The sequence below is a fragment of the Panulirus ornatus genome, chromosome 58 (genome assembly GCF_036320965.1).
Source record: "Panulirus ornatus isolate Po-2019 chromosome 58, ASM3632096v1, whole genome shotgun sequence".
In the NCBI taxonomy this organism is placed as follows: Eukaryota; Metazoa; Arthropoda; class Malacostraca; order Decapoda; family Palinuridae; genus Panulirus; species Panulirus ornatus.
This window is the reverse complement of record NC_092281.1, coordinates 9589850-9661938: the sequence shown is the minus strand read 5'-3', so window position 1 is coordinate 9661938 and position 72089 is coordinate 9589850.

Here is a 72089-nt window from a genome sequence, read left to right as displayed (position 1 = left end):
GCCAAATCATGACACAAAGGATCAATCAACACGAACGAAAGTAGCGATACAGCAATGGAAATATTCAGTAAAAGAGTGAATATGAAGCCCCTCCCTCTAAAAAAAAATGATGATTCAATTACATACGTAAACGTTCAAAGCACAAAACCTGATGGCGAAAAACAGGGCGAAAAAATTTACAGGAGAAAAAAAGAGAAGAGAATTGGTGGAATAAGAAATCCCGGACCCTAACACCTGAACCGTCTTTCTTTCTGAATGTGAGAGCATGTGTCTCGCTCTCCCCTGTCCACTTCTCACCCTCTCCTGCCCTCTCATTGTCTCTTCCCCTCTCCCTTACACTCCCCTTCTCACCACCTCATATAAAGGGGGAGACCAGATGGGAACATAGTGTGCTCCATAGTAATAAGTGTCACCTACGTAACAAGTACCTTAGAATTTTCACACATATTGCTTGATATATTTCAACCCAGGTGGTGTTACCTTACCCCGGCAGCGAAACTTTAATTGCCTATATGGCAACTGTTTCTTCCATCAAGGGGCTCCTGCGATTCACTAGAAGCGAGGTCAAGTTACGGTGCGTCTGAGCGTTCGTTAAATTGAGGATAAATCGCCTCATTTACGTCTTACTCGGAGAACCGGGTGATTACCCGGGGGATTTACTTCGTAGTTGTGGGCTACGGGTACACCGAATTTATACCCCAAAGTCAAGAATATGGGGGGTCATTCTTTTGTTTACCATGGCCGTCCTGCGTGAAACACTTCACAAGAGAAATTCCGTCTAGCGAGGGAAATAGCTGCCACAATAGATACAGCAACACGTACCTGTGGCTACAATGTCCTCAAAGCTTATCTGTCATCCCACAATAGATACAGCACGTACCTGTAGCTACAATGTCCTCAAAGCTTATCTGTCATCCCACAATAGATACAGCACGTACCTGTAGCTACAATGTCCTCAAAGCTTATCTGTCATCCCACAATAGATACAGCACGTACCTGTAGCTGCAATGTCCTCAAGCTTATCTGTCATCCCTAAAAAACGTTAATGTTATTTCCCATCGCTATCGCCGGGACGGTAGCGTCACGTCTGATTCATGTATTCGTAGGGAAAAATAGTTTTCTACCGCGCTACATGTAGATAGAAGAAGAGGTACTTCGAAGAGGAGGACTGGACAGTCGTTCATGCTTTCAGACACAGATACTGTAAAGCCATCTGCCAGCACTCGACTCCTCTCTCCACTCGAGATCCAGTACATGGAATTCGGTTGTTACCTTGTGAACCTGAGGCAGAATGCATGTCACATACACTTCTTCATGTCATTCGAAATCTGTTGTACTTAATGGTAACAGCTCTTTTTATTTGTGTAAAGAAAATGAGACACAGGTGTATTGATATTCAGTTCATCTTACAATAAACCACTCAACTTAATACTGACTAGGCATAGAAAAACAAACTTCCACACGTTATTAACTGGGGTATACTGGACTTCAGGTTATATGGGAGGTAAAGGAGTTAGAAGCATAGAACATGAACAAAAGGGACAGAAGGGTAGGAGGGGATATCATAACACAGGAAGGAAAGAAAACGGCACAGAATGATTTCAGGAGAAAAACAAAGAGTTAAAAACCTGCTACAAAAATGAAATTATAAAAGTAGATAAAAAAAACACATGAGAGTCAGGTTGAAGATGAATTTTAGAACAGAGTGCTACAAATGAAAGAAATAGAACCGCGTTCAAAGTCACTCAATATGTCGTCAGGTTACATACATTCCCGTCACTCGCCTTCTGTCATAAAGTCATAGACGGAAACTCATATCCAGTCACCTCCAGGAACCTTATACCACATGTCCTACCTGCATAGGTCTTCAGCAATACTCTCCTCCACTCGGACGCTTCCTTCCCTCCAAACCCTACTGGAACTTTCCCCTAAAAGCACTTTCACTCAATCAAATATGTCCTTTTCAGAGTTCCATTCACCACGAACCCTATCTCTTCATACGTCCATACCACCTCAATGCTCCCATCACCATCTCAAGTCTGGCAAATATCAATATCTTCACTCCCCCCTGGTGGCAAATATCAATATCTTCACTCCCCCAGGTGTCAAATATCAATATCTTCACTCCCCCAGGTCTCTGGGGCCACGAAAAGAAACACGGTGGACTGACTGACTGTATGAGTGAGGTCAGGACTCGCATGAAGGAATCCCGGGGTTATGTCGACGACAGCTTCGACGCCTCCTCTCCTCCTGTGCTATGTCAACTGTGCTGCTCCATTCACTGCTAATTAATAAGGGAGGGATGAATATGTCCTTCAGTCCCCGTGTGCAGATATGACGTCTCTAACAACGTCGTCACCATTAAGGGGGAAGTTATGGTCCATTAACGTTATGCAAATGGATGTGTTCTCTTTTTTTTTATCTCACAGAGTCTTAGGCAGATGGACACTTTTAGGGATGAGACGCTTTTAAAGTGTTGGATTATATACGCCAGATGGAGACGCTGTTCAGGGCTGTATCAAGTTTTAGTGGCCGGAGATGAGAGGAATAAACGATACAAAGTGAGGCGATACAAAGTGAAATAAGAGTTCCATCTGTGTGTAGAGAGTAGACTACAGAGTAGCTGAGAGATGGAAGGGTCGCTGGGAAAGATCATTACAATAATAGATTAAGATTAACCAATATTCAGCAGGATATTGATCCAAAATAATAGACATAACAGACAAAGAGACTCATTAAAAGAAGGATGTGAATATACCTGATCCTGAAATGAAAAATGGCTCAATATTAGTAAGAAGAACATTGATTTTGACAACACAAACTCGAAGTGACGTGTAGCGCAATACTGGACAATTGGAGACACGGTGTTTATCACAAGAGATGAAGAGAAAAAACTCAATAACTGTAGCAGGCAGTTACACCAAGTTATCTTACGTGCTTTGTAGGATGCAAGATACTGACGTAGAGTTGGTAGGAAGACGAATGAAGGCAGTGATAGAATACTGACTTAGATAGAGAAGGGATCAACGAGATTATACAACGTTGGATAGTATAGTGACTTTAAGATTTCGAAAGTAAAGGATGATTTCTGTGTGATTCCCCTCAGAAAATGGACAGGTAATTGACCCACTACCTGGATATACTGTATTCATGGGGCAGCCACGTCACTCAATACATCAGGTTGACTGAGGAGAGGAGTAACTTAATGAAGATAATCTTATCTGCAAAGGAATCGATCATGGAAGGAAGATAAAGCGTATGTGAAAATAAGGCAAAGAGTCTAGAGGGAAGACTGAATAGAGTCACCCACCTACAACACACTCTATCCCCACCAGCCCACCCCACCGTCACCCACCTACAACACACTCTATCCCCACCAGTCCACCCCACCGTCACCCACCTACAACACACATTATCCCCACCAGTCCACCTCACCGTCACCCACCTACAACACACTCTATCCCCACCAGTCCACCCCACCGTCACCCACCTACAACACACTCTATCCCCACCAGCCCACCCCACCATCACCCACCTACAACACACTCTATCCCCACTAGTCCACCCCACCGTCACCCACCTACAGTACTCCGACATCAGGATTCGAACCGAGTCACAGCACACACCTACCGCCACCATGCCTCCGTCACCCACCTCCTGTGACACATATCATCATAAATTCTCGTAAACGTGGAAACTTAGGGGGAAAAGTTTCTTGTGGGGAAAAATATATATATATTTTCCGTCATTTACGTTGTTATAACTCGGGTGTGATGAGGACGGGGACAGTATTACATTACCTGCTCACTGAAGCCTAGAAGATATTACTAGGATGGAGGGTCAGGGCAGGAAAAGTGTGTATATATATATACATATATATATATATATAAATATATATATATATATATATATATATATATATATATATATATATATATATATATATATATATATATATATATATATACATATATATATATATATATATATATATATATATATATATATATATATATATATATATATATATATATATATTTCTTTTTTTTTTCATGCTATTCGCCATTTCCCGCGTTAGCGAGGTAGCATTTAGAACAGGATTCGGCCTTAGAGGGAATATCCTCACCTGACCCCCTTCTCTGTTCATTCTTTTGGAAAATTAAAAAAAAAAAAAAAAAAAACGAGAGGGGAGGATTTCCAGCCACCCGCTCTCTCCCCTTTTAGTCGCCTTCTACGACACGCACGGAATACGTGGGAAGTATTCTTTCTCCCCTATCCCTAGGGATTATATATATATATATATATATATATATATATATATATATATATATATATATATATATATATATATATATATATATATATATATATATATATATATATATATATATATATATATATATATATAAATTCATCAGCGGTACTTACGACCTCCATGCCGTGATGTAGGAGATGAAGACCTCCATAAATTCTGGGAAAAGAGAGAACATAGCGTGCAAATAACTCATGAAATCGTAGAGGGAAATTTTGATTTTCCGAACACAGAGTTTGAAGGAAAATCACCACTAGTGATGACCAAATTATACCAGGTGAGGATCAGGGACGCGCAGACCCACCTCCCATGTTGGAAGCAGGATGTAAAATACAGCTGATCTAATTAGCTGAGGGTAATTAATGGTAATTATTCGTTGAGAGGCAAGGTAAAAAAAACCCTCTTCATTAACTCCCTCTGATTCGTATCGACGTGTCTTTTTTTTTCCTTTCCTTTTTCTTTATTCCTTTGGAAATAACCGATGACCAATTACATTCGAGGGCATATTTATCTAAAGTTACTTTAGATTCAGATTACGAAAATGAAAGTATTACCAGTCATACCCAGGGATATCCAAACAGTTTTCGGAAAATCATGACTGAACTCAAAAGTCTTTTCACGAAATTATAAATCTCAAAATGAACAGTGCTCTGATCGGTGTATAACAATATACACAGTTTCAAAAAACACAGATAAACCGAACATATTCATGCAACACACAGACACACACACACACACACACACACACACACACACACACACACACACATACACAAACACACGCAGTACAAGGTTAAAAATCATATACATTACATCTCTCATCCTGGGGTCATCTGAGGACACAGTCAAAATTCTACGACTATAAATCCGATGCGAAATGCTCTCCATTCCGTAGCTGGAGAAGTAAGTGGGGGGGTGGACGGTATTCGTTCGTTCCTGAACGGGCCCCTCTGCATCAGATGGTACATGAAAAACCTTTCACATAACAACGATAAACAACTGAGTCTATCATAGTTACAGTGGGGGATGCCCAAAACTTCTGACACTGGCAGTGTTCATCGCTCACATGAATGGTTTTACGTCATCAGTGACAAATTGTCGTTTAGGACACAATTGCGTATTATACATACATACATACATACATATATATATATATATATATATATATATATATATATATATATATATATATATATATATATATATATATATATATATATATTTTTTTTTTTTTTTTTTCAAACTATTCGCCATTTCCCGCATTAGCGAGGTAGCGTTAAGAACAGAGGACTGGGCCTTTGAGGGAATACCCTCACCTGGCCCAATTCTCTGTTCCTTCTTTTGGAAAATTAAAAAAAAAAAAAACGGCGAAATGGAACACGATAAGTACCTAAGTGCACTTTCGTGTAATAATCACATCATTAGGGGAGATACAAGAAAGAAATATAATAGTCAGTTGATATAAAACAAAGAGACGTAGCTAGGACGCTCTATATATGTATATATTGGAAAAGATCAAAATTGAGCGCGCGAAGAACAAGTATTTCCTTGTAATCCACGGGGAAATGAAACACGATAGTTCCCAAGTGCACTTTCGTGTCGTGCAATGATCACGTTCCTTCCTTATATATCTATTGACTGAGATATTTCTTTCTTGCATATACTCTTCGTGCTACTGGCATATCAAAAGTGGGACGAAAACCTAACTGGACTAAAGTAAAGGTTTGGATGAAGCCTCATGAATAAAGTCAAACTAATCTGAGTCTTTATCATAATAGATCAAATACTAAACCAAACCAAACAAAGGAAGAACTGAAAGAAGCATTTCCTTTGGTAATTCTGAAGTTCAAAATCCTGTAGTCGTGAAAGGCCCCTCCAAAATCAGAACTTTAATAAAGACACAAATCACAACTAGTTTGAGATTAGACCAGTTTCAACTAAACTTCAGCACCCAAGAAAAAGACGAGGAAAAAAATAAGAAAAAAAGGAAAAACTGAATCCGACCGAGAGGCAGTTTCTAAAAAAAAAGTCAGAGCCGAGGAAAAAATGAAAAAAAAAAAAAAGTTTAGAGCAATATGACCTGAAAGAGACCAAAGTTTATGCCCAGGTAATTCCTGGGATTTTCGCACATTTGCTTGCAAGGTCAGAGTTCATGGTTTAAGTTTCCGATCAAGTAAAGCACTACCACCCGTTTCTCTCTCTCTCTCTCTCTCTCTCTCTCTCTCTCTCTCTCTCTCTCTCTCTCTCTCTCTGATGCTGCCTGTGCGATCCCTGAAACTGTGTTTTTATTTCCTGTAAATAAAGTCGATTCCTGGTGTTGGTTTTTGTTTTCTCAAAAGCACTGCTTTTGTACTCAGAACTTTCCTCTCGTCTAGGACATGCTGCTCTGTTCGTATCATCTTTCATATATCTTATCTACAGTTGTTTCGTCATTCTACTTCACATGCTTCGGCAAGAGGTCGTATTAACCGTATTTCTAATACCCAGCAGAACACAGCCTGATATGGATATAAGACCCACTATTTTTTTTAGGCAAATCACTGGAAATTTCTTCTTTTTTTTTTTCTTCCGAGGCGATGGAAGTTGGGCGAAAGTTAGGGAAAGATTATTCTTTAAGAAGATTTTTTTTTTCCGGACAACTTCGAACCCTGCGGCGCGTGTGGCTTATATATTCATAGATGTTCAGAACTCCTGTTGCTGAGGACAGAACATGATCCTCTGCCGCTCCTACGATCTGTTCTTCCCTGCTTCCGTGCCCTCTTTACTCTCTCTCTCTCTCTCTCTCTCTCTCTCTCTCTCTCTCTCTCTCTCTCTCTCTCTCTCTCTCTCTCTCTATCTATATATCTATCTACCTATCTATCAATCTCATCTCTCTATCTATCTATCTATCTATCTATCTGCTCGCCCATCTCCCTTCCTCTGATCGTAGCTGGTCTCGTCTTTGCCCTCAGCCACTCCTCTTCATTCTACGTCCTCCTCCTTCTTTCCTACCATTCCCATTCCTCGGTGCATCTGCTCTCTCCCATCCTCTCTCTCTTCCTCTTAAGAGCCTCGTCTCTCCCTTCCTCAGTGTCTCCCTTTCGGGCCTCCACGTCTCCTTCTGGGGTCTTCGGCTCTCCCTCAAGGTGACACAGTCTCCCTTTCAGGTACTTCCTCTCCCTCTCAATCCTCAGTCTCTCCCTCTCGGGCCTTCGTCTCTCCTTCCCTTGGACCGTGTCCCTTCCCTCCCTGGTTCCGTCTCCTTCTCTCCGAGGTCCTCGCTACTGCTCCTCCCGTCTCACAGTCAGCCCCTAAGGTCCTATGAGTCCTCTCACCTTCTGCAACCTCTGCCCATCCTTCCTATAGTACACGACCCTGAACCCCCAGACCTGAATCCTATAAACCTCCACCAACTAAGGTCCTATGTGCTCCTATATTTGTTCCTATAGTCTTTACTTTTACGCAGAGGTGCTGGAACTCCAGTGAGATAAAAAAGAAAGAAAAGAAGATCCCCTCTGTTAATTGAGTCGGTTCAGTCATGTGGATATAAGGGTTCGAACACCCTCCCCACGAGATCCTTTGTGTCCACCACGTCCAGCACAAATCCCCACGTGACAACAAATGCTTCTGCTGTTGGAGTTCCAGACCAACCATTTCCTGGAGAGTCTGGAAAGAGCTCTCCATCCTGGAACTGTGGGAATTCTGACACTATGAAGTGGACATTTTCTCATATATTGTAAGCTTTTCTGGTGATGCGAATTATTATTGATATCATTTTTGTTACCACTAAAAGGAAGGAATAGATGAGTGAATAGATGAGTGGCTAGATACGTAGACAGATGATAGATTGTCAAATACATAGGCAGTAGTTCAACAGATAGGTGTTAGAGAGACAGATAGATAAGAGGACAGATACTTAGATAGACAGTGAGGCCAATGCAGTGGTTGTCGTCTTCCCCAGGCATGGAGTCAGCCGGGAGCTGTTTGCCAATATGTAGGCGGTGCTGAGTAAGCGATTTGTATTCATCATGCGAAGATACCGAGCGTCACGTCTGCATATGAGAGAGAGAGAGAGAGAGAGAGAGAGAGAGAGAGAGAGAGAGAGAGAGAGAGAGAGAGAGAGAACGAATACGTTCAACAACTTTTCGTGACTCAAGTTTGCATGGGATAAAGATGATTCTTTTTTTTTTCTTTTGAGCATGTCTCTCCTTTTTTTTCATTCTGTATCTCCTTATTTTTCTATCTTAAATCTTTCTGTATCATAGTTTTTTCCCTGCCTATCTCTAGTACTTTAAGCCTGGTCGACAGATAACTTTGAATCCGGTCGATAGATCAGGAAAGCATCACCTCTCTCTTTTTATCTCCCCACCTTCTCACGCTAGGAAAGTGTAGGTCGTAGTTTGCGTCATGTGAAGCTGCCCGTCAGTTGCTTCTGTTTGCGTCTTCGGTGCGCGTCGTTCTTGCGCACCTTGGGAGGAGTCTATAGTAAATCGTACGAATTCGTCAGTATGCGACAAGGTGGCCGTCGTAATGGCGCCTCTTTTGCGCGAGGCGCTTGGAGGACTAACGACCGCCAACTAGAGCTTACTCAAGTGAGATAAGATGGTCATTATGGACCCCACTAATAAAGGGTAGATTCACTAAATACCATCTTGATGTTCACGTCTGTTAACTGTGTCGTATGCCACCTGATGGCCGAGGATGGTGGTGGTACTTGGTGATTTGCCACTCATAATGGTCACGTATGGTGATACTACGTTGGTGACTGGCAGGCCAACTACCCAGGTTATCCTCAGTGTCTCTGGGACCCACAACCCCCTTAGTTTATCAGGGCGTACACTCCGCCAAGTCTCCTGCAGGATTCACCTTCAGGCCTCCTACAGCAACAACTTCTTGCATGCAGTACTCTCAGGAGTTGTGTTTGCACTACAGTAAACGCTCGTGGGCACAAAGGCGGCAGATTCTCCGAAGTGAAACAAATTATTCAAATTCTTGCCCTCGAGTCGTCGTCCTCTTGGTTGGCTGGAGGACAGTGCTTGTCTCGACCCGGTAACAGAGAGACAAGGGTTCGACGATGATCCCTTTGCTGTGCAAGCTCACTTGTTGCAACAATATTAACTATACTGCACTGCTGGTAACCTGGGGGTAGTAACGTCAGGCAATGCTGTGCCAATCAGCCGTGTGCTAACCCGTCCAATCAGCGTTGCTGCGCTAGCATCACCAATCCGTGATGTTCTACCAGAGTCTCCAGTCATCGTACACTAACGAACCCAATCTGCGAATCATTAGCTCCTCCATTCAGCATACACCCAGCATATCATAATCGACTGACCAAAATCAACGTTGGGCGCTAACCCACAAAGGCCATCACCCCGGTCCAACCTCCGATGTCAACGAAGAGCTTCTGCAGAAGGGCCCATCGATCTCTGCATTTTGGTGCTCATAGTCGTAGTGTCTCTAGCATACCGTACATACAAGACGGAGTCTGTCTTATACATCAGAGAGACGTGGCAAAGAAGGATCGAAGAATGCTTCTGTGTCGTACCCACAACATTCTTTACGATGACATACGTAGAGATGGACATTTCCAGATCCAGGGAGCTGGAAAAGGAATTATGAATGTTTTTCTGGATTGTCGACTGGAGAGATGGGTTCTGAGAGCTGGAAGGATTTGGGAGGGATGTGTGTTGGAGGGTTCTTGGGAGGTGCTGACTGTAGGGACGGGTTTTAGGTGGTGAAAGATCTGATGGGAGTTTGTCTGAGGGTTCTTGAGAGCGCTGTGACCAGGAGTAGGTCAGCAAGATAAAAACCAGGAGACGGTGAGGTTAACAGAGGAGTGCATTCAACACAGGTGCTATTGTGTGAACCAACCAGGTACTTCTCCATATCACAGGAGTAAAACAACATATCCATTTGCTTGATGGCGTCACTCTTTGAAATGCTTTGATATTAAGTGGTATATTATGGTAGAATTATTATCACACACGTTTTCAGTTTGCGTACCTGTAGTTCTCATTTTGATGCCCTTTATATTTCATCTCTTATTGGTTAGTGCATATTGTTTTCCCTATCTCTTCTTCTTCTTCTTCTTCTTCTTCTTCTTCTTGTCATTTTCATCATATATATATATATATGTATATATATATATATATATATATATATATATATATATATATATATATATATATATATATATATATATATATATATATATATATATATATAACCTATTAAAGAGAATTGCTCAGACTGTACCATTTCATCAAGCAGAGGACTGACCATCATCATCAATATAACACGGACATCCAACCTTCATGTCGAAATAACATCTTGTAATTCACGCCATCAACAGGTTCGTTTCTGATGCAGGTCTGTCCATCGTCATTTGTTTCTGAATAACGAAGCGTCGTTTCGCCCACTATACATCAGGATCCCCCTCTCACGTTAATGGGGGTTTCAGGCGCCAGGTTCGATTCGGTTCAAAGACGTATTCTATAAATGGTGGATGATATGGCGATACGGGCTGAGGGGTAGGAGGTGGGCGTGTGTGCGACGTCGTGGCCTGCAAGATGGATGGAGAGAGAGAGAGAGAGAGAGAGAGAGAGAGAGAGAGAGAGAGAGAGAGAGAGAGACGGACGGAATGACGGAAAGAGACAGAACGACATATATTCCCGGGTTCCGTGAGCGAGCTCCTGCCATATAGTTATGCTCGGGATGTACAGGCAATCTGTCGCTACATGACCCACCAACTGTCTGTTCTAAATTTCTCCATACTCTACGAGACGCCATGATCGCTCATAACCTTTTCTTTTCTGACGTAGCTTTGGCTGGTGGTTACAACTTGTCACAGACGGCCTTAACGACCCTGGTAGTCATTAGCCAAAAGCTACCAATACCCAAACAACGTACACCATAGGAATATCTAAACACGTCCAGAGCCCAGTGTATTCCGTAGGCTTCACATAAATCATGCATGATTACGTAATCGGCAAAATATATATATATATATATATATATATATATATATATATATATATATATATATATATATATATATATATATATTTATAAGGTACATAAACGTACACAACGAATTTATAACACGGGGCCCAATTTACCAATTACCAGCCAACTATCTCTGACGCGCTCAGCACAACGAACGCCGATTAAACTACAGCGGTTTATGTCGGATCATTATGATAATGAACAGCGTAATACCAGTAATGACAGAAGCATACTTAATCACCCCGGCTGCCATTAATCACAGTTACAATGAAAGAATAAAGTCATACCAGGTAGCGATTCATCTGTTGGTTTCTAGCGAAGGGAATCCTTCACTATATTAAAAAAACGACCTCTGGCCTTCGATCTCTTGATGAGATTCATCCAACAGCGGGATAGAAGCATGATTTTAGTGGTCCAGTGTGTAAAATGAGTGTAAAGAAAAATGTATAGTCAGAAAGGTACATTCGCATTCAGTCCATGAATAATCTCGAACGCATACATTGCTATGCAGCCTAAGAAATCAATATGATCATTTCTTGTCCACATAATAATGTATGCGAGATAACTGAATTACTCTCTCTCTCTCTCTCTCTCTCTCTCTCTCTCTCTCTCTCTCTCTCTCTCTCTCTCTCTCTCCAGGTCTGTCTTTGCCCTCTCATCCCTCCAGCACAGTGCGTATCCACCCACCCACACATGATACTCTCGCTCCCACTAAACGAGCACTGTCTCATTTGAATATAGATGCACTCGAGTATATAATGCCATGTACATAGACCACCTCCCTGACGTTCGGATCAATGACCAGGACACGGGAGGGTATGGATGGAGGGCCACAACACACACTACACCACAGAGGAAATACCCTCCTCCTCACACTTGCCTCCCTCAGCATCATGTGTTCTCCCTCTCTCGCCTTGACACCTCTATATACCAGTGGCGGAATCCCAATAGGCAAGATGCGTTTACGGGTTCCCTCTTAGTTTGTCGCACGCAGCTCGAGAACTCACGAAGCAACGCACATTGTACATCAACGACGCGTGAACAGTAGTGAATGGATCTGAATGAGCAACGCACATTGTACATCAACGACGCGTGAACAGTGAATGGATATGAATGATACACACAGATAAACTGATAAACACAGGTTGATTTATCGCGCGGGAAAAAAAAAAACAAAAAAAAACACCACTGCCAAATAAATGAAACTGTCCCGTCCAGCATAAACGGACGCCGACGCACACATCTCCAGTGATTAACAATGGATCATTATAGTCTGATCATTGTCTCTCTCTCTCTCTCTCTCTCTCTCTCTCTCTCTCTCTCTCTCTCTCTCTCTCTCTCTCTCTCTCTCCAATATTCCTCCGTCTGTATTTACCGTCTCATCAATAGAATCATTTCTTCTCCATCTGATGTGCACAAAAGATAAATGAATAACTCTCTCTCTCTCTCTCTCTCTCTCTCTCTCTCTCTCTCTCTCTCTCTCTCTCTCTCTCTCTCTCTCTCTCACAATATATATATATATATATATATATATATATATATATATATATATATATATATATTATATACATACCCTGCACAATTTTGTAAGGTAATATGACACGGCATACATTATTTTCATAAACGAATTCTCTTAACATTTTCTACCTGAAATGCGGCAACGTTACGAATGTTGATTGTGTTAAAGTGATGAGAAAAATACTCTTTTTTTTCAGGCGTATAATTTGTTAAGATTAATGGATGGAGGAATGAATAAAGAATGTATAATAACGGAGAGTAGTCTACATACATCATCGCGAGGGCAAAGGTCAACACAGTGGGTCAGTGAGTCAGTGACTCACAAGCCATATGAGACTCTGCCAAGTGTCAGCCCACCAGCGATCTCACAAGCTACTCATAAGCTAATGTCTTCTCTCGCTACGTGGCCAAAGCCATTATTAAGCCAGCAGCTCTCGAGCCACGCAGGGACAGGCCAACACCACTCGTTGGTTAGCCAAGCCTTCCAAAATGCAGTAACCTCTTAATAGCCACCAATAAGCCAATATCTTTCAGCGGGATGGTCAAGTTACCAATAAACCAGTACTTCCCTAAACCATCGGTAAAACAGTGTCTCTAAAACCACCAATGAGCCATAAAACCAACAAAGAGAAATAAAAAAACAAAACATCTAGAAGTCTAAGTTTTCATTTTCTTACGTCAACAGCTGTTCCTTAGCACCAATTCGACGCCAGACGTGTGTGTGTGTGTGTGTGTGTGTGTGTGTGTGTGTGTGTGTGTGTGTGTGCATTCTTACTGGTCGATTGGATTGGTTATTTGGGTTGAAGGTCTAACGACTATCAGGGTCATTAAGGCCATTAACGTAAGACGATAACCATCAATCGCATAATTTCTGAGGGTGTTCGAAATAATTCGAAGACCATACGCGCTCCCACTGCAGGCGTGGTCCGTTGTGACACTACAGGCGTGGTCCGTAGTAACACTGCAGGCGTGGTCCGTAGCAACACTGCAGGTGGTCCGTGGTAACACTTGCAGGCATGGTCTTTGCTAATGCTGCAAACACACGTCCCGTTTGACGCATTATGCTATGAGCTTCTCAGGGGTAAAAGAGTGCCACACACACACACACACACACACACACACACACACACACACACACACGACCTAAGAAGTGCCACATCTACCTTGTGTTTTATGGGATTTTCTTTTTTCCCTCTCTCTGCTATCAGGGATCGGTAGTAAAGTGCCAATACTTTAGTAAAAAAAAATAAAAAAGACAGGGTTCGAAATTATCAGGAAAGTATGTTCAAAAGTGACGGAAGTTAATATGAATTTTGATGAACGAGAATATTTTTTCCTGAAATCGTATTTCTCACGTTGAATAAAAGGAATACATTCATCTGTTATGGCCCTCATGAATAAATATTCATATTCATACAAACGTGCATAAATTTTTCAAAATCCTTTGTGTTATTTTTTCCCCTCCCTATATTCATAAGGGGACAAAAAAAAAGTTTAGAAAGTCTATTCATCTATATTACTTAGAAGGGTAAAGGAGGCAGGTTATATATCTTTTCTATATCACGTGCTGTCCATAACACAGGCCTGATATAGAGTTCACACTATATTTCCAGTTTGTGTCGTCACCACATATAAAAAAAGTGTGTGGAATTATTTCTTTTTCTTTTGTATATCATTCTTATATATATATTTTTTTGGGGGGAAGAAGGCTACGACATTTTACCATCACGTTCTCTCTCTCTCTCTCTCTCTCTCTCTCTCTCTCTCTCTCTCTCTCTCTCTCTCTCTCTCTCTCTCTCTATCTATCTATCTATCTATCTATCAAACACACACACACACACACACACACACACACACACATAAACAAACAAACAAACGAAGAGATGACCATTCAAACACATGGACCAAAGGGGCGGAGAGTCCAATCATCATCTGCGAACACCTGATATCCAGTCATACTTGTGAAACCAAAGGGGAGAACACACCACCATTGTATATGACGTCTAATAAGATTTTTCCAAGTTGCGTCCATTTGTTTTTCCTTTCCAGTGGCACCCACTCCAATGTGTTGGTTTCATGAATCATTTTTGGAAAACGAAAATTAATCATCTAAACTATATAGCAGTTTTTAAAGATAGAACTAGTTTATCCCCCCTTTATATCAATTTCTTAGTTGACCGCGTTTCGCAATTGAGGGCGAAGGTAATTCAAAAGTCATGCCTCTAATCTAGAGGAAGAAAACGTGTGGCGTGAAAGACAAAGAACGGCGTTACGGGCGATGTAAACACACGTTTCGGAGTGACATAGCTCGGGCCAAGTGATAGTTAGGGAACATATTGCCTGTTGTCCTACATATGTAGTCGAAGATAATGCCTCTGATAGGAATTCTAATTCACTCAAATTCCCGTAAATTTGCCTCTTTCTAGTTGCCGAATGACACGCACGAACACGAGTACGTCCCAATCCTAACCCTCTCGGATAAAATGTGAGATAACAGGTATAAGGTGAAAGATAAAAACAAAGCCGTCTTTCACCTTCTCAGAAAAGTTATAGAAACGAGAAAAGACAAAAGACCAAAGAGGATTTCACAGATGCATCATAATGGTCCATCTCCGTGTGCATCATAGTGGTCCATCCCCGTGTGCTTAGTCTCTACACAGAAGCTATGGGAAGCAACACAACCAGACGAATACCGTGGGGCACAGGTCATGAACGTTGAGACACAAGCAGACCGTTGACGTGAGCAGTGGCAGAAACGATACCTGTAGAAAAGAAAGAAGGAGACAACATCGCGGCCTGGCGGAACAGGAAGATTCAAGAGAGGTGATGGCAGGAGAGTTCACAAGGCGAGAGAGAGGCTTTTGACTCTAACGTGGTGAACAGATACAGATAGGAAAGGCAACAGTTTACGACAGTTCTCTGTTATACGGTCGGCACATTGAAAAGTGCTTGAGTTTCGAGTCTAAGAAGAAAGGAGCCTCTCTAACCACTCCGCCTGTACCTTCAGTCCAGTCATCTTCCTCAACACCCTTGAAGCTCAGCTAGCTACATAACCCATTGGCTGGCTACTCCTCTGAGGCAGGAATTCATATCCCATACGAACATACATGTCGTGTGGTCGACTTACCAGGTATTAAGAGCTGAGAATGGGGAGAACACCGAATGCGTTCAAGACTAGGCAAGGCACAGGGAGTTGTCCCTTTTCGAATACGACTGGAATCCCTCATGAATAGGCTCTCCAACAGTCGCTCCCATAGATCAAGCCATCCCTCATACCCTATACTATAAACAAGATCCATCTCTCCCTTAAACCATATAGCCACCCTACCTTACACCTTTATCCTTTACCTTATCATTTCGATGGAACAAAATTCCGGCTATGAATGAACTCCGAGACAAACCGCTCAACTCCAGGGGTATTTTACAACTCTGGGGAAGCCACAACCTGCAGTGGGTCCTGTGTGTGTGTGTGTGTGTGTGTGTGTGTGTGTGTGTGTGTGTGTGTGTGTGTGTGTGTGTGTGTGTGCGTGTGTGTGTCCACTTAACATTACGAGCTTACCAGACTCCTTCTCAGCCACCACAACCTCGACGTATTTTCTTTATGGCAATGACTCGTCCCTTTGCCATAGTGCTTTCAAACCCCAATTCCTTCATCCTATTTCTTGCTCGGCTTCAAACGACCCACAGTCACGCGAGGTTTCAATAAATGGTGCAGCGCCTTGCTGGCTAACGTCCCTAGCATAGCTTATAATAAAGTACGATCGTCTTATATAATTTCTCTTTTATCTTTTTGATCAATATGGTACACACTGACGCAGGATAGGTTCTTACGTAGCTTTCTTAATTCCAACTGAATATAGATAAGAAAAATAGACACCCTTGTACGAGGTGGTAGGAATTAGCTGCACCTCTACAAAGATTTCTCACGAAAGGAAAAGGGACATAGAATACATGTGATTCTTACTCTGGTGGCTCATGCATGGCTACTGCATAATAATCAAGTTGAACTAAAGTGGACTGCATCTTCGAAGGGCGCCGACGACTCCTTCTTCTTAAATATGCTGTTCTTCATGCTTGAGTGAGAGTAATCTGGTCCTATCTCCCCCAGATGAGAGAGAGAGAGAGAGAGAGAGAGAGAGAGAGAGAGAGAGAGAGAGAGAGAGAGAGAGAGAGAGACGCAGATCAGAGCCTGGAGAGTGAACGCGCAAGGAAACGTTTGACCCATTCTCCTTTAAGTTTGAAGAGAGAGAGAGAGAGAGAGAGAGAGAGAGAGAGAGAGAGAGAGAGAGAGAGAGAGAGAGAGAGAGAGAGAGAGGAACTAATTAAGCAATTTGCCAGAATGCCACATTTTTGTGGAGGGGTCAGGTTAACCAACTAGCAATTTATCATTCCTGTCATACACACGAGGATTTAAAGTAATCCGACTTTCTGTGGAGCCTCTCATTTAATGCAAGAGCATTCATCATTCGTAGATATTAGACTTGCTACGGTTTCCATGTGAGATGGAATGTACTGTATTCTCAGTTACACTAATGCACTGTATACTCATGTAATACATGTATTCACTGTACACGTGTACTTTATACTCACTATACTCGTGTTTTGTATACTCGTCATACTCATGTACTGTATACTCATTATACTCGTGGTCTGTACACTCATTATACTCATGTACTGTATACTCACTATACTCGGGTTCTGTATACTCATTATACTCATGTACTGTATACTCATTATACTCGTGTACTGTATATTCATTATACCTGTGCTGTATATTCATTCATAATCGTGTACTGTATACTCATTCTACTCATCTACAACATATTCATTATACTCATGTGCCGTATATTACTCCTTAGCGAGGATGTTGTACAATGTTAATTACATTATGTACGTATAAACATATAATCCTGCTATATAAATTATATGAATCACGGGCCAATTAATTGGCTGTATCAAAAGAGGAAGTTAAAATGTATATAGGTCGTGAGATAATTATGCCACATAACGTGCAATGGAAAATATGGCCCATGAACATTCGCTACATCTTATAGAAGGTTTGGAACAATTTCTTTTTAAAGAATTCTCAAGTGTCTCTATCCGTCTTGGAAGGGAGAAACAGGAAGATGAAAAGAAAAGATCCAGCAAATCTACCAACGGTGTCAACAGAGTTTTTTTTCTTTTGAAGGAACTTGAAGTCGCGTTTCCAGAACCTCTCTCTCTCTCTCTCTCTCTCTCTCTCTCTCTCTCTCTCTCTCTCTCTCTCTCTCTCTCTGTTCATTCATCTACCTATCTGCGAGAAGCTCTGGCCCGTAACCGACTCCGGCAATCAAAACCACACAACCACAATCTGCCGGTGAGGAGGAGATGATGGTGGAGATGGTGGTGGTGGAGAGGAGTGGGGGGGTGTTTCAGCCGGGAGCCCACCAGGGGTCCTGGGCTCTAAAGGGAATTCCAGGGATGAATGTTTCTTGGGTTGGTGACAGATCCAGTAAAAGGCGCAGCGAGATGTGCCTGAGCCCTTTCTCAGGGCTACATATATATATATATATATATATATATATATATATATATATATATATATATATATATATATATATATATATATGCGAAGGTGCGACCCTTGAGCACGACGGTACGACCCGTGAGCACGAAGGTACGACCCTTGAGCACGACGGTACGACCCTTGAGCACGACGGTACGACACTTGAGCACGACGGTACGACACTTGAGCACGACGGTACGACCCTTGAGCACGACGGCACGACCCTTGAGCACGACGGTACGGCCCGTGATCACGACGGTACGACCCTTGAGCACGATGGCACGACCCTTGAGCACGACGGCACGACCCTTGAGCACGACGGTACGACCCTTAAGCACGACGGTGCGACCCTTGAGCACGACGGCACGACCCTTGAGCACGACGGTACGACCCTTAAGCACGACGGTGCGACCCTTGAGCACGACGGTACGACCCTTGAGCACGACGGTACGACCCTTGAGCACGACGGTACGACCCGTGAGCACGACGGTACGAGCCTCGGGGTATAATGACGAGACGTGACCTCTAACTCTACCGCTACGGGTCGGGTGCAGAGCCCAAACGCATTGTTTATTCTCGTCTGAGGAAGCGAGGAAGCCAATTTCCCTTCATATAAAGCTAGAGAAATATTCGCTGATCTCGTTTACACCCGCGTGTGTCCTGAATACCAATGGGGATAACCCTATAGGTGTCAAGGCAAACATCTGGAGTCACGAATACACGTTCTGCTGCTCCTGCTGCAGCTGCGTCCTCGTGCTGTTGCTGCTGCTGCGTGCTGCTGTGTCCTCATCCTGTTGCTGCTATCGCTACTGCTGTGTCTTCGTATTGTTCCTGCTGTTACTGGTGTGTCCTCGTGTTGTTGTTGCTGCTGCTACTGTGTCGTTGCTGGTGCTGCTGTGTTCTCGTGCTGTTGCTACTGGTGCTGCTGTGTTCTCGTGCTGCTCTTGCTACTGCTGCTGTGTCCTCGTGCTGTTGCTACTGGTGTTGCTGTGTTCTCGGCTATTGTTGTTGCTGCTGCTGCTGCTGGGTCCTCCTCCTCCTCCTGCTGTTGTTACTGACGCTGCTGTTGATGGGTCGTTCTTCCGTTGCTGCTGACGAATTTCTTGGGTTCCACTGCCATTAACTGCTATAATGCTACTACATCTGGCCCATCCATTTTCTTTAATTACTGATGTGTCTACTCCCTTATCCCTCTTGTTGTTCCTACTGTCGTATTATATCACTGTTACATTTATGTCCCTACTCTCGAGGAGTAACCCACTTCCCCTGGGGCGAGAATGTGAGAACTATAAATTGGTAATTACCGTGATATTACGCCTATCTCTCGTCCAGTGACCCCCCTCGTCCTAATAAATGGGACTTCCTCACCACATCTGAGCAGTGTGTGTGTGTGTGTGTGTGTGTGTAATATTCTGACACATATAGTCAGGTCAAGTCATGGCAGGTCTTGGCAGGGCTAGAAAATATAGGCTACGTGTTTGGGAACACTTTACGACCTATTTCCCTAACCCAGTGCCCTGAGACTGACCTAGCACGTAGTGCATACAGCAACAAGAAACATTTTTGAAAGAAAATACTAAGAGACTGGAAAAAAAAGGAGAAAGGGAGATATAGATATCTCAAATATTGTTTCATAAAGGTTTTGATTATGTGATTACGGATACAAATTACGACTGTGCCTCAGAGTAATCCACCCTATCATACTTCTCACATCAGCCATACAGGGGGTAAAGATTAGTTCTTTCTTACCTGTGCGCGAAGGAGGTAAGCAGAAGTAGAGAAATACGAGTGGAGGAGACTGACTTGGGAAACTGGAGACTGACAGACTTTAAGGTCTATCTGACGTCTCGTAAGAGAAGCGAGAAAGGAACTCTCTGTCATCCCTAGTTACTGTCATGGGCAAAAAAAAACGTTCGGACATGCTCGAAATTTGAAGTCCCGGTTCATTCCTCTGGTCGAAGCAGGACTGAGTCGTCTGTCTCTGTCTGTCGAGACTGTGACAGACTGTTCGGTACAGCTTCGAATATGTGTGTCCTTGGACTTTTGTCAGCGAGTGTACACTCAAGTATAGATACAAGGTCTATGTACACCCAGCAAAAAAATTATCTTCAGGAATGGGTCCGATCAATTTAGAAAATGAACACTACGATATCTGTTAATCGGTAGGGTTTGTAAGCTTGAATCAGAGACATATTTCATAAAAATTAGGATAGTCGCTCTGTATAGTAATTACTCTCGAAATGAAAGTTAGACACAACTATATACTCTACAATGCATACTTTGTTTACCACACGTTGAAAAATATATATAAGAAAAGCAAGGCTACCAATGTCGAGCATTTCAAAATCATTCGTACGCTGCCTCATATTATCTAACGCAGAATTGTTAGGATACTTTTTTTGTTGGGTGTACATCACGCTAAAAAGTGACAGCCACACAAAATGTGTGAAAAGTTACCCTCATACCTACCCTAATATTTTCTTTTCTAAGTGAAGATCAATTGGAAACACATCGGTTTTTACTTAAATCTTTCACAGAACAAACTAGAGCATATATATATATATATATATATATATATATATATATATATATATATATATATATATATATATATATATATATATATATATATATATATATATATATATATATATATCACAAGATATATCATGACCGATAATACAGCTAATTTCGCAATGATTAGCTTTAGAATGTTTTAAGAGCCTTATAAAGGACAAAAAAAAAAAAAAAGGGAAGGAAGTGTGAACGATTTTGATCCCTTTCCATCAGACTTTGTCGAATGAGCGTCTGCCAACATTACCTTTGCCACTGGCCTGACCTGACAGAGGGAACAGAAGAAAAACGAAACATCAAAGTCAGAGACGGAATGACAAGAATTCTAGTGTGGCGATAATATTACAATTAGCCTTCGCAACATAATCCCTACATGTGAACGTAAATTAGATAGAGACGTGCCAGTTGGCTCTGAGAGAGAGAGAGAGAGAGAGAGAGAGAGAGAGAGAGAGAGAGAGAGAGAGAGAGAGAGAGAGAGAGAGAGAGAGAGGTAGTATTCTATCAATAAAGTTTCACATAATGTTGATGGAGCAGGTCAGTGCGTTTCCCTGCCGTCCGCATCTCTTCTAGATGAGAACAACAGCCGGCCATTATAACGGCGCTTCTCTAGCCCAGGGCAAAGGTCCATTATCACTGAATAACAAATGATCTGCAGTGCAGGGCAGGGGGGAGGAATCGGCTCCAGCCCACTACATGGAAATGGGGCCCTGGGGTTCAACCTAGCCCACTGTATATATATATATATATATATATATATATATATATATATATATATATATATATTTCCCTGGGGATAGGGGAGAAAGAATACTTCCCACGTATTCCCTGCGTGTCGTAGAAGGCGACTAAAAGGGGAGGGAGCGGGGGGGCTGGAAATCCTCCCCTCTCGTTTCTTTTTAATTTTCCAAAAGAAGGAACAGAGAAGGGGGCCAGGTGAGGGTATTCCCTCAAAGGCCCAGTCCTCTGTTCTTAACGCTACCTCGCTAATGCGGGAAATGGCGAGTAGTTTGAAAGAAAAAGAAAGATATATATATATATATATATACAATATATTCACTGTCATAATTAGCCCCTAACACCATCACTCATCATTTTATCCCTGGAGGCGTCACTGGAAATCCTCACAAGTACCAACATACCGACAGAGTATGTGTAACATCTCCCTCGAAACTGTCACGTTCCCCAGCCAGGCAATGGAGGAGACACCCACGTCTCCTCCCTAATCCTATCCCTATCATCCTGAGATTATCATCTGGACTCGGCGTCATCAGTTACCCTAAGCGAGTGTCTCTGTGTGCGTGGGGGGACCATTTGATTGTGTGGGTCTTCTTGCCACAACCTCACACCGCAACACAAGCATCCAATACAGTGGGTGGGTAGCACAAATGGGAGGGCGGGTATGGATATACATCTAAACCTGCCTCCTCCGCCAACGTCGTTCAACTTCAATTGGCTGTGGCAACTTTTGAGCCGATGTTGCTACAGTCTGGGAATATTGTTCTCACCAAGTTGTGCTAACCCCGCGCGCCTCACCGACCCTCACGCTGGCAGTGTTGCGCAAGCTCACGACACGCGCCATCTGCACTCCAGCATACACTGCCAAGTTTCCGCTACGCTCCACTCTCCCTCAGAGCTACGTCCCGACTTTCCCCTGACCTTAACTCGCTACACTGAGCCTCACCACCAGTTATCCTCCCCCCGTAACTACAACTCACTACACTGAGGCTCGACTATATATCATCACGTGTGTCTGTCTGTCTGTCTGTCTGTCTGTCTGTCTGTCTGTCTGTCTGTCTGTCCCTGTCCTTTTGTCTCAGATATAATTACGAAAAAGAACCAAAAAAGAAAAAGGCATATCTTTTATATGACCTACTGGTAAACAGAGATAATGGCGGGACACATTTTCTTGTGAGTGGATGTAAACATACACCTTCCATCCTACATCCAACGCCACAGCAAGGAGCTTCTCGTCTAATGGCTGGTGGAAGAAACATGCCCCTATTAAAGTGGGTCTTTATAACGGCTTTGTGAGTGCTTCTACTGGGAAGTGTCTGGCCGAATAATCTTACCAGACATGTCAGGTGCTTTGTTGAGGCAGGTTCTGGTATAATTGTAAACCCCAATTACTCTGCTCCATTCCTGACTGGATAATTGACCTTCTGTGTACATCTAGTTCCTGGTACAAGACCCAGGAGAAGATCATAAAACGCTCATGTCCCTCTTTCTTCTGCTTTCTTCCTCTTCCATACATCGTCTCCTTTTTCCTCTTCTTCATCTTCTACTTCATTTTCTTTACGATGATGGATGTCATTTATCATATATATATATATATATATATATATATATATATATATATATATATATATATATATATATATAGATAGATAGATAGAGAGATAGATAGATAGATAGATAGATAGATAGATAGATAGATAAATAGATAAAATATATACTTTGAAATCATCACCTACACTTATTTATAGCTTAGTTCCTTCAATCGTTTTATTCCTTCACTTATTAGTGTTACATTTTACTATCAAAATTTCCCCCGGTTTTCAGTTTTCCCTTCCACTGCAAAACAGGTTGCCTGAGAGAGCCCATTTGCTACTTGCACAGTCCTGGTCTGCTGATGCTTGCAATGAAACTCACTAGGAACAAGTGTATGGTGTTTCATGCATGGCAAGTTATCAACTGGAGTGTCGGTTTCACAGGAAAACTTAAAAAAAAAAAAAACGAAAAATATTAATTAACTCGTCTTCATCAAACTCTCTTGTGAATGCTGGCGAACACGAGCTTCAAGATGGCTCGTCCATCAGGTCTGGGTAGTAGTAGTAGTAGTAGTAGTAGTAGTAGTAGTAGTAGTAGTAGTAGTAGTAGTAGTAGTAGTAGTAGTAGTAGTAGTAGTAGTAGTAGTAGTAGTAGTAGTAGTAGTAGTAGTAGTAGTAGTAGTAAGTAGTAGTAGTAGTAGTAGTAGTAGTAGTAGTAGTAGTAGTAGTAGTAGTAGTAGTAGTAGTAGTAGTAGTAGTAGTAGTAGTAGTAGTAGTAGTAGTAGTAGTAGTAGTAGTAGTAGTAGTAGTAGTAGTAGTAGTAGTAGTAGTAGTAGTAGTAGTAGTAGTAGTAGTAGTAGTAGTAGTAGTAGTAGTAGTAGTAGTAGTAGTAGTAGTAGTAGTAGTAGTAGTAGTAGTAGTAGTAGTAGTAGTAGTAGTAGTAGTAGTAGTAGTAGTAGTAGTAGTAGTAGTAGTAGTAGTAGTAGTAGTAGTAGTAGTAAGTAGTAGTAGTAGTAGTAGTAGTAGTAGTAGTAGTAGTAGTAGTAGTAGTAGTAGTAGTAGTAGTAGTAGTAGTAGTAGTAGTAGTAGTAGTAGTAGTAGTAGTAGTAGTAGTAGTAGTAGTAGTAGTAGTAGTAGTAGTAGTAGTAGTAGTAGTAGTAGTAGTAGTAGTAGTAGTAGTAGTAGTAGTAGTAGTAGTAGTAGTAGTAGTAGTAGTAGTAGTAGTAGTAGTAGTAGTAGTAGTAGTAGTAGTAGTAGTAGTAGTAGTAGTAGTAGTAGTAGTAGTAGTAGTAGTAGTAAGTAGTAGTAGTAGTAGTAGTAGTAGTAGTAGTAGTAGTAGTAGTAGTAGTAGTAGTAGTAGTAGTAGTAGTAGTAGTAGTAGTAGTAGTAGTAGTAGTAGTAAGTAGTAGTAGTAGTAAGTAGTAGTAGTAGTAGTAGTAGTAGTAAGTAGTAGTAGTAGTAGTAGTAGTAGTAGTAGTAGTAGTAGTAGTAAGTAGTAGTAGTAGTAGTAGTAGTAGTAGTAGTAGTAGTAGTAGTAGTAGTAGTAGTAGTAGTAGTAGTAGTAGTAGTAGTAGTAGTAGTAGTAGTAGTAGTAGTAGTAGTAGTAGTAGTAGTAGTAGTAGTAAGTAGTAGTAGTAGTAGTAGTAGTAGTAGTAGTAGTAGTAGTAGTAGTAGTAGTAGTAGTAGTAGTAGTAGTAGTAGTAGTAGTAGTAGTAGTAGTAGTAGTAGTAGTAGTAGTAGTAGTAGTAGTAGTAGTAGTAGTAGTAGTAGTAGTAGTAGTAGTAGTAGTAGTAGTAGTAGTAGTAGTAGTAGTAGTAGTAGTAGTAGTAGTAGTAGTAGTAGTAGTAGTAGTAGTAGTAGTAGTAGTAGTAGTAGTAGTAGTAGTAGTAGTAGTAGTAGTAGTAGTAGTAGTAGTAGTAGTAGTAGTAGTAGTAGTAAGTAGTAGTAGTAGTAGTAGTAGTAGTAGTAGTAGTAGTAGTAGTAGTAGTAGTAGTAGTAGTAGTAGTAGTAGTAGTAGTAGTAGTAGTAGTAGTAGTAGTAGTAGTAGTAGTAGTAGTAGTAGTAGTAGTAGTAGTAGTAGTAGTAGTAGTAGTAGTAGTAGTAGTAAGTAGTAGTAGTAGTAGTAGTAGTAGTAGTAGTAGTAGTAGTAGTAGTAGTAGTAGTAGTAAGTAGTAGTAGTAGTAGTAGTAAGTAGTAGTAGTAGTAGTAGTAGTAGTAGTAGTAGTAGTAGTAGTAGTAGTAGTAGTAGTAGTAGTAGTAGTAGTAGTAGTAGTAGTAGTAGTAGTAGTAGTAGTAGTAGTAGTAGTAGTAGTAGTAGTAGTAGTAGTAGTAGTAGTAGTAGTAGTAGTAGTAGTAGTAGTAGTAGTAGTAGTAGTAGTAGTAGTAGTAGTAGTAGTAGTAGTAGTAGTAGTAGTAGTAGTAGTAGTAGTAGTAGTAGTAGTAGTAGTAGTAGTAGTAGTAGTAGTAGTAGTAGTAGTAGTAGTAGTAAGTAGTAGTAGTAGTAGTAGTAGTAGTAGTAGTAGTAGTAGTAGTAGTAGTAGTAGTAGTAGTAGTAGTAGTAGTAGTAGTAGTAGTAGTAGTAGTAGTAGTAGTAGTAGTAGTAGTAGTAGTAGTAGTAGTAGTAGTAGTAGTAGTAGTAGTAGTAGTAGTAGTAGTAGTAGTAGTAGTAGTAGTAGTAGTAGTAGTAGTAGTAGTAGTAGTAGTAGTAGTAGTAGTAGTAGTAGTAGTAGTAGTAGTAGTAGTAGTAGTAGTAGTAGTAGTAGTAGTAGTAGTAGTAGTAGTAGTAGTAGTAGTAGTAGTAGTAGTAGTAGTAGTGGTAGTGGTAGTGGTAGCATCAGCAACAATAACAAGAGTAGCAGCATATAAGAAAGGAAGTATCAACAGCATATGCTGTGAGAGGGGAGGCAGCAGCATCTACCACAGCACTGATATGAACAGCAGCAGCAGCAGTGACACTGCAGGTAGGACAAAGCAAACAGCAACAACAGCAAAAACGGCAGCAGCAGCAGCAGGAGAGACAGAAGCAGTTTAAGCCATATCACCATCAGTGGCAGCAGGAGCAGCAGTAACGACGCTGTTTGCAGTGGTAACACCACCAGTAAAACACACACACACAAACACACCAACACACACACACACACACACACACACACACACACACACACACACACACACACACACACACACACACACACACACACACACACACACACACACACACGTTCATGCCTATGTCACACTGAGGGACATAGCACTGGCCCCTCGTCTGGCACACAGCAAGGCACAACGCGGACCCCCCCCCCCCCTCGTTTGGACTCCTCCCGTACGTCTAGGGCCATTGACTCAAACTGACCCTCTCTAACGTCTGCCATATTCATCTAGGTAACAACAGAACACTGGTTATGTGAGGAGGTGATATCATTATTCTGTAAGACCATAAGACTATGGACTTGTTTTACATAAGACTCCAGTGGTTCCATCTTAACACTGCAGGGAGATCCTTCTATGTTGCAAAAACCTGTAATTCACTTACGTAATGGATACACACAAGAAAAAATGTTTTTGTGCGAAGGAAAGCCAAGGGATCAAATGTTTTTTGTGTCGCTTAGCATTAAGGCAAGTCCTTAAAACGCTTAAGTAGGTAATAACACTGTGGCTATCATTTTGTCTGGTGAAGTCAATGCCTTTGTCCCGACACCCACTCTCTCTCTCTCTCTCTCTCTCTCTCTCTCTCTCTCTCTCTCTCTCTCTCTCTCTCTCTCTCTCTCTAGAGGCAATGACCCACAGAGTTAATAATAGCCATACCCTTTGTTATAGTGCAAATTGAAACGCAACTTAGCGTGTCGTAAGTGCCTGAGGGTAAGTGCCTCAGCTGAGCGTGCTTAACTAGCTATGAAAGAGTGGATATGCATCACCTTCGATAATCCACACAAGGGAGGGACTGGTCCCTAGGCCCTTCAAACAAGTAGACAAACAAAAAGAATTCACAGACACTAAGTCACACAACATGTATCTAACTGTCTACATATCTATCCATCCATTTATCTATCTATCTATCTATCTATTACCTAATTATCTATCCATCTATCAATCATCAATGACCAGTTTTCATGAGGTGTATCAGATGAGCTCAACCCACCCACCCACACACACACACACACACACACACACACACACACACACACACACACACACACACACACACACCCACACACACACACACACACACACACACACACACACACACACACACACACACACACACACACACCCACACACACACCCACACACACACACATACTCCACGAAACAAAAACATCTGAAAAGAAAACGCAGATCACAGGTCCATTGTGAAAGTTCATCCCTGCAAATTTGGGGAACCAAAAAAGCTTGTGAATTTCGTACCCCCCAACAGACTGATGGCACAAACTTGCTGAACCTTAACAGGCATCACCCTTTTGTTTATCTCAATTACACCTTCAATCCAACAAATTGTGTAATGAAACTCTACAAGCTATCTCTCCCAACACTGTTGAGCCTGGTGGCTTTGAGCATGAGGCAATAATCCCAGGAAACACTGTGTTGATCCTGGTGGACCTGAGCACCGACAGCATTCGAGAAACACAACAATTGGTTAATGAACAAATTTAAGCTACCCTCTCGCAACACTGTGTTAAAGCTGGTGGTTCTAAAGCATAAGGCAACACCATGAGACTCTGTAAACTACCCGAGGCAACACTGCGTTTGCCCATGGTATCCCTCGCAACACTGTGTTGATCCCGGTGGCTCGGAGAATGGGAAACACTCACAAGAAATTACAACAAAGGGTTCGTCGTCCTTCGTACCAGCTCTTCGCTTTATGACCAGACTGGTGTTTCTGGACGAAAGTTCTGAATCCTCCTCCTCCTCAGAGAGAGAGAGAGAGAGAGAGAGAGAGAGAGAGAGAGAGAGAGGCCTCCGTCTTAGGAAGAGATTTAAATACATATTGCTCTTAACGAGGGAGGGAGGGGGAGAGAATGGCTGAGAGGACTGGCTAATTACAGGCCCTGGCCAGAGAGAGAGAGAGAAAAAGAGAGAGAGAGAGAGAGAGAGAGAGAGAGAGAGAGAGAGAGAGAGAGAGAGAGAGAGAGAGAGAGAGAGAGAGAGAGAGAGAGCTAACATTCAGAGGCAAAAGGACATGCAAGGAATGTGGATGGAATGTTAAAGAGACGTAAGGAAAAGAAGAGAATGATGAGAGGAATGAGAGAAATGGAGCGATGGAGAGATGAAATAAAAATGATTGACGTCTGCTCCCTCCCCCTTCCCACACCCACACCCACACACACACACACACGGCCTAAGGACAGTGGTGACCCAGAGACCCAGAAATGATTGAAAGGGTCAACATAAAAGCAGGAGTAATGACATCCTGGAGCAATAATGCCTCACAGTCCTTAACCAGAAGAGCATTATTGAAATGGTTTCATTCAAATAACGTACCGCTAACATGTCTCCCCCCTTCGTGGACCATCCACTCAGTTTAAGACAGTAAAAATTCCTTTTTACAGTAAACAGGATTTTCCATTTATGAAAATACGTAGTGTAAAAAGCTATATATTAACAGTTACATGTTCTCTGACACAAGTTCATACTTCTTTTGACTAGTTCTGGATCTAAGATTAACACCACGTACCGTCTGGACGGTTCTGGGGTACGAATAGTGGTACGTGTACCATAACAGCAACTGTAACATACGGTGCACACTCTCTCCTCTCCCTCCCTCCCTCAAGGCAGGCTCTGATGTTGGTAATGACCCAACACGCTACACATTTTCCTCGTCAAACATCGCTAACCAAATGTGCTACGTTTTCTTTACTCTTCCCATTTTCCTCTGACGCGCCCCTAGCCAGGGAAAGACACTCTGGCGGATTTTTGCAAGCAGGCATTTCATATCTTTCATTCATACGGGAGGAGTGCGCACATGCAGATAGGAGATAACCAAGTAAGAGACCAGGCAGATTTGCCTTATCTTTTTCTTGATAAACTTGAGATAATGAGTGGCATTAAGCACCTCTTCGTCCTCATCAGGCTGAGAGAGAGAGAGAGAGAGAGAGAGAGAGAGAGAGAGAGAGAGAGAGAGAGAGAGAGAGAGAGAGAGAGAGAGAGAGAGAGAGAGAGAGATCGGTTAAAATCCCGAAAATGAAAGAGAAATCTTTCTCAAACACCCGTGGACCAGGCCACTGATGGTAAAAGCACTTCTCACTACAGGTACAAGTACAGAACTTCATCTTAAGATGTACTTTCTTTTTTTTTCCTTTATGATGGAGTTCTAGACGTTGTGAACGTACAAGATATTGGACGTGTAAGATGTTGGAAGTCCACGGCGACATGTACGCGATATCTTACTAAAAAAAACTACACACACACACACACACACACACACACACACACATATATATATATATATATATATATATATATATTTTTTTTTTTTTTTTTTTTTATACTTTGTCGCTGTCTCCCGCGTTTGCGAGGTAGCGCAAGGAAACAGACGAAAGAAATGCCCCAACCCCCCCCATACACATGTACATACACACGTCCACACACGCAAATATACATACCCACACAGCCCTCCACGGCCCACCCCGGACGCTCCACATGCCCTGATTCAATCCACTGACAGCACGTCAACCCCTGTATACCACATCGCTCCAATTCACTCTATTCCTTGCCCTCCTTTCACCCTCCTGCATGTTCAGGCCCCGATCACACAAAATCCTTTTCACTCCATCTTTCCACCTCCAATTTGGTCTCCCTCTTCTCCTCGTTCCCTTCACCTCCGACACATATATCCTCTTGGTCAATCTTTCCTCACTCATTCTCTCCATGTGCCCAAACCATTTCAAAACACCCTCTTCTGCTCTCTCAACCACGCTCTTTTTATTTCCACACATCTCTCTTACCCTTACGTTACTTACTCGATCAAACCACCTCACACCACACATTGTCCTCAAACATCTCATTTCCAGCACATCCATCCTCCTGCGCACAACTCTATCCATAGCCCACGCCTCGCAACCATACAACATTGTTGGAACTACTATTCCTTCAAACATACCCATTTTTGCTTTCCGGGATAATGTTCTCGACTTCCACACATTTTTCAAGGCTCCCAAAATTTTCGCCCCCTCCCCCACCCTATGATCCACTTCCGCTTCCATGGTTCCATCCGCTGACAGATCCACTCCCAGATATCTAAAACACTTCACTTCCTCCAGTTTTTCTCCATTCAAACTCACCTCCCAATTGACTTGACCCTCAACCCTACTGTACCTAATAACCTTGCTCTTATTCACATTTACTCTTAACTTTCTTCTTCCACACACTTTACCAAACTCAGTCACCAGCTTCTGCAGTTTCTCACATGAATCCGCCACCAGCGCTGTATCATCAGCGAACAACAACTGACTCACTTCCCAAGCTCTCTCATCCCCAACAGACTTCATACTTGCCCCTCTTTCCAAGACTCTTGCATTTACCTCCCTAACAACCCCATCCATAAACAAATTATATATATATATATATATATATATATATATATATATATATATATATATATATATATATATATATATATATATATGCAGCTTCATTAAAACAAGTCATCTGAAAGCATTGTAATGTGTCATTTCTGATATTAGAAAAAAAAACATGCATTTTTCTAGTACGCGTTTGTGCTAGACGAAACTAGGTCAAGCCAGGTAATGGAAAAGAATAAATTGCATCAACATCACTCCTGCTCATTACACGTAAGCAAAAGGGACTGGAAACTGTTACATGTAAATCTACGTAATGTAGATTCCATTTGTCAGTAGTGGCATTAGAATATCTATATTTGCCTGGAGTCAGACTAAGCTACTTCCACCCATCGCCTGGGTGCCATTTTCAGCAGGTGACTTCATCTTCAATGCCCATCTTTAAAACGTGTTGTAAAGTTGTGGGATTAGACCTTCAGAGATGTTTCAGAAGTCATTCTCATCCTTTGGGGATCGTCTGTGAAATAATCGTAGTCGTCATTCTTACGAGGAGGTGAAGATAAGGGAGAACGTGGGGAAAGGAGGAGGGGGGCTTGTTTCCATAGTTCCACACCTGGAGGACTTACTGGTCAGGAAAAAAGAAGAGGGGACAGACAAAGCTTGTAAGGTATGCCACTGACTACACAACTGTCTGCTTTCGGATGCCACTTCGGATATAAGATAAGATGTAGGTGGTTAAAGCTCTTATATTCTTCTTTTCGAAGCCCCAATCCCCAACCACGACCACTCCCTCACTGCGTCTATATCCGAGTGTGTGTGTGTGTGTGTGTGTGTGTGGGACTGGTCACACACAGCCTTAATATTAACCTGTGGTAATCTAGACCTCCTGTCGCTCTTCAGTCACACAAGACGTCTGAAGAATTTGGTATCATCAGGGGACATGGTGAGGATCGGTCTTCCATTGTCAACGAGGGAAGTTATGAAGGAGAGGTCAGAGGCGGAGGAGGACGTAGGAAGAAAAGAGAAAAAAAAAACACACGACCTTGGCAGCCGAAGGAGAGAAAGATATGGTGGTTTCAAGACGGTGTCGCGAGATACCCCTCTTACACCATCAGGTGTGGTAAGGGAAAGGCATGCAGTTGTGTTGAGAGAGAGAGAGAGAGAGAGAGAGAGAGAGAGAGAGAGAGAGAGAGAGAGAGAGAGAGAGAGAGAGAGAGAGAGAGAGAGAGAGAGGAATATAAATTTTCGAGTTGAGAAACTCACCTTTGGGGGGAAAAAAAAGGCGTCGGTGTTCACAGGAAATCTGTTCTCCCACCAGTCTCTCTCTCTCTCTCTCTCTCTCTCTCTCTCTCTCTCTCTCTCTCTCTCTCTCTCTCTCTCTCTCTCTTTTACCTCCTTCAGACAATGCCATCACCCTAAACCAATTAACCTCCATCGCTACGCTAACCATATAACCCCCATTTTCCTCCATTACTCCTAATAACTACAAATAGAAAACGGTTCCAGCGCGTTCCAGCGTAGTCTGGAATGGCCCGGTGTTGATATGTTTATGTGTCCAGCCAGAGCCTGGTCTTATAATGCGCTATTTCCTCCTTAATAGACTCAGTTCTCCCCAACATTATAGCTCCCCAGTGTCTGACTCAAGTAATCTAAATTTCCCTTTTTTTTTTACCCCTGGACTGAGAGTGACTCCAGCAACTAGCGCTCTGGAAGGAAGATAAGATGGTTGGTCCAGTTCGGTCAACTGCTCTTCCTTCGGCCACGCCTGCCTTAGGGAAACGCAGCACTCCGTCATGTGTGGCCACCTCCGCCACGATCGTCCTGCTTCGCCACTTTGAGTGGTGACTGTATATCCCGTTTTCTTTCTCTCTCACTCTCAATCCTCCCTAGCACACCCATTTCTTTCCGTCGGAGTTCCATACCTCAAGGCTCCTTTCTTCCTCTTCCGCCTGCGTCCAAGCGACGTGCGTTCACCAGCAACACCGCCTTCTTCTCCTCCCGCTACCTGAGAAGCGAGAGGAGAGGAGTTGGCTGAGCGTGAAGCCAATGCCCTTAACCTCCTCCCGACCAAACCAGACGCCTTCCTCAATAAATTCACAAGTGAAAGTTTTTTGTTTCCAGGAAACCCCGGAGTAGCTTTCTTTATTCCAGAAAATATGTGACATTTTCAATCGCAATATATCCCTTCACACTACCATATATATACATATATATATATATTTTTTTTTTTTTTTTTTTTTTTTATACTTTGTCGCTGTCTCCCGCGTTTGCGAGGTAGCGCAAGGAAACAGACGAAAGAAATGGCCCAACCCCCCCCCCCCCCATACACATGTACATACACACGTCCACACACGCAAATATACATACCTACACAGCTTTCCATGGTTTACCCCAGACGCTTCACATGCCTTGCTTCAATCCACTGACAGCACGTCAACCCCTGTATACCACATGACTCCAATTCACTCTATTTCTTGCCCTCCTTTCACCCTCCTGCATGTTCAGGCCCCGATCACACAAAATCTTTTTCACTCCATCTTTCCACCTCCAATTTGGTCTCCCTCTTCTCCTCGTTCCCTCCACCTCCGACACATATATCCTCTTGGTCAATCTCTCCTCACTCATTCTCTCCATGTGCCCAAACCATTTCAAAACACCCTCTTCTGCTCTCTCAACCACGCTCTTTTTATTTCCACACATCTCTCTTACCCTTACGTTACTTACTCGATCAAACCACCTCACACCACACATTGTCCTCAAACATCTCATTTCCAGCACATCCATCCTCCTGCGCACATCTCTATCCATAGCCCACGCCTCGCAACCATACAGCATTGTTGGAACCACTATTCCCTCAAACATACCCATTTTTGCTTTCCGAGATAATGTTCTCGACTTCCACACATTTTTCAAGGCTCCCAAAATTTTCGCCCCCTCCCCCACCCTATGATCCACTTCCGCTTCCATGGTTCCATCCGCTGACAGATCCACTCCCAGATATCTAAAGCACTTCACTTCCTCCAGTTTTTCTCCATTCAAACTCACCTCCCAATTGACTTGACCCTCACCCCTACTGTACCTAATAACCTTGCTCTTATTCACATTTACTCTCAACTTTCTTCTTCCACACACTTTACCAAACTCAGTCACCAGCTTCTGCAGTTTCTCACATGAATCAGCCACCAGCGCTGTATCATCAGCGAACAACAATTGACTCACTTCCCAAGCTCTCTCATCCCCAACAGACTTCATACTTGCCCCTCTTTCCAGGACTCTTGCATTTACCTCCTTTACAACCCCATCCATAAACAAATTAAACAACCATGGAGACATCACACACCCCTGCCGCAAACCTACATTCACTGAGAACCAATCACTTTCCTCTCTTCCTACACGTACACATGTATATATATATATATATATGAAATTACATCTCGAAAATACAGCTGTGACACAGAACCTCGTCATCTATGAACAGTGCCTTATCTATTGGTCGTCTAGATGAGAGGAGTCGAAGGTTCTTAGTCTAGAATTTATCTATAAAGGGAAATGTTCAATCCTGAAATGAAGGAGAGTTGTGAGGACTGTCAGTATCTGTCTGCCAGAAGTAAACTGAGAGACCTTTTATCTGTCTGTCAATAGTACACTGAGGCACCGTCTATTTCTTTGTTCTATAGTGCATTGAGGGACAGTGTATCTGTGTGTCAAAAGTCCACTGAGGCATCATCCATCTGTCTGTCAAAAGTTCATCAAAGCACCGTCTATTTATCTCTCATAAGTACACTGAAAGATGGTCTATCTGTCTGTCATAAGTACATTAAAGGACCGTCTATCTATCTGTCAAAAGTAATCAAGGAACCTTCAATCTGTCTGTCAAGAGTATATTGAAATGACTCGTCTCTTACCACACCCTCTCTATCAGCAACAGAGAATGGACGGCATCCCACCTAAACATGTCCCTTGAGGTCGTCATCAAACCCTTTCTCCTCCGCGCTCTAAGCTTCCCTTGCTCCTTTCATAAGGGCTTGAGTGCCTTCGTACAGAACACAAACCTAACCATGCCCAATGATGATACCATTCATCACGGGAGACGATCTTGGCTTCTTAGTATCAAAATCCACTCCATGAATTTAATACCTAAGGTATTATATTCTCTGGGTATTACTGTGGTGTGTTGTCTGCTGTACAGAACCTGCATTTCAATTTGTTGGTGTTCCATTTGCGGTTATGATATAGGAAACACTCCTATACGTGGTTATGACATGGGAAGCTATCGTATATGTGGTTATGACATGGGAAATAGCCATGTTTTTAGTTAACCGGAACTGTTCTATTTGCACGTATAGTATAGGATATTACCCAATTTGTCGTTTTCATACAGGAAACCATTGGAGGTATCTGTGGTACATGAAACTGTTCTATTTGTAGTTATACTACGAGAGACTCTTCTACTTGTAGTTATAAGAACCTTCTAGCGAAGAAGAAGAAGAAGAAGAAGAAGAAGAAGAAGAAGAAGAAGAAGAAGAAGAAGAAGGAGAAGAAGAAGAAGAAGGAGAAAAAGTAAAGGAAGAAGAAGAAGAAGAAGAAGAAGAAGAAGAAGAAGAAGAAGGAGAAGAAGAAGAAGAAGAAGAAGAAGGAGAAAAAGTAAAAGAAGAAGAAGAAGAAGAAGAAGAAGGAGAAAAAGTAAAGGAAGAAGAAGAAGAAGAAGAAGAAGAAGAAGAAGAAGAAGAAGAAGAAGAAGAAGAAGAAGGAGAAAAAGTAAAAGAAGAAGAAGAAGAAGAAGAAGAAGAAGAAGAAGAAGAAGAAGAAGAAGAAGAAGAAGAAGGAGAAGAAGTAAAAGAAGACGAAGAAGAAGAAGAAGAAGAAGAAGAAGAAGAAGAAGAAGAAGAAGAAGAAGAAGAAGAAGAAACAGAAGAAGATGAAGAAGAAGAAGAAGAAGAAGAAGAAGAAGAAGAAGGAGAAGAAGAAGAAGAAGGAGAAGAAGTAAAAGAAGACGAAGAAGAAGAAGAAGAAGGAGAAGAAGAAGAAGAAGAAGAAGAAGAAGAAGAAGAAGAAGAAGAAGAAGAAGAAGAAGAAGAAGAAGGAGAAGAAGTAAAAGAAGACGAAGAAGAAGAAGAAGAAGAAGAAGAAGAAGAAGAAGAAGAAGAAGAAGAAGAAGAAGAAACAGAAGAAGATGAAGAAGAAGAAGAAGAAGAAGAAGGAGAAGACGAAAATGGATCTCGGTTGAAGTCGCTTACAACCAGCCAACCAGCCAGTCCCGTGCCCACGCATGCGGACGAAAACATCCACCCGTCTCGAGACCCAGCCAACTTAAACCCGATCATTTCCTCCTGCAGAAGGACGCCCCCTGCAACATGAACAAAGCTTAGACTCGGCAAGATGTCTAGACAAAGCAGTCTACCAGATCTCACAGAACGGCAAAGGCGTCTATACCAATCTTCTTCTTGAACGGCAAAGGCGTTCTTCTTGAACGGCAAAGGCGTCTATACCAATCTTCTTTTTGAACGGCAAAGGCGTCTATACCATTCTTCTTCTTGAACGGCAAAGGCGTTCTTTTTGAACGGCAAAGGCGTCTATACCAATCTTCTTCTTGAACGGCAAAGGCGTCTATACCAATCTTCTTGAACGGCAAAGGCGTCTATACCAATCTTCTTGAACGGCAAAGGCGTTCTTTTTGAACGGCAAAGGCGTCTATACCAATCTTCTTGAACGGCAAAGGCGTCTATACCAATCTTCTTGAACGGCAAAGGCGTCTATACCAATCTTCTTCTTGAACGGCAAAGGCGTCTATAACAATCTTCTTCTTGAACGGCAAAGGCGTCTATACCAATCTTCTTCTAAGACATTTCATGATGATAATATGGGTAGATAAAGAGGGTTCTTATCTTTCTTCCACCCACGGCCGTTAATGTAAGCCGTGTCTCTCGCTGTGGTTCGAAAGACGAGTGATATTCCACCACAGTCTGAAGTCAATATCGAGCTTCAGATTTTCTGAGAAACTGTTCTCTAAAAGACAATATTTTATCTTTTTTTTTCCTCCTGGGCAAAAATGGTCGTCAGAGATGCCAGCAGAACTTAAGATGTGATCTCATCGTCTCTTTCAGAGAACGTATGATGTCCAGCCTGGTCTGGTCAAATGTGTGGTTTAAAGGAGTGGTTCCCTTACTAGTGGTATATATCACCAGTGGTACACCTATCACCAGTGGTACACGTGTGTTACCACAGGGGTGCACGTACCATAGTGGTCCAACTTCCACTAGTAGCGGACTAGAGCCGTCCAGATGGTATGTGGTGTTAGCCTCTGAAGTTCCAAACGAAAATAAAACAGGAACGTTGGACAATATAATCTACGTGTATTTCTCTATGCAAACTAATACTACAAAGAAAAGATTTGGTTGAGGTCAAAGTCTCTTGCTAAGTATGACTCTTTTGAGAATTCAGGTGGTACATAAAATGGAGGAAAGACAGGTTAGCTGGCAGTAACCCCACTCAAAAAGGTGTATAAATCTTTGTCATCAGGTGCATGTCGGCCATCAAGGTGTAAAGGTTAGCGTTATTGACCATGAATCACGCATGGGCCTGCCGGGTGGGTCAGGCCCACAACCAACCCAGTTGTTCATCCTCCCTTCACGGCTGGTTAATAAATGGGTACCTAGCTTAGACTGGGGTGTATATATATATATATATATATATATATATATATATATATATATATATATATATATATATATATATATATAGATAGATAGATAGATAGATAGATAGATAGATAGATAGATAGATAGATAGATAGATAGATAGATACAGATAGATAGATAGATAGATAGATATATACATAGATAGACAGACAGATACCATTTGAGCATTCAGCTGCCCATTGCTCCTTGACTTGCACGGAGGAAGAACTTCAAACTTTGCAACCAGAGACCAGTAGCACCTTATCACTCGTGTGTCAGTAATCAGTCACCATGAAATGGTTACGACCTGCTGATTATTTTGCCATGAAATGAAAATCACTCATGCAAATGACGATCTCCCCACATGAACATGGTCAGCGTAATAAGCAAATTAATAGACAAATCAATTACTAATACCGAAAATAAATTTTGAATTGGATGCACTACGATTCAATATGCACACACAATGGTGGTGTAATCTCATATCATAAAGTTATGACCAAATAACTCTAAAATCCACCTTGTAAACCAGTCAAATACTGGAATCCTGTCTAGTGGGCCTACTGGTTACCAGTCGAGTAGATGTAATCAGTTAATACCGATAAGAAAAAAGATAACACATCGATCATCGAAATTCATCGTCGTCTTCGACCACCACCCGAATCCCATCATCGACTTCGACCATCCAGTTCCATCATCGACATCGACAACCTCCCTCATCCATCGATTTATGATAATCTATATCGACCACCATCGACCTTTTATCATCAACTCTGATCACCTCCCTCGGCCATCGGCTTCAATCTTACTTCCTACCGTCGACTCTGACCTTCAACTTCGGTCATCAGCTTCGGGGAACCGTTACGCAATGACCGGTGCCCCCCCCCCCCCTTTCCCTGAGGAACTAGGCTCATTCAGGAGCCAAGCGACGTAGAATGACCTGCAGTAAAACTAGACTTAATGGAAGGTTATGGCGACCCTCCGACATGGGGGTGTCTACCATACACACCAAGACTTGCCTCCGGTATCAATACTGCATGAGCCATCACAACCTCGATGCCCGACGCAATATTCATGGTTGTATCTTTGGGTAACGCATCTGAAATTCTGGTTATGACTACAGGGGTAATATACAAGTACGAGCTGCGTCTCACATAAAGTTCTCTCCTCTCATGGAGCTCAGAGAAGACTCCGGGAGAAACACTCTTGCGGTGTCTCAAAGCATAGCAGAGACAGACACGCAGACACATAATGCTTACCTATCTACTTACTTAGCAGTACCCAACACAAGATTTTGACAAAAGACAGAGATAACGCGTAGAGAAAGAAAGACAAGCATAGACAAAACATTCACATAGACTTAAGGTCCAAGCAAGGCGGTGTGACCATAATACGACTGAAAAAGATGAAGTCCCCTTAAAGGCAACATAAAAAGAGGATCGCAAAAGCAAAGGCTCTCTCCCCATCATCCATTCCCTGCGGCTACAAGCACAGGGGGGGGAGAGAGAGAGAGAGAGAGAGAGAGAGAGAGAGAGAGAGAGAGAGAGAGAGAGAGAGAGAGAGAGAGAGAGAGAGAGACTGTTTCAGATCTTCACTGGATCTTACATCATATTTTTTCTCCCAATATCACCTCAATATTCCGTCATTACCCAAGTGAGGTTAAACTATTAAGGACAGTTGGACACAAAGCGGATGTTTCTTTTCTCTCTCTCTCTCTCTGACTTCGAAACTTTGCTCTTGGCCTCGAGCCAGACACAATCTGGGGGGATGTTTACTCGAAGTCCCACCAGCGACGTCTTCTTTCTAACACTTGCTGCTAATCTTGTCCCAACTCTCAGTAAATAATTAGACAAACGTCTCCCAGGGGACATTGCAGACTCGAGCAGAATTTGCCTGATTCCCAGCGTGGCAATCCATCTACTGCACGGTATATATATATATATATATATATATATATATATATATATATATATATATATATATATATATATATATATCCTTGACGCAAAGTTCCTTTAACAGAAGTCTGGAACCTGGGAAACGCAAATGATAGCCAAATGATTTTTGATAGCTCGTTCGTCATCGATCTTCCATGAAATCCTCTCACAATCCTCCTCCTCCTCCTGCTGGAGGCAGACGGATCTCTGGTTATAAGAACTCCCGCTTACATCCCTGAGCCCATCTTCAGCAAAATAGGATCATCGTCACAAAGGAATCTTCTCCCAGACCGGACCCAAAAACACATCACCGTCATTACCGAATAGAGTCTTTACTCTCCTTCCGCCAGCTTGTTTAAATGCGCTTCTCTTTACAGTTAGGATTGAAGCAGTTACAATACGAAGAGGAGGTGGAATATGTAAGGTACCATAAGGTCTTTACTACAGTGCCTGGCTGTGATGCCAGGCACTGTGGGTCACTACTGTAATGCCCGGTGCTGATGGGTCACTGCTCCAGTGCCTGATATTGATGGGTCACTGCTCCAGTGCCTGTTACTGATGGGTCACTGCTCAAGTGCCAGATAATTGTGGGTCACTGCTCCAGTACCTGATACTGAGGAGGTTACTGGTGCCATGTCCAGCACAAGGGAGTCATCGCTACAGTGCCTGGCACTAAGGAGGTGGTGTGCTCTGGACCCCAGAGTAGGCGATGTGCCCTGGACCCCAGAGTAGGCGATGTGCCCTGGACCCCATAGTAGGTGGTGTGCCCTGGATCCTAGAGCAGATGGTGTGCCCTGGATCCCCAAAGTAGGTATTGGAGTTCGCGTGACGTGAGGAGGAAGTAAATGGTACTCTGGCATGGTCTCCTCCGTCCATGTGGACGATAAAGAGACCTGCCGCACGACACTTGAGCTGGGCGGTGGTTATCTGCCTCCACGACCGCCAGGAGCGACACACGGAGATGGTGGAGGAGGAGGAGGAGGGAAGGAAGGCGGGGAAAGTGTGGCGGAGGAGGAGGAGGAGAAGGGAAGGAAGGCGGGGAAAGTAAGTAACATCTTGGGTGTTGGTCACACGACAGGCAAGTAGGAATACGAAGGCTGGGCTATAGAGAGAAGAGCAAGGTGCATTTCAGTGGAGGAGCAGGTATATGTACTCTCCCCAAAAGGGTTTCAAAAACGTATTGACGTTACCTTTGCAAAGATTTGATCTTAATCAGATGGACGTTACGAGTCTTCTCTCACGATCAAAAACACTGCAATTCGATACTTCCCCCTCAAAAATTATAGATCCCTTGTAAGGTACATCTTACATATGGTATATCGTACTGACAGTTAGTTCCTTCAGATCAGCCATGTACATCAGATCAGACTATAGATATCAATCGAGATTTTACATTAGTGACACACTAAAAAACTGAAGACATTGCGGGTGAATTGATCATTGGTCTTCATTTTGACGAAATACATTCCTAATACTATACACAGGAAATCAATGATATCCCTTAAGCGAAAAGGAAGAAATTTATCTTTAGAATTAATCTGAAGAAGATACGGTAATGACTTAATCTTCAGGTTTTGAGCTGAGGCCGTGAATAGCTGGGATTGATATCCAGTGTAAGACCAGCATGCCGTCCTCGCCTTTCATTTGACACTTCTGTAAAAAGAAATGTAGGAAATAATTCATATGTAATCATAGAGACGCGCACGCATCGTCACACCACCTTTACGACCCGTGGTCTCGACCGGTGGACGTGGCCACCTTCCTGAGTGCTGCATGAGCCTCTTAAGGATAAAAGGGGCTACTGGGGCAGAATGGAAATATATATGTATACTCACCCTTATATGTGAATCATTCCCTCGGGAACAATGAAATCCGGAGAAGTTTGTCTCGAAAGCCAAAGTTAACTTTTTCAGTTTCCATTTTCGAGATGATATTATCTTTTTTCCCCCGACATTATATAGATCCTTAAAAGTTTTAATGGAGCTTTACCTGAGTCCCTGTTATGGCGTTATAGCTTCACAGATGTTGATGGTGTTGTGGTATAGCTTTGCCAGAGTCATTACTGAGATAGCAAAGCTTTACTTAAGTCACTTGGGAGTACAGCTTCACCTGGGCCTCTAGTGTGGTGGTATAGCTTCACCTGGGCCTCTAGTGTGGTGGTATAGCTTCATCTGGGCCTCTAGTGTGGTGGTATAGCTTCATCTGGGCCTCTAGTGTGGTGGTATAGCTTCACCTGGGCCTCTAGTGTGGTGGTATAGCTTCATCTGGGCCTCTAGTGTGGTGATATAGCTTCACCTGAGTCACTACTGTGGTGATATAGCTTCACCTGGGCCACTAGTGTGGTGGTACAGCTTCACCACAGTCACTAATGGGATGGTATAGCTTTACTTGAGTCACCGAAAAGCTGATAGAGCTTCGAGCTTTTCCCCGCTTAGCCATGTGGGTGGAAAAGCTTGACACACTCCCAAAACGACTTCACTGAAGCCTCAAATTGTGCCGTGGCTTCAGGACTCATCCGGCTTCAGGAGGAGGAGGCCAGACAATGCCCTGTGATGGATCGAGAGGAGCATCATCCTCTCTCTCTCTCTCTCTCTCTCTCTCTCTCTCTCTCTCTCTCTCTCTCTCTCTCTCTCTCTCCTCCAATCTTTCCTCCCTAGGGGACAGCAAGTCATGGAAGGTTATTGTAACGGGGAGGACGTGGGAAAGGGAGATATTGATGGAATAGAGGAAATGTGAAAGAAGTGAAAAAAAAAAAAGAGGAGAGCCAAGCGCATCCCAAGGGGGAGCCCTTTGACCGTGACAAAAAGGGGTGGGGCGCGCGCTCCGAATAAAAGAGCAAGTGAAAAAAAAATAGAGTAAGTCAAGCAAACCATTCTTTTTTTCTTCTTCTTCTTCATGGGTTACTCAACTAACATTTTCTTTTTCATACTTTCGTCTTTCCTGCCTAAACGAGGTACTGTCACTGAGAGTCATATTCAGCCTTCCGGGATGTCCTCCTTTGGCTCCTTCTTCTGTTCCTTAGTTTTTAGAAAAGTGGTAATCCAGAGGAAGCGAATTTCCCGATCATTCCCTTCCAGTAGACAACGCGCGCGAGCACACACACACACACACACATATATATATATATATATATATATATATATATATATATATATATATATATATATATATATATATATATATATATATATATATATATATATACACACACACAAACACACACACAAACACAAACACTTTTATATATAGTAGCTTGCCATAAAAGCCATATTGCAAGACACAGGCCATATTCTTCTTTACCACTACAAAAAATCATCTAAGAGTTTTCAAACAAAAATGGGAAAAAACAAGCGGAAAATTTATGGTTACCAGGGCAAGCCAGGGTCACTGAGGATCAGCTGAGTGAAGTATTTAATGGAAAACTGAATCAGATTGGGACAACTTTTATTCAGAGAGTGATATGTGGGTGAGGAGGGAAGTGAGTGTGTGCAGTGTGTGAGCGGAGAGAAGTAAGTGTGTGCAGTGTGTGAGTGGAGTGTGTGTGTGTGTGTGTGTGTGTGTGTGTGTGTCATCCATCCATCCACTCGACAGTCCCCTTCATCATTCCCTAGACGCCCGTGTTTTCACAATCGCCACACAGGCCTGGCCCTACCCAACGGAAAATACACAGCCAGGTAGAACTACCTGTACATTAGAATAAGCCATTACTGGATGGTAATGGCTTGCATTTGCTGGAAGGGGCCAATTCGTCAGGAGTAATTTCGTTCCCTCCCTTGCTTTAAATTTCCCTCTCATTATTCGACCAGCTGCGTATATTTGCGTTATAAAGTGGACGGTGGTGTGTTCGCCACTGTGCTCGTTCGGATGTTGTTCAAAACGTCAGTATTTATAGTCAAAGCCATAACCCCAGTCTCCACACCCTCCCCCCCCCCCCATACCCCTCTTGTCTCTGCCTCCAGAACCTGTTTGTTTCCCCTCCTTTGCCCAGGGTTTTCCTTTGCGTGGATTCGTTCTCGTCCAGTTTGTTTTCAAACTCCAAATTTTCCTCTTTGTCTTAATACCGATTCAGGTAATATTTTCTTCTCTGAAAACGTAAGTTCTCGGTTAACTATTTTATTGGTAAGGTTAGGTATGGTAGGATTAATGTATTGTCTTGAATGTTTCTATATTTTCTCATCTGTTCTTCGTCCGTATCATCAACTGTTCCTTCTCTATCTCTATCTCTTGTTATCAGACCATCTCCTTCTGTCTCACCCGCTTGCCTCACGACACATGTGCTGCTATACTTCGAGACTTTCCTCCTCCTCAAGTCCTATGAACCATTCTGTGGCTTTGTTTATGCCTCTCTCTCTCTCTCTCTCTCTCTCTCTCTCTCTCTCTCTCTCTCTCTCTCTCTCTCTCTCTCTCTCTCTCTCTCTCTCTCTCTCTCTCTCTCACGCCTGCTTGAAGTCCTGCTCTCCTGCTGCTGCTTCCTCCCCTCTGCTACACCTTAGGGCCTGACCACCAGGGTCCGTCTGCTTGTCTCCTCCTCCACTTCTTCCCCACCTTATGCCACCCTTGACCGCTGGTGCTGGTCTCGCACCATCATATCCCACAGGATATTACCCGGGCCGTCATTAGGTCTAATCTCCCATGGCCCTACTCTTCCCTCGACCCCTCCTGCAAATCACTCAACCAATTCATTAATTATGGGTCAAGACAGCCCATTAGTCGCATGGGGGTGGGGTGGGGGTAGTTCTGGACACCAGCCAACACCCACACCACCCATCCCTGCCTCACCCCATCCCCCTCATGTGTCAGAAACATAAAGCTCTATGTGCTGGCCCCATGATCGGGTACCCATCCTTACCATCGTGTGACGCTGGCTCAATGTTCACCACCATGTTTCGATCCATGGGTTCGAATCCAACTATCCCTTGAGCAAGAATACCTACCCATGATTCACCATCAAGAAACAGATTCGTGTATTACTCACCAGGATAAGACAGAACTCATCCACGTACCTCTCACGTCTGACTCAGGATGGATGAGTTACCAATCATGGGCATTCGAGCAGTGGTCTAAAATAATCTTCATTGAAAATTGTAGAAAATACACTGACAGTCATTCAAAATAGCCAAAGTATTGAAAAAAAAAATAGCTTATCATATAAGAAAATATCTTTGGCTTATTAAAATGCTACAAAAATCCTAAAAATCAATATATTGTAACGATGAAAAGTTATTCTATAAGCAGGGAAATCAGGCCACATAGAAACTACATTTCCGCTTGACCTAAACGTCCAAGAAGAATCGGTTCATTGCACCCGGAACTCACCCGAACAACCGGTAAAATCAAGATTATTTAGATAAGAAAATATGGTCTGGTTTGGATCGGCGTCCAGATCAAAGAACTTGGATAGAGAATAAAAGAAAAAAAAATCCTGAGTGGGACGAAAAATTGAAAATCTGATCTGGAAATGTTTTGTCTTTGGGATAAACCTCTCTCCGTTCTGCAACCTCCTGTCTATGTCCTTCATTATCTAGTGGACTTAGCTTTGTTTCGTCTTCTCGATCACATCCCCCCTTCCCTCCCACCTCCTCTCTCTCTCTCTCTCTCTCTCTCTCTCTCTCTCTCTCTCTCTCTCTCTCTCTCTCTCTCTCTCTCAGATGTAACCCAGAATGGTCAACTATGGGCTGAGCGACTACGACCTGACCCACCTTTCCCACACACACACACACACACACACACACACACACACACACACAGCCCAGCTTGGCACCACTTTATCTCCTCACATCTTTCACAACACCGACAACCTCACTATTTTTTTTAAAAGGTAGTTCACCTCCCCCCTCCCCGCCCTCATTCCTACAAACCTTTTCGACTGCTTTCCTCTCATCTTTCTCTCTTTATTGCTCTATCATCTCTCTCTCTTTATTGCTCTAACTTTATTTTTCATTCCTTTTATATGACGTTTAAATCTAGGTTTCGATGAGAACTTTCTCCTGTGACTTGCACCTTCGACGTAAAATTAAAATAGCAATCAACATCTTTACCACCGCGCTGCACCTCTCTCATTAAGAATATTAATTAAGCCTTAATGACCCAAGATAGTGAACTACCACTTGAGATCGTTCAGGGAGCAGGTGAACCTGGAGGATGTTAACAGGCCGTTGAGCTACTGGAAGGTGTGTGTGTGTGTGTGTGTGTGTGTGTGTGTGTGTGTGTGTGTGTGTGTGTGTGTGTGTGTGTGTGTGTGTACCGATATGTAGTTACCTATGTGAACTGTGCAGGGTGGGTGCTCTACACTCGAAGGGCCCCATTTCGTGAGTTTTCCCCTACTAATCATACAGTTTCAAACTTCTGTGTGCTATCCACATTGACTCCATCGCAACTCACCTTCTTCCATTCCCCTACCATTCTTAATACAGTAAAAAAAGTAATTCTTTACATCTTTTCTAACAACTTCCTAGATTAATTTCGTGCTACAGCCTCTGATTATTTCACCCCAGCATCTCTCGAGGACCTGTTCATTGTTTACGCCATCAATCTCTCTTAAACAATTCAAGGCATTGATCAGAAAGCTCTTTATCCTTCTCTTTTACATGTGGGCTAATTCTGAGCCCCCTAGCCTTTCCATGTAGCTCAGCTCACTTAATTCTGATGCTATCTTTGTTCCTCTCTTCTGGGCCATCTCTATTAGCTCTTCCTATCCTCTGGACCTCCTCCATTAGCTCTTTAGCCCTTCAGGCGCACTGACCACTTGCTTCTGTCAGTCTGTCTGTCTGTATATATGTTTAGAACGGGCTTATAAGTCCTCGATTATGATGGTTTGAGGAAGGGAGTAAGCTTTGAGAGTGTGGGAAAAGTGTTAATGGAGACAAGTGTTGCTAAACGTGCAAAGTTCTTAAGCAGGTGTGTGTGTGTGTGTGTGTGTGTGTGTGTGTGTGTGTATATATATATATATATATATATATATATATATATATATATATATATATATATATATATATATATATATATATATATATGGTTGTGGAGAGGGAGTTTATAAACGTGTACAGACTCTGGTGGGATGTAGATGGTTGTGAAGACGATATTGATAAATGTGTATCGGTTCCGCTTTGACGCATATGCCTGTAGAGAGGATATTGAGAAATGTGTATAGGTTCCTGGCTGGTTTATATGACTGTGACGGATGAGTTGACCCTGATCGTAAGGGAAGATGAATAAATTTCTTTCTTAATTTCGTGAAAATACGATGGACAGACGCCTAAAAGCGATATGAAGGAGGCCAGTCCTCGCACACTACGTGTATGCTTCGAAAGAGAGAGAAAAAAATTTCTCTCCTTCCACCATAACATATCCTCTTAATTGCACTTCTTGTCTCCGAGTTTCCCCTCCATGTTCCATATATTTCCAGCGTCTAAACCAACAACCAATTTCCTTTGAGCAAGATGCTTTAGGCTTAGCTACTGACCGTATTCTACAAAGGTAACATATACGTACACAAGGCTTAAACAGATGTCTTTTTTATTCCCCCGTCCCTCTCTCTCTCCTCCTCTGGGATGGTGAATAGTCCAATCACACCCGGTCTTACATCACCGTCAGCGAGCCAATCAGAGGCATTGACGTCATGACTAGTGGACCAATCACTCACGGGCTTAGGTACCTCCCATAGGGGTCCAGTTAGAGGCCTCCCCCCGGCAGATTGGGAGGGGGGGAAGGGTCTGCCAGGTGGAAACAGTCGAGAAAGAGACAAAAAGATTTTTTGGTTCGTTTTTATTGCACAGGTGATTTCATACCTCCATTTTGTTCATATATACAACCCGCTCTTATATATATATATATATATATATATATATATATATATATATATATATATATATATATATATATATATATATATATATATTGGAAAGGATCACAATTTTGCGCGTGATCAAGATATTCCTATGAGTCCACGGGGAAAATGAAACACGAAAAGTTCCCAAGTGCACTTTCGTGTAATAATCACATCATCAGGGGAGACACAAGAGAGAAATATAACAGTCAGTTAATATACATCGAAGAGACGAAGCTAGGACGCCATTTGGAGCAGGAGAGAATGGAGGATTCCCCTGCCATCGCTTCGTCACCAGGACTTTCCTTTTCTATTCACCCTCAGGAGGGCCTACCCTACCACCTTCAGGAGGAGGATTTACCCAACCACCCTCAGGAGGAGGATTTACCCAACCACCCTCAGGAGGGCCTACCCTACCACCTTCAGGAGGAGGATTTACCCTACCACCTTCAGGAGGAGGATTTACCTTACCACCCTCAGGAGGAGGATTTACCCTACCACCCTCAGGAGGAGGATTTACCCTACCACCTTCAGGAGGAGGATTTACCCTACCACCTTCAGGAGGAGGATTTACCCTACCACCTTCAGGAGGAGGATTTACCCTACCACCTTCAGGAGGAGGATTTACCCTACCACCTTCAGGAGGAGGATTTACCCTACCACCTTCAGGAGGAGGATTTACCCTACCACCTTCAGGAGGAGGATTTACCCTACCACCCTCAGGAGGAGGATTTACCCTACCACCCTCAGGAGGAGGATTTACCCTACCACCCTCAGGAGGAGGATTTACCCAACGAGAGGAGGTCTCATGGCATGTATCTAGTGGTTTAATTCTCTCATCTTTCTTTTTCAACCAGTTTTGGCGCTTCATTTTCCCTTTCCTTTTTCTTCTCTCTACCAATTTATAAAAGGAATGCACAAAAAAAAGTCCAGGAATATTGGCCTTCATATTTCATGAAAAATGTATCATGCTGCATATTGTATTTTCAGTAACTACTATTCTATTCGTGGGGGAAAAAATGAATGCACTTTGCTTTCACTGTCAGACGCGTGTGTTCGTGGGAGGAACAGATGTACATCGGTAGTAGTACATGGGATGTAGTACACGAGGGGGATGACAGACAACAGAAGACTCATGTGATGGTCAAAGACAACGTCATCTGTTGGAGGACAGTCATAGTGGCATAAATTCCCACTGTGCTTGGAACTGGGACAGTATAATGGTAGAAGCCTCCTCCATACGCACCACTGAGAGACTATCCCGTAGGGAAGATAACAGAGGGTGAAACACCATGTAGTATACAGAGGGTATACTGACGTGGATTTTCTATAGGAACGGATGACTGGGGGGTGGGTAAAAAACGCCGGGTGGTACTCTGATAAGGATGTATCTTAGCTTCTAATATGTATAGGAAGAGATTGAATTCGCTTCCATGTTCTACACTGGCCCTGTTACACAGAATTGGTTACTGGCAGTTACTTATCGTCAAAGTAACTGTGTTTACGTGATTTATGTATGGTCTTCGTCTAGACAATGTCCGGTGGTAGTTTACCTTAGAGTTCTACGACTCTGCTGCCCTTGTGTCGTGTTGTTGTGTGGTCGTGGGCAGGGTAGGGGTCGTGCTGTTACGTGGTCGTGGTTAGGGTAAGAGGTCATGTTGTCGTGTCCAGGAATGATGTCCTTGTGGTCTTGGCCGATACTATAATCAGGGCCCAGTGTCTGGCCCAGGCCTGAGTAGAGAGAGAGAGAGAGAGAGAGAGAGAGAGAGAGAGAGAGAGAGAGAGAGAGAGAGAGAGAGAGAGAGAGAGAGAGAGAGTGTACTATGAATGGGGGGGGGGTTAACGGGGGCGTTAGGGCTTCTGATACAAACGGGTCAAGAAGACCCACGTTGCCTCGGAGGAGTTTTGAGGGAGGGAGGGAGAGAGGGAGGAGGAGGGGAAAAAACTTATATGACCTAAGTTTAACACTTTGCTCCCAAGGCTCATACCAAGGAAACGAGAACTTCCAATCCCCTACACACCTGGGTCAGACGAGGTCGGTCACACTCCCAATATAAAAGAAGAAGAAAAAAAAAAGAAACTAACTTACAGCAATTACACCAACGACTCTTAACCCAAACTTCCCGAAACTTAAATTGGTACGTCTCGAACAAAGGATTCGAATTGTGGGGCGGTGAAGCTTCGGGCTGGAGTCAAAACCAGGCGAATGACTCTGCCTTCCTTACATGCTGGGTGCTGCTAGAGATCAAAGAATCGTACCCATCGATCTACATCTTGTCGGAAAGGGTGGATGAAAAGGGGCTGGAGCGGATGGAAGAAATCGTCCACTAGTGTATCATTTCCTAAGACTCGAAACCCATGGTGAAGCTTAGCCAAGATATTTCCGAGAAGAGCTAAGTCCTCTGTTGCTTCCTAACTAGGATGGGAAAGGCATAATATATATATATATATATATATATATATATATATATAGATAGATAGATAGATAGATAGATAGATAGATAGATAGATAGATAGATACATGAAGTACTTTGTCTTTGGTGTGCCGGTCACTACGATATAATGAAAGAAGATGAAGCATAATCAGAACTTATGACTGAAAAATGACGCCAGATTTATGATATAATAATTCATAAAACTGTGCAACGACAGATGCAAGTCTGTTCGATATAACGGAGTATACCGGATGATATATTAATCATTTGTTCCTTCAGCGAGATTCATTTTTTTCCTAAAGTCTTCTGAGTTACTTTTCATTAAGTACACCTCTGATAATGATATGAACCATGTTTGATATTCTACCTTTTTTTTTTGTCGGTAAGGGAGAGGGGGAAGGAAAGTTTGCCTCATTATTGGGATATGAAAAATGCTCTGCTGACCCGTCGGAATTTTCATTCACCCCATTTTTTTTTTTTTTTCACGATGTCTCGAAAAGTTTCGGAAATTAAACTTGAAACAGGCGCCGGGAGAGACCCAATTATTTCCGTTTTTTTTAGGAGCATTTTAAGAGTCAGTTTTCCATTTAGAATTGATGAGATGAAATAGTAAATAAGGATGACGACTTTCAAGAATGTTATCAATTACCTTTATTGAGTATAATTAACAGTGATCTGACCAGAGATTTTCTTTTTGAAGTATATTAAATACATGAAAAAATAAATCGTGGAATTTAAAGTCCATAGATTTCCAAAAGATTCGTGAATACGTAATTATGTGCCTTCCTCATACATCCGTTTTCTTTACATTTCCAGAGTTCGTTTTCTCTTCCCTCCAGACTGAAGTCCCTACCACGGTAAACATTCAGAAAAAAAATGTATATCAATAAAAAGAGCACCAGATCCATTAGGCTCATTAGGCCTGTCTGTGAGGGGCTGTGATCTCAGACACTGAAGACCCCTGGTACCCTCATAAGCCCTGCCTGTGAAGGGCTGCGTCCTCACACACTGAAGCCCCCCTGGTAGCCTCACACTCTCCCAAGCTGTGGTCTAGCTGGCTGGCCGTGCCAGCACAACGTAGTACCCATTAATCTACCAGGACGAGGAAGGATGAGCAGCTGGGTGAGGTGCCCGCCGTCAGCCCGAGCCGGGCTAGATTCGAATCCAAACCAAAGGATCAGGACACATTATCTCATCTCTCAAGTCACTTTAGATAGGTTTCTGAGGCTTTTTCTTTTCTTTTTCTAACCTGGTGGCTGAGCAGTATGTTTCCCCACTATACCCCACAATCCTCCCCCCCCCCCACAATCCCCTGAAAAAATGGAGGTGGGAAATATGTAGATAACTGAAAATATAGAAAATGTATAGCCTGGATCTGTTAAGCTTTGATGTTTCGACTCACGATACGAACGAGTGAATCCAATCCAATATTGTTCCGAAACGCTGACTGAAGTTTTAGAGGCTTCTATCTATTTTTGAACGGCAAACATAATATACCCATTACCTTTTCGTGGTTCTTCAATCGAGACGATGTATGTTTTATCTTTCATATCAAAGATTCAGTACACAATCCTAATCGAAACATAAATCGCATGACAGTTATTCTGTTATCTGAGGATCGAACCATAAACGAGACGTTTCGAGCCCTCTCTATGATTGTGACCCATTCCATATATGGAGTAATGATAAATGGATAGATATATAGATAGATAGATATCTATCTCGAACTATCAACAGCTGCATGATATAGGCAGAAACTCCATCCCATAAACAGAAGATTTCACTTGAAGAATATTAGCTTCCGTGTGACGTATTTCATTACTGCTCTGTATGAAGCCTTCGCTGATGACGAATTAAGGTCTCTTTGTTCTGTAACCGTGGTGACCCCAGGCACCAGCGAAACAGCATCAGGTTTTATGAACTCCGTGATGACTCCCGACTCTCTCTCTCTCTCTCTCTCTCTCTCTCTCTCTCTCTCTCTCTCTCTCTCTCTCTCTCTCTCTCTCTCTCTCTCTGCTGTATATTTCAGACATGATGTAATGCTGAAGGCCTGGTGACTGAAGTGGCTTCTGTTGGGCCTGGTAACTGAAGTGACTTCGGTTGGTCTGGCGACTGAAGCGAGGGACAGAATGAGTGTGAAGCGGAAAACGAATGGCGATTTGACTCACTATTTGCACAGGTGTTACGTCAAAAGAGACATTATCTCCAGAGAGAGAGAGAGAGAGAGAGAGAGAGAGAGAGAGAGAGTGTGCTAGGCCAAGACCACTGCCATAGAAAGCTAAACTAACACAACCATCGTCATGGAAGACCACAAAGACCAGGACCATTGTCGTCTAGAGAGACCCATCCCTTGCGCTTTCAGTGGCCCGGGGTCGATTCTCGAGAATGCTGGGGCAAAATTCTTTACAATGATAATCATGTGAACATTACATGTTCTCATATATATATATATATATATATATATATATATATATACATATATATATATATATAGATAGATAGATAGATAGATATAGATAGATAGATAGATAGATAGATAGATAGATATTCAACATTCTGTCGCTTTATATGGCAAATAATATCAAATGTAGATTGATGATATCGCCATGTGTGAATGCCTTTTTTGAGATTTCAGTCTGCCTGTCGACAGATTCACATTGATAAATGGTACATAGTGGATGTAAAAAGCTGAAACACACACACACACACACACATATATATATATATATATATATATATATATATATATATATATATATATATATATATATATATATATATGAACTTTCGTGAGCGCAGTGACCAGCCTATCCGAATGAAAATATGCAGACTGAAATTATCTTACAAAGACCGCATCTAAGAAAAGATATAGAGTGAGCAACAAAAAATGAAAGCAAAAAATAAAGTAGAAGAGAAAGCACTTGACTTGAAAGCTAAAGTAGAAATACAAAGCCAATCCAACTCCGCTCAGCCGCGCCTCCCTGTCCCTTCCTATTCAAGTTACACAACTCCCAAATATGTTTACGACCTGTGAAGCAGAGCACTTACGGCGTTCCGCAAGCGTACTTTCCCCCTCCCTTGCCACCCCTTTCACCTCGCTAATATTATGTCTGACCTCACCTTTCGAGCACAAGACTACTTCAGTTTCCCCTCCCACCCTCCTCTTCATCCTCTTTGTTCCCTGTGATGCTGAACCCTGCTTCGATACGTCCCGAGACGTCTCATGTAAACGAAGCCAATTGCTATGTGTTTCGCTTCTCGCTGATCGCATGATGTTGCTTGTAGTTACTTTGTCAATGTCCTCTCCACTTCTTTCTTCTTCGATTAGGACAAAACAACAACAATTACATCCTTCCGCCACGACCCTGAACCCGGCTTCGTTACTGTTCGAGACTGTTTTATACACACGAACCCAATTGCCGGTTGTTGCGTTCTCGATGCTTGTTCGGTCCTACTTGTAGCCTCCTTGGGTATCTTTCATCCTACTTGTAGTTCTCTGGCATTCCTTTCAAGCCCGCTTGTTATTCTCAAAGGAGCTCGTTCCGTGCTGCGTGTAGCTGTCTGAGATAGGATAGGGATGAGGTCTTAGAATGCACTGAATTACCTACTAAGGACGTAAGTAAACCACTGAAGGACCCTGACCCCCTCTGTACGACTCAAGGTCCTGATGAAGTCTGTCCACAGGTGTTGATGAGGTGTGCAGATGCGTTCGACATAGCGTTCAATAGGATGCAGGCGGAAGAGACTGTAGTGCCAAGGGAACAGAAGATGACGATTGTCGTGCCCATCATAAAGAAAGGAGATACAAAAATTGCGTTGAACTACAGGCCAATTACTCTGGCTGGTTCAGTATATAAAATACTAGAAAAGATGATGAGAGACCAAAAGATTATTCTTTCAAAGGAGAGACCACTTAAGCGAGAGACAACGTACATTCCGGGAAAGGAGATCAAGTGTTGCATGTCTCTTAGACATATATGAGAACCTGAGCTCGGCTTTAGATGAAAGAGAGGGACACACACACACACACACACACACACACACACACACATTATATGATACAATGTACTCTGTGCAATATGTATATCTCACCTTTGATAACATATTTCTAGCAAGAAATAAAAGAGGTTACAGAGAAGCGGAAACATACACTAACTAAACCAATTGAATTTCTTCTTTTCTTTTCACTACTTGGCGTCAGTGGTTGTTCTTTTTGTTGCTGTTGTTATTTGAGTTTTTTTTAAAGGAAAACCAAATCATTCTCTTCTTTTCTCTTTCCGTGCCAAAAGGCCACCTAACATCAGATACTGCAGTATTGTGAAGCGTGTCACTGACAACCATTTCAATCACAGGTTATCTGCTGGAGGAAGTCTATTCATGAACCTGACTCAGAAGATAATGATAGTAATCTTACTTAGATATGAAACAGATGACTCGACCAAATTAGAACTTTTAGAAATAAACCACGGTTCATTTAGGTAATCTGTTATTTATTGAAATAAACTATAATTCACTCAAATAAACCACGATTCATTCAAAAGAACTAAAATTCATTCAAGTGAACCAAAATTTACTTCAAATAAATTTTGATTCATTCAAACGAACCACACTTCGTTCAGATGAACTAAGATTTATTCAAGTGAGCCACGATTCCTTTAAACAAACCTCGATGCAATTAAGTAAATATAATTCATTAAAAAAAAACGAGTGAGACATTTAAGCAAAACCTGACTCTTTAAGACGAACTATCATTAATGCAAATAAACCATGAGAATCACTTTGATAAACGATGATTCATTTAATCAAAGCAATATTCACGCTAAGAAACCATAACAAATTAGTAAATCATACACAATAAACCAATTTTCTTACCATATGACCACAGCAGTTGCCTGGCAATATTTCCCTTAATCATATCATAAAATTCACTCGTATCTATCTTTCACTGACATCAGCTAGACTGAGATATCAAAAATGGAGTGAATGCATTTAACTAATCCCTGACTCTGGCCGGAATAGATTAGAACCGGTGAAAAGAATGCAGTTCGACACTGTTCGAACTCACTCTCAGAATCGAATTACTGAGAAAGGATTTTTACGTCTAAGAATGTAATCCTGTTCGAAAAGGGTTCGAACGTTCACCTTCAGAATCGAATCAGTGAGAAATGGTTCATTCCAAGGAATCAAACACGGTCCGGCACGGTTCGAACTATCACTCAGTTGTATTTTAATGACACCTCAGTCGGTTTCTAGGCATTGATTCGGTGCTTTTTCATTACATCCTCATTAACTGTTTGTACTGATACGCTTTGAAATACATACATACACTATTAAGAATAGCAATGTAGGTATCGTGTATAAGCGAACTGTATAAATAAAAGATAAAATTATAACTTGTTATAATCTCGTCACTTCTATTTTCTATCTTCTTGGATCTGTTCATTTCCCTTTTAACTTAAGGTGGTGATTTTAAAAGAATTTTTCAGTTTCCTGTTTGCTTCCTGTTAATTTTCTGTTATATCTTTTCTAGGATTTTTTTTGAATGTGCTGTTGACATATTCTTACCTTATTTGTGGGCTTCTTTCATTCCTTTCACATTTGATCTATTCAAGACATATCATTTGGGGCAAGTTTATTTTCCCAGTGAGGCATATATAACACATTTTCCTGCTTGATGCTAGATGCTCTGAATACGAATTCAGGTTGATCTATTACAGAAACGTTAGTTTCACGGTAGATGACGTTCTTTCCCATCACAAGCACCCTCAAGAGACTATGTACAACCCACGTCTCTCGTCCTGAATGCCAGGACTTCATAGGGACAGACGTAGCCTTGATATGAGATGTTCTTTACTCCTTCAAGATAGTCAAGGAAGAAGGGAGTTACTCCCGAGGTTGTTACTGATAACCTGAGAGAACAAAAAAAAATACTTCTCCACAAAAGAAAATGATAATCGAAGGGTGGACAAAATGATCAACGAGTCTTCTTCGTTCTCTGAACATCAGAGAGACGTGGTTGCCTGGAAAGTCTGTCTGGCTAGCGTATACATAAAACCCAAATGCTTTTTAGAGTTGGGCTCCGTGTTGCCCTGAGAGGACATATCAGATGAGAGCAAACAGGAACAGGAGGTGTCTTTCCCACGGGTGATACATGGTAAATAAGGACTGGAAAAAGGAACACCCTGGGTCAATTGTAGGTAATGTGTTTGTTCAATGGCTCGCTCGCCTTGCGTCTCTCTCTCTCTCTCTCTCTCTCTCTCTCTCTCTCTCTCTCTCTCTCTCTCTCTCTCTCTCTCTCTCTCTACCTACCTACCTACCTACCTGCCTATCTATCTATCTATCTATCTATATACATATATATCATCTGTCTGTCAGTTGAGCCATCTACTTAACAGTCTATCAATCAACTTACATATAAATGCGTTTGTTTGTCTGTCTGCCTCTGTATAACTACCTCAAACTCTACTAACATCTCAAAACTGGACATGAACCAACCACAACACCTAAGAAGACTCAAAAACCTCGCTTAGACCGACACTTAATACATGACACAACAACATCCCATCATACAACAAGCCTTTAATTAATGCAACTTATTTTCCTGTGAAGTTCAGTTCATTCGAAGTTATTCCATCCTTCGTTTCCAGAGCTGTTCCGTATTCTTCAAGCTCTCGAGATTCATCTCATAGAAGTCTAAGTTGTTTTTTTGTTTTTTTTTTCTCCTGAGTCCAGACGCCTCGTACAGATTTCCCCTGTCGCTGGAATTCAAGAGTTGGCCAGAAAATGTTTCTTGCAATATAGAGCTAACTGCTGGTGCTTCACTCATAGCGTGGCTCTCTTGTTATTCCATAGGGGGATTGTGCCTGCCAGCGCCCCCCCTCTCTCTCTCTCTCTCTCTCTCTCTCTCTCTCTCTCTCTCTCTCTCTCTCTCTCTCTCTCTCTCTCTCTCTCTCTCTCTCTCTCTCTCTCCATCTATATATATTCAAGGGGGATCCTTGCAGCTCCGAGGGAGGATTGCGCTGCACCGGGAAACAGGGGTATTACGAGTTCCTTTCGATGTGAGGTGGTCCTGGACGAGCGATTACTCCCTCCCGTCCATTATCGATGACACAGCCTCACTGAGGCTCTAGGTGATATCTATCCATCTATCTATCTATCTATCTATCTATCTATCTATCTACTTATCTATAAATAAAGGCAGACAGTATGAATTATGTACATGGGTATATACGTATATGTCTGTGTGTGTATATATATGTATACATTGAGATGTATAGGTATGTATATGTGCTGTGTGTTGACATGTATGTATATACATGTGTATGTGGGTGGGTTGGGCCATTCTTTCGTCTGTTTCCTTGCGCTACCTCGCTAACACGGGAGACAGCGACAAAGCAAAATAAATATAATAATAATAATAATAATAATATATATATATATATATATATATATATATATATATATATATATATATATATATATATATATATATATATATATATATATATCCTTGTTATCTAATAATTTCCTCACTACAAATGTATACAGTCGTGGACGAGCGCATCCACTAATTGTGGTTGTTCAGAACTGTTTAATTAATCATGATAAGTGCTGGCGAGATAATGAGCCAGGTGTGGGGATGTCTGCCGGTCAACACCGCTGCGTCTTCAAAAGATGACGGTTGGAGGTACGGAAACAGTTAACCATGTGTGATGTCTACACCTGCCACTGTATAGCGTCCAGTGGCACACTCGAGGTATCTTGTCCAGTCTTGATGACTTCTCGCCTTGAAGGGGGAGTTGGTGGTGGTGGTTGGTGGGTGTGGTGGGTGTGGTGGTGGTGGTGGCAGCTTCTTGTGCATGGGTAAGTCCGGGCAACTCTAATGAGCTTAGTTGGAGAGACCTCTGTTGACACTCTAGCCGTCTGGCTGTCTTTGTTGGCGCTTGCCACCTCCACCACCTCTCTCTCTCTCTCTCTCTCTCTCTCTCTCTCTCTCTCTCTCTCTCTCTCTCTCTCTCTCTCTCTCTCTCTCTCTCTCTCTCAGGGTACAAAATATTGCCCCATAAGACTTCTCCTATTCATTGCCCTCCTGGGATCCTTGTCTGATAAGACTTAATCAAACTCCAGTCAGGCTAAGTCTTACGCGATATACGAAAACAAAAGTTACGGTTTTTCATAATCCACGGACACACACACACACACACACACACACACACACACACAAACACACAGACACACACACAAACACACACACACACACACACACACACACACACACACACACACATACAAAATCATAAAACAAAAAATTTCATAAAGTTGTTCTTGAAATTCAGACCAGGAGACAAACAGGCGAGTGATGAATTTTTAAAACGTTCACTCAATATGTAACACCAGTGAATAAATTTCCAAGAGTTTTCGAATAATTTCGACACTTCTAGTGCAATGAAGGCCGTACGCAAGCAAAGCAATTTATCACCCTGAAAATTATCGTTAACACAAGTACCTCCAAGGCACAAATTTACTCAGAAAATTTGACACCGTGATAGCCAGCAATATATCAGTATGTTTGTACAATATATTCGGATAATGGCATGTCTCAAACGCCCAAGCCCGAGAGCCAGCTACTTCACAAAGGACGAGAGACGAGTCATTTGATTCCTCTTTCGGTTTTACCCCTTGAGCACGATGGTACGACCCTTGAGCACGACAATACGACCTAAGAGCACGACGACACGACCCCTTGAGCACGACGGTACGACCTGTCAGCACGAACTTACAGCATAATGGTATCCTACAGCATAATGGTACAAGGTACAATCATCATTCAGCTGTGGACAGAAGTATCAAAGACTCTAGCATTATCATCACAACACAACTTTCATCATAATCTCAACATCAGTCGAGGCATTTCCATACAGATCCCTTCATAAATCAAAAGAACGGTCGATCTGTACGAGTTTATCTACCATGACCTGACCCTTGCCTTAGGTGGTCACATGACCTTCCTAACCTTCGCTAGATTGAATAAAAAAAAGATGTTAAGATTGCCTTTTCACACAACCCTACCCTAAAAAAAACCCAGCCTGGTAAAAAACAGCCCTAAAGACATGTTTGGATGTGTGCAAGATTACAAGTAGAGAGAGAGAGACTGTAAAGAAACGCATGACACAGGTCGAACAGGAAAAAGCTCCAACACTAGAGTGAACCAGCATGAATATAGTGTTAGGAGTGGTCAGGACAAAAGTGCTTTGTTCAAACATGAAATTAAAGAGGACCATCACAATATCACACTGGCTGGGATGGTGCTTGCAACATCCCCTAAAGTTACGTCTCCTTTAGAGAGAAAGCTGACATAATCTTGCATCATTTCTAAAACTTAGGATCAAAAATATACATGCATTCTATGGCCACTGTCACTGTGATCCAATAATACCAGATTTGGTACGTATGAAGGTTTCTGCCCCAGTTGAAGTGTTGTGACCTGACGTGTCAATCAGGTATGTAACGAGATTCTGCCCAATCGACCTGTTATGACCCGGGTTGTCAATTTTACTTCGTCAATGCCACGCAGATTTGAGTTTCTCCCGTGTGTTTATTACTTGTTACCTAACCTCCCTCTCTCTGATTTTTACCAGATGATGGGATATACAGAAAAAAAAAAAAGGTCTTGCCGATAAAATTTCATTTCACCTGGGGTTTTATGTGCTGAAAAAAAAATAATAGAAAACCTTGAAAATTCTTGAAATCGTATTTTTCTTCAAGAAAAAACACTACTTGTATTTTTTTCTCACCTTATTTAACAACATAAATAATAAAAGTTTTGCATGAAAGTCACATTTTATGCTCTTACAGTTAAACTCCTGTTAGTAGAATATAATACCCAGAGGATCGACATAAGCAGGTAATTGATGTACTGATATTAATGTCAGACTATGATAATCACCTGATAGAACGGTACATTTATGTTTATATTTTTAAATAGCAAGGTTGACTAGGAGATTCTGGGCTTCCGGCCACTCCGTCTGCTCGCAGCAGCGGATGTCGTAGAACGGCAGAATGGCATTGTTCAGTGGTCTTAACTACTTGTTCCCACCATGTTTTTCCTCTAAATACCTACAAATGTTGCCAGGACGACCTTCCATCTCAACACGAACATGTCTTCCCGAATATGTGTGACCCTACAGCAGCCAGTTAGAAATCTCCACTCCGCCAAAGGAAGTGGATGAATTATTGGCAACTGTGTATGAGGGTTAGTCATCGTGCGTTCGACGACTTCCACGACGAGTCTTCAATGCACAAGACGGGAACACCTTTTTATTAAACAGGCTTTTACGAATATAGTATTTCTACGGAAAACCTGTATATATATATATATATATATATATATATATATATATATATATATATATATATATATATATATATATTCGAAAGGGCAATAAATGCAATGAGAGCTTGTCTGACCAGAGATTCATCTTCAACACCTGAAGAAGGTGTTTATTTTCTTTCCGGCAGGTAGTTATACCTGAGTGTTAATGACCCTTGGAGTCGGAGACAGACCTAAAGCTCAAATCATCCAAACCACCAAACACATAACCGTAAGTTGATAAAGCCCCTTTTTTGTGTGTGTTTGCCTTTACGAAGTACAGGATGACCTATTCCACTGCCCTCGGCATTCTTATCCGTGTACCCATGCGTGTCCACACCTTACTTAAGTTTTAAATCCCGAGTCCAGTTCTCAGTTACATTTTGATGTATGATCATGTAACTGCAGATGCATGAATGATGATGAGCGCTTCAGTATCCCACTGAGAGATTGGTCAACCTGACCCTACATTTTACGCCTCAAGAGGCTTAATTCGTAATTGGAGTTCTCCTGTGTTTAATTGAAATACAGTTTTAATAAGACAGCACAACAACCTGGAGAAACTGGTGGCATACAAGCTTGTAAATAAGCTGTGTTGACTCTGCGAGGTGGGAGTTGATAAGCTGTTCTCCAAGTCGCATATTGTTGGTCGTAACAATACGTGTTTGGTGGTGTACAAAGTCTCTGTTATCAAATACATGTGCGAATGTGCGTGTGTATAAATAAACGGGTGTGTGTGTGTGTGTGTGTGTGTGTGTGTGTGTGTGTGTGTGTGTGTGTGTGTGTGTGTGTGTGTGTGTGTGTGTGTGTGGTTTTTAAAGGTACATTGAAAATGTTTAGTATTTTTCGGCTTCTCATTATTACCAAGCTCATAAGGATTGCTCCCTCATATACTTCATTACTTAACAGAGTCCACAAAACTGCATTTTTTCACCTTTATCTTCTCTCTCTAATTAGACACTGTTTTGATGCGGTAACGAAAAAGAAAGATTTTGATTTGATTAGATCCACAATGTTCGTCTTCCATGGTCTAATTTAGGAAGAATATCGAGGAATCTCCTACATCTACAACTAGATAGAAAACGAGTATCGAGATGCAAAAGAAAGAGACTGTCGCCAGTCATTCATAACTGAACAAGATTCCAGATGCTGTCGTGAGAGTCGTAATCGTTCGTTCACGTGTGTTTGATGCGCCAAGAAAAATGAGCGCCAGGGGCGGTCTCTCCGCAAGAGCCCCTTGTGTTTGCCCTCCACTTGATGGGAACATGTTATTCATATGTTGCACTGGAGTTCCAGCATGTTTTATTGGATTATACATTTTATTTCTTTTGGGTTGTGTCCTCAATATACTTCATTCTGCTCTCTGTCTCTCTCTCTCTCTCTCTCTCTCTCTCTCTCTCTCTCTCTCTCTCTCTCTCTCTCTCTCTCTCTCTCTCTCTCTCTCCAGTAGCGCATCTCCGCCCCTGGCGTGGGTAATAACGAGACCAAACCGAATCCAATCTTCGAGACGCGTTCTGGGGTGCCTAATCTAACGAGATATTATACTTGGTATTGCTCGAGGGACATCCGCCCATCTAGTTCTGAATCCCCTATTCCTTCCTTCCTTCCTTCTTTCCACCTCTTTCTTTCCCAGGACGCCTGATTTCTTTTTTTTTTCACGCTGAAAGAAATGTTGGAAGTACTCCTGAGATCTAATTACTTCCAAGTGTAACTGAAGCAGAAGGGGATAAAGTTAATTAACGTTAATTACCCCCTGATTTCTAGATGTGTAGTCATCAACACCACCTTACTTATACGTGGCTCTCTCTCTCTCTCTCTCTCTCTCTCTCTCTCTCTCTCTCTCTCTCTCTCTCTCTCTCTCTCTCTCTCTCTCTCTCTCTCCCCCCCTCCGACCCTCAAAGTCCACGGCCGTCGATTCACTTTATACACACACATATTATTCTTTCATTTCCTTCTTGTTTTTTCAAGGACTTGCGGTTTGAAAATGGAATGGAGGTGAAGTGGCTCCTGACATGTGCCACAGAGCTCTGGCCCATCCGCCACACCCTACCTGGGTCCCAACGTCAGACATCAAAGGCGTGGATTTCAGGGGAACTTGATTGGTTAGTTAGTCAGTACCTCGCGGGGCTTCGCATGGACAAGCGACCAGGTCTGGGAGGAGCAGTACATTCTCTCTATATTTTCCCATCTTTCTTTTCAGATCATGGAAACTTCACGCTATTTCTTATCATTACACGCAAACTGCTTCTTCAACTAATGTCATTCGAGCTTCAATTTTCGTCACCTAAATCAGCATTCCTACATTATTTTTTTTTCCCGCCGAATTTTGCGTAAATTATATCTGAAAATTCTGACACCGTATACGAAGACGTTTGATGGGGGTTCTGAAACGATTATGAAAAGCAATCAGAGTGGTTATAGCCAGTCTTGGCACGCTAATGACCTACCACTTTGACGTAATGACCCTTACCCTCGATGACCCTTTGCCAAGTCTTAAATCATATATCTGTTGAAGATACGGCAAAAAAAAGGCACGAAAACGGCAAACAACGGCAAAAAAAAAACGAAAGACCCTACATTCGTATCGAAGTGTTACCCTCACTCTGTCAACAACACTGTCATCATATAACAGCTTTGCGAGTGGCTTTGTCTTGTGTCCCCCTCACAACACACCAGGTCTAAACTACACCAGACAGACTACCCGTGTGACTCTATACCTCCAGTGTGAACACTGAGGGTTAGCCTTGAGCGTAAGGAGTGAGTGTTTGCTCTGAGGGTGTGTGACTTGAATGTGTGCCTCGCGTGTGAGGACAGAAAGAGAGAGAGAGTGACATTGGTGAATATCATCTCTCCTCTTACAAGTCTCATATTAACAAATCAGTGCCTCTCTTGGTCTCAAGCAATCCCCCCCCCCCCCCCCCCTCAGCATCAACCACCAGTGAAATACGTGACGTAACAAGGATGGAACAGAAAGGTAATGGCCTCGGGCACCGTGTTGTCATTATGTCCAGGGGGGAAAAGAAAGGATGTACATTGGACATTTGCTTATACAATGTTGACGACGTTGGCTCACCTTCCTCCTGCAGGAGGAGGTGTTCAGTGGGGGTAGGATGGTCGCCAGCGTCCCACAGGAGATCCTGATATGCTCGCACGTAACGTGAGTTGAAATTCCTTGCAGCCTTCCTCTCCCCTGTGACCAGACCTTCAGCGGAGCCTTAATGCCCCCTGTGACCTGACCTTCTGTGCAGCCTTGCTCTCCCCTGTGACCAGACCATCTGCGGAGCCTTAATACCCCCCTGTGACCTGACCTCCTGTGGAGCCTCAGTACTCCCTGTGACCTGGCCTTCTTTGAAGCCTGGCTTGATAAAGAGCATGTTATGTGTAGACGGTGGAATGAAATCCAGTTCTGTGGGCTACTGACGTGCCTGTGAAGGGGACGCGGGTGATGAGTGATAGTGATCCCTTCTCCTGTGAAGCTTTTCCGTCTTTAAGGGGAAAGAAAAACTCTTATGTGCAAGGAAGGAAAGTAGAGGAATGGTGCCTCCTGCACAGTCTGTCTTCGAGACCTCGAGAGCAAGAAAAGTAAAGAAACGAGACGGCGTAAAGTCCAGGAAATTACTACCTGGACACAGATGGGAAGATGGCCACACAGGGCCTCGTCGCATCCTTAAAGGGAAACATAAGAGCACAAAGGAATAATTTCCTCCCCCATCTACCGACATTTTTCGCCCCTTTATGAGGGAAAAACGAGGTTGAATAGGGAGAGACTGTATGGCCTTGGCTCCTATGGTTTCCAACACCACCACCATCACCAACACCACCCTCCCTCACCTCACCTCACCTCCAAGTGAAAGAATAACTCGCCTTCAGCAATATTCTTTCAGCCAACTTTCCTCCGCCGAAGGTAAGTTGTCCCAACTTTTGCCCCACGTCGCCCAAGACGTGATTTCAGGCCACCACCACCACCACAACTCCAACAGCAGCAGCAGTTTATGATGCTATTATCCAGTGTACATATATATATATATATATATATATATATATATATATATATATATATATATATATATATATATATATATATATATACTCGCCATCTTCTGGATTAGCGAGGTAGTGTCAAGAACAGATGAGTAAACGTCAGAGGGAAAAATCCTCTCACTTGGCGCCCCCTTTTTTCTGCTCCTTCTTTTGGGAAAGTAAAACAGGAGGGGAGGATTTCCAGCCCATAGCTCCCACCCAGACCAGCATGATGTCCCTCTCTCTCTCTCTCTCTCTCTCTCTCTCTCTCTCTCTCTCTCTCTCTCTCTCTCTCTAGCCAATGCTTCCACTAGACAGCCTTGCTCTCAGGACGTTAGACTCCATTTGCTCGCATCCTAGCTACTGGCTCGGGGGCACTCCTCGTCTTAATCTCAAACGGCCTAATTACAACTACCAGTTGCCCTGAATGACCTTACAGTTGGGTTATTATCAACTTCAAATGCAGCCTGACATTAACCTTAAGCATGAATGTTGGGTCTGTATCTGTGGCGCTTAATCTAGTTTAAAGCTCTGTCGGTTATATGAACGAGAGTGGCTTATTAAGTCCCACTTGAAGAAGAGGTGATATTGCGCTGTTCAAGGACGGTCGAGTGCAGAGAGCTTTATCTTTTTTTGAGGGAGGGGTTAATGAGAATGCTTCACTCACTGTCTCTTTCTAGCTAGTTTAAGGGGTTAACGACCCTGTTTCATTTACTGTCTCTTCCTAGTTATCTCATGGGAGGGGCTAACAAGGCCGTTTCATTTATTGTCTAGTTCTTGGTATTTTGGAAAGGGTTTAACGAGGCTGTTTTATTTACTGTCTCGTTCTAGTTGCTTTGGGGAGAGTTTACGAATCCGTTCCATTTACTGTCATGGGGGTTTAACGACACAGGTTCATTCACTATCTCGTTCCAGGGTTAGGAGTCTAACCCTCTCAGTGTTGTCTTATTTCCGGAGCTTTCAGAGTGGTAGCTTGTCTCAGCGGGTGATTTATCTCAGTGATAGCTTGCTTCAGTGGGTGGTTTATCTCAGTGATAACTTGTCTCCCTGACGCTAGATTTATTAGATGTTATAGTTTCCTTCTTACCTTCGTCAGTAAGGAACTGAGTGCGTTTCTACATCAGATCGGCCACAGTTCCTACAAAAATCCAATTTGCATGGTCTAATCTAGCATGTTTTCTGTAGCTGATCAAGATACGGAATCTTTCTTTCTTTTTCCCTTGTAAGACAATACCCTTTTCCTGCATACATAGGGTTAAATAAGATATTCACCCAATAATATCTTAGCTTGTGTCAAACTACAGTCTTTGCGCAATAGTTGTTCAGTTAACGCAAAGAAGAAGAAATACGTTTATTTCCCCATTCTATTTCGTGAGACATTGTACAAAGTGAATACGCAGGGAATACAAAGAGTGTATAAAGGAAATACAGAGGAACACAAAGAGCAACAGGAGATGGGAAATACAAACCCTAGTGCGGAATGGGTAGAGAAGTCAATTACATAATTCTGAAACGTCTGTACACTTGTAAACTTTTTTCTCTTCCAGATACAGAGACTCAAATACAGTCAGTCGCGGACTCGAACCCAGGTACTCGAAATAACCTTCACAGTCCTCACCAACTCATCGTCTCCAGTGACCTCTGACCCCCTCGGCCAGACCCGTGATAGTGACCTCGTGACGCAAACAATATTAGATTGGCTATCTGAATAACCTGCAGGTCCTTTAATATACACAAGGCTGGGGGGGTATTGATCCTGGCCCGACCTTGGCCACTACTGTTGGGAATATAGTGGAGGTACTGAGATTCGGTGTGGGTGATGAGAGAGAGAGAGAGAGAGAGAGAGAGAGAGAGAGAGAGAGAGAGAGAGAGAGAGAGAGAGAGAGAGAGAGAGAGAGAGAGAGAGAGAGGTCTGAGACCATGGGCTGTGGAAAAGAGAAGAAATGTCAAAGGGGGGTTAGGGTATACGAAGAGTAAATAGGGTAAAGAATAGGATATGGGGAAGGGAGATTCTCGGGAGATGGTAATGGGGAGAAAATTCACTTTTTGAACGCAGATGAATCTATTTACCTTATGAACACCGACAACGTATCTCCTTCTTAAGCACCCTATTTCCCCCCCCCCCCCACCCCCCACCCCTCCCATCACAAATCCTGAGCACAAATAGCCCATTTCTACCTAAAATAGGAAGCATTATCAGCCCATATCTTAAAACTTGAATGCTGAGCCCCAGACGACCCATTCATCTTTTCAATAATGGGCATAAAAAAAAAATAACTAACTTTTTCTAATTTAAAAAATAAAAAAATTTGTTCCAAAGGATAAAAATAACAGCCTCGTTAACCTAAATTGTTTTCTCTCTCTCTCTCTCTCTCTCTCTCTCTCTCTCTCTCTCTCTCTCTCTCTCTCTCTCTCTCTCTCTCTCTCTCTCTCTCTCCTTGTAGCGACGAACGGCGCGGCAGTAAAGAGGAGGAGGAGGAGGAGGAGGAGGAGGAGGAGGAGGAGGAGGAGGAGGAGGAGGAGGGGGAAGGAGGAGGAGGAGGAGGGAGGGGGAAAGGAAGGGAATGAGGTCACATGTAGATCGTGTTGACTACGGTGATTAATCTTGATTACAAGTCCCTGGGAATGGACTGGGTCAGGTCCCAGCGCTACTAACAGGCCCTGTACGGTGGTGTTTCCTCCGCTGAGCAAGCCCACCCAACTAATGGGATTGGAGGGTTCAGGTAGTATGGCTCCTCCAGACTAGAAACGCTGCGGAGGTGATGATAATGTGGAGGGGGGCTATGTCTGTGGTCCGTTCCAGTAGATAGATTAATTATGCAAGGAATCTAGATTAATCTCAAGATTAACTCTCCGTGTGTGTCTGAGGGATTAAGATTTTTTTTTATAAGCCGGTCGAGATCCTTCGAAGGGGGTATGAAAAAGAGAGAGAGAGAGAGAGAGAGAGAGAGAGAGAGAGAGAGAGAGAGAGAGAGAGAGAGAGAGAGAGAGAGAGAGAGAGAGAGAGAGAGAGAGAGAGGTGGTTTTGTACTGGAAAACTGAAACTTTTCCTCTTCATCACACGTCCAGCGAAGGACTTATGGTAAAGAGATGGGAAGGGTGTGTTATACACTAAACGCACTCGCACTTACGACCACACACTAAGCAGAGAATATTTATACAAAGGACGGGGGCCCCAGCAGTATGCAATCACAAACTGGTAATCACTCACATGCATAGGGGGCCTCCGTGGTGTAATGGTCAACGATACTGACCATGAGTCGACACGACCCCGCCAGGGTGTGACCCGCATACAACCCAGGTGATCATCCCCCCCGGCCCCATCGCGGCTGGTAGATAAATGGACTAGTGTGTGTGTGTGTGTGTGTGTGTGTGTGTGTGTGTGTGTGTTTACACTCATAGAAGTAAGGGCATGATACATACATACAGTGTTAAAAGACGGGGCAACAAGAGACTAAAACACTCTCTCCCCGTAAAACACAATTAAAAGTGGACGGGGCACGCAAGATCATCCTAAGTGCCTCTAACACCACTGGTCGCTCCTGCTCCATCCTACAATCACCATCCAAACACATCGGGAAAAACCCACTGGACCATACCCGCCACCGTCACTTTCCACAACCTGATATCCCTTGTCCCCGAGTTGCAGTTCGGCACGATGCCTACAAAGAGCCCAACTGAACTCACACAGACCTTTACATGAACAGCGTCGCCCCCCAAATCCCGAAAATTTTAATTACGTCAATAACCATAAACCTTCCCCTAATCATTATGCAAAGAGTGTCTCTATAGCCCTTCCTCCCCTTCACCAATTTATCTCCCCACTGTCTATGTGCTTATAGCCTCACTGGCTATACACTTATTATCCCACTGGCTATATACTTATTAGCCCACTGGCTATGTACTTTGTTTCTATCTTTTTTATTTTCAACCTTTGCTGGGAAGGTGGGAACACCACATCTGTTTCGTTCTAAGAGACCAATAGATTGAAGGTGAAGAAGAAGGGTAGCTATTATCCGGTGATTGTCTGAAATATTTCTTATTCCCATGCCCAACACCCTTATATGTTTGTTTCCTTACGTACGCCGCCTAACTTTAGCACTCTGTACCTTCTAATGTCATGTCTGACACCTGACCTGTACATTTGTTAAGGGCAGGTTTTTCCACCCCTTCCAAATCTCTTAAATTAATTTCCTTATTCTACTCTTTTCCTCATCCATATCATAATGCCTCATAGAAGACCTAACACTGTTGAATTATTTGACCGTGCGCGGAGCTTTCGACAGGAATATAACTATTAAATGGTATCTTAAACACCAATGATTTTCAAAAAAGAAAAAAAAAGCCATTCCTTTTTTTACCGAAGTGAAGATGTTTTCAATGAAGTAATATTTGGATGGACTGTATATCAATGTGTATCTAGCAATGGGCTAAACGCACAGTGATGTGAATGTGGTCCTAAAATTGTCTTCAACACCTAAAGAAGGTATTTAAGATATACTTTGGTTTGTGGTTATCAAGTTGACGAGAACGGCCTTTTTAACGACACCTTGGCAGCTGATAAGGAACAAAGCCCAAATAATCAACCAACCAAACACTCCTTTAGTAACATACATCTGTGGAAACCTTAGTCAACCTTATCTCAAAAAGAAAAGAGAAAATGAGATTGAAACTCGTCCAGTTTCTTGTCCCAGGGAAAAGCAAACTTTGAAGTCCAGATTACAATAATGTTAAAGCACATAGATATAGCGTCAATAATATAGCACAGCTTCTATGTACTCATTTCAAATAAGGTGCTTTTTTTTTGTGAATACCTCTGACCATTACCTCGGTAGAATTAGGAGAAGCCATTTCAGTACAGCCTAACCCTCAATATTCTCGCATTTATTAAGAAAATGGCTTTCATTTAATGATACATGAAAGCCTTTTGAAATTCTATTGTCCAAGGGAGAACAATCTCATTTAAATGGCCAGGGTCATTTGACCGATATGGCCATTGAATACTGAAGGGGATGAGCATTACATTTCTCATACACGCGTATCCTCTGACTGCTGCATATACCTTTGTACTATATAGTGACAGCACGTCGCCCCCTGTATACCACATCGCTCCAGAGGGATAAAAATACATCTAATGTGATTTTTCCCCCATTTTTTGTCAAAATGTAAATTTTGCCACGTCCGTAATCTTGCGACGACCGAGATCTTGGCTCTTTGAGCACGACGGTACGACATTTGCGCACGGCGGCACGACACTTAAAGTACGACTGTACAAAACCCTTGGCTATGATGGCCTAATCTTCGACCTGCCCATAAAGTGTCTAGTCCACGACCAGCCCATTATCACCGTCCTCAGCAGTCGTACGATCGCACTCGAGGGTCGCACCGCTCGTGTTCAAGGGTCGTGCCGTTCGTGTTCAAGGGGTCGTTTCGCGGGACGACCACACGAGGCGATAAATATATTAAACGAAAATATCCCCATTGCCGGAGAATTGATAGAAACAGCCATCGATAGGATCACACCCAGGTATTAAACTGACCATGCGAACTATAAACTGCAAGTGAACTGCATTGCCCTCGTTTCATGGGAACATACAATTTACGCTTGTGATGTGAAATAGCATTATAGGAATGATAATGGTAACTGCATCAGTGTTTGCAGGCAAAGTACGAGAATATATGTGTGTGTGTGTATTTGCAATATCATGCAAATATGTATAAATATATATATATATATATATATATATATATATATATATATATATATATATATATATATATATATACGGGAGGGAGTATGTAGAAACTGGGTTGATCTTCGTCACCAGCAAGTGTTTAGTTCACAACACCGCCACTTTAACAGAGCAGATATCATCCACACACACACACCCCTCCCTCCCTCCCTCCACCAGAACACCAGCCGTTTCTCCTCTATCCACAACATGACCGGCGGGAATGAGAATAGAGGAGACGTCTTGCCCAGCATCCATTCCCGCCTTCTGTATCCCTTTAACGAACATGCCCAGCCTAGACGGGGAGAGAGAGGGAGGTAGGGGATCAGGCGGAGAGTCACAAACCCCCAATGTTGACCCCAGGTCTTCGGGTAATAAGGTCAGAAACCCCCGTAGGGTCACGGGTAACGAGGCTGATTTGCGTACTGAAAGTTTCGGGGGGGAGGTCACTTTTTCCCCCCCAGGGTCGTCGGGGAACTTTGTAAGAGTTCTCATGTTCTGGCCCAGAGCTGCTCCTGGGTTGTTAAGAATATTCCTGGGCTACGCACGCCAGATTTCCCTACCTTTATTTTCGTAAGAATATTCAATATTCATTCAGTTCCCTGGAGAGAGAGAGAGAGAGAGAGAGAGAGAGAGAGAGAGAGAGAGAGAGAGAGAGAGAGAGAGAGAGAGAGAAGCTTTATAGGCATGATTACGATAGATGGTGATAATAATAGATTTCGTGCTTCTCTCTCTCTCTCTCTCTCTCTCTCTCTCTCTCTCTCTCTCTCTCTCTCTCTCTCTCTCTCTCTCTCTCTCGATCTCTCTCTCTCTCTCGATCTCTCTCTCTCCGATCTCTCTGTCTTCCTGATTTCCAATTTCTCTCCAATCCTCGATCGAAATATATAATTCAGACATAACCTTTGCGTATGTGAGGACAGATGGTATTTCAAGATGGATATCTTTTTCTTATGAAGTTCATCTAAGTTGGTCATGTAGGCTTATCCATGGGTCCCAGAGAGACGCTCTCTCTCTCTCTCTCTCTCTCTCTCTCTCTCTCTCTCTCTCTCTCTCTCTCTCTCTCTCTCTCTCTCTCTCTCTATCTATCTATCTATCTATCTATCTATCTATATCTATCTATCTCTCTCTCTCTCCTTTTCTGTAACTATCCTCGTCTTCCTTTTCCTCCTCCTCCTCTCCTCCTTCTCTCTCTCTCTCTCTCTCTCTCTATCTCTCTCTCTCTCTCTCTCTCTCTCTCTCTCTCTCTCTATCTATCTATCTATCTATCTATCTATCTATCTCTCTCTCTCCTTTTCTGTAACTATCCTCGTCTTCCTTTCCTCCTCTCTCTCTCTCTCTCTCTCTCTCTCTCTCTCTCTCTCTCTCTCTCTCTCTCTCTCTCTCTCTCTCTCTCTCTCTCTCTCTCTCTCTCTCTCTCTATCTATCTCTCTCTCTCTCTCTCTCTCTCTCTCTCTCTCCCTCCCTCTGTTCACCCAGACGAATATGAGTAATACAGTGAGGGGAAGTAAGGGTCTGTATTCGTAATGAACTCCCGTGTTGCCTTCCTCTCAACATGGCGCTATTTAGTTAAGAATTGAATGTATTGTTCAGAGTAAATGGTTTCATTTGTACCAACAAAACAGTCTACGTCGGAGTCTGCCGTTTGAGAGAGAGAGAGAGAGAGAGAGAGAGAGAGAGAGAGAGAGAGAGAGAGAGAGAGAGAGAGAATATTTGGCCCACTGGGACCATGGTATGTTTTACGTGGCCATGTGTTTTCTGTTTTTGTTCATCAATCGACTGTATTTTTTACTTTTTCATGGAATTCACATCAGAAATAAAGAATTACCAGATAAATTTAATTTGATATAAGCTTTCTTCTTTTAATGTTTCTGATGGCATCTATGCCTCCTATTATTACTTTTGTTTCAGACGGCTTCTTTGCTCTTCAATTTCCAATAGTTTATTCCAGGTACCGCGAAATACTGTCACTGGCCATCGCAATGCGTAAAATGAGAGAGCCAGCGAAGCTCATCTGGTGGCAGGACAGGTATTGTTAACACACACACACACACACACACACACACACACACACACACACACACACACACACACACCCCGCGTTCACATCATTACGGCGTGGCTCGTTGGACACTCATGGGTGGGAGCCGTTGTCATGTCTATTTTTTTCCTTTTTCCTTACGCCGCTAAGCTTTAGTGCCTCTTCGCGTCTTTCGTAACAGCTTGTGCGACCTGCGCTGGTCGTACGCAGCTTTAGTCTGACCTGACGTGACCTAGCCTGAGCTATCAGGTCACCATATTACGTTGCATGACCTGGCCTGACCTTCCGTAAACTGGCCTGACCTAACGTCGTGACCTGGGTTGAGTGCTCTTAACGCTGTGG